Raw genomic sequence first — 72,089 nt, 5'->3', positions numbered from 1 at the left:
AATTGTACAAATGTAGAGGAAAATGATGATGAAGGAGTGAAATCAAATATGGAAGATGCTAAGGAGCAAATGCCTTCTTATGCTTTGGCTCAAATGCCTTCTTGTGCTAAATTTTGAAAAGATATTTTGACTAAAAAGAGGAAACTTGTTGATTTTGAAATTGTCAAGCTTTCTAAAGAGTGTTCGCCTATTTTACAAAATAAATTACCTCCTAAGCTTAAAGATCCATGTAGTGTCTCCATTCCTTGAACAATAGGTAGTTTTAATTTTAACAAGGTATTGTGTGATCTTGGTGCTAACATAAATCTTAGGCCTTATTCTTGTTTTGAGAGATTGTAGAAGTTAAATCAACCACTATTTCTCTTCAAATTGCTGATAGGTCTATTAAATATCCTAGAGGGTTATAGAGAAGAAATCAAACCCTTAAAGAAGCTCCTAGAACAATGCTTGCTGATTCTTGTATTTCTCAGAAGTTTTTGGTAGAAACAGTAAACACTGCATGTTACACTCAAAACAGATTAATGATTAACAAAGATCATTCAAAAACACAATATGAGATCTGTCATGGGCATAAAAGTGTGGTATCTTACTTCAGAATATTCGACTGCAGATGTTTTATTCACGATAATGACAAACATCATTTGAAAGCGTTTGATGAAAAATCTGCAGAAGGAATATTTCTGGGTTATTCATCAGTTAGTAAAGCTTATAGAGTATTTAACAAATGCAATTTGAATGTAGAAGAGTCCATTCATGTTGTATTTGATGAATCTGTACTAACTGATAAGCCAACTGATCCAGTTGAGCTAGTTGATCGCTTTACAGATATAAGTTTGGAGGATGATAGTTAAGAAGAAGTTCATATCAATCGAGATCTCCTTCAAACACCTGAACCAGGGATACTAGATCAATCAGTTGAACAAGAAATTCCTGATCATTAGTTGGTGGAGAAAAATGATGAAATTCAAATACCAACTGAAGCAGTAACAACTGAAACTGAAGAAAACATTCAGCTACCAACTGAACCAGTTGCTGAATCGATCCAATCAATGTTGAATACATATGGAAGAAATAACACCCACCAAAATTGGTGATAGGTAATTCATCGAATCCGGTAAGAACTCGGAATCAAATGATTAATTTATTTATTCATTCAGATTTTGTTTCACAACTAGAACCAAAGAAAACTGATGAAGCTCTTGCTGACCCTAACTGAATAAATGATATGCAAGAAGAGCTAAATCAGTTTACCCATAAAAATTTCTGAAACTTAGTTCCGAGACCAACTTCTAAAACCATTATAGGAACAAAGTGGGTTTACAGAAACAAACTGAACGAAGAAGGTTAAGTTGTGCGCAACAAAGCGAGGCTTGTAGCACAAGGATAGATTACAACGAGACATATGCACCAGTTGCACGACTGGAAGCAATCAGAATATTCCTTGCTTATGCCTTATTCAAAAACTTCAAAGTCTACCAAATGGATGTCAAAAGTGCATTTCTAAATGGTCAGTTGCAGGAAGAAGTATATGTTGAACAACTACTAGGTTTTATTAATCACACTCTTCCTGATCATGTTTATCATTTGAACAAAGCTCCATATGGTCTTAAAAAAGCTCCAGGTATGAAACACTTTCAAAATTTCTAACTGATCATGATTTTACTGTTGGACCAGTTGATAAGACTCTGTTCACATTTTCAAAGAATAATCATATTTTACTTGTGCAAATATATGTTGATGATATTATTTTTGAGTTAACTAACCACAAATTATGTGAGAAATTTGTCAAGTTAATGCAGGAAAAATTTGAGATGAGTATTATGGGTGAACTGACATTATTTCTTGGTCTACAAGTGAAAAAACTGGAACTGGTACTTTTATCAGTCTAAACAAATACACGAAGAAACTACTTAAGAAATTTGGCATGGAGACATATTCAGCTGCAAGTACTCTCATGAGTTCATCAATTAAATTAGATAAAGATGAAGGGGGAATATCAATTGAAACGGCACTCTACAGAGCTTTAATAGGTTTTTTGTTATACCTAACTGCTAGTCGTCCTGATATTGTATTTGTTATTTGTATTTGTGCTAAATTTCAAGCAGATCCTAAGCTATCACATTTTTCAGCTGCCAAACTCATATTAAAATATCTTAAAGGCAAACAAAATGTGGGCTTATGGTATGATAAGGACTCATCTTGCAATTTAGTTGGCTATTCAGATGCAGATTATGTAGGATGTAAGCTTGATCGTAAAATCACCAGTGGATCATGTAAGTTTCTAGGAGATAGACTGATTTCATGATTCAGCAAGAAGCAACTTCCACAACTGAAGCAGAATATCTAGCTGTTGGAAGCTGTTGCGCTCAATTGTTCTTGATTCAGCAACAACTGAAGAATTATGGAGTCATTGCAGAAGAATCACCAATCTTCTGTGACAATACAAGCACAATTGCAGTTACATATAATCTAGTTCTTCTCTCCAGGACCAAACACATTGAAGTCAGACATCATTTCATCAGAGATCATGCTCTAAAGAAGGCAATCAGCGGGAGTACATTTCAAACGAACAACAAGCAGCTGAAATCTTCACAAAGCCATTAACCGAGACTAAGTTTTATTACTTTCAAAATATTCTTGGTTTAATTAATTTGTCTTAACATTAGTTGATTTGGTTTTGTTAGTTTGAAATGTTAGTTGGTAGCGTATTTAACTGTCACTAATTATCTTTTAAGTTAGTATCAGTTAAGATGCAGAAGAAATTAAAGTAATAAAGAGTAGACAAATATTGACTGAAATAAATTTTTTATTGATTGGAACGAATATCAATTACATTGTTAATCTCTCTCTATTGCATCTAACCAAAAGTTCATCCATGCGTATAATTTGCTAGTGGCAGACTTCGTAAACTCATCTAAAAGAGCAATTTCTTTCAAAACTTTCTGTTCCTTGAGTAGCATCAGATGAAGGATCTGTAAAAATTCTGAAGCTTGAGCAACACCGAGTCGACTCATATATTTAACTTCAGTTGCCACTCGTTTTCTAGTGACCTCCAGTTCTTCCTCTCGGGAGGACTACAGCTCCTGGATTTTTGTCCGGGTTTACAATGTCTTCTCAAAGACAAGGTCTTCTATTTTCAGCTTTCAAGCAGCTTCAATAGACTACTTAAATTCCTTAGCCAAATCTGGTTGTCATGAACTACTTGCGGCGTCCATTTGATGTTGTTTTAATTTTTACTATTTTATGATATAATCAACTGATATTGTGACTAATCTCTTCATTCTCATTTATAGATTAGCTTCGAAGTCATCTAAAGAGACGCATTTGTAATATCCGATGATTCATCTTCCATGGATTAGAATCCTCTTACTTTTATGCAATATAGTTAGAGGGAAATTTTTAATTTAACTTAAGTCTATTTATGTCAGTTATTGCTAATTATCATTCAGTTAGTTAACTGTCAGTTTGTCAACTAATATTAGTTAGTACGCAGAAAAAATATCAATGAATCAGGAATAACAATTTTATTTATAATATCTTTCTATCATTACACGATTCAGTTATCTTTCAATGGCGTCTAACCAAAGGAACATCCAATCAGAAATCTCCTTGCAGGAAATTATTTCGAAGACTTCTGATCTAGCAACTCTTCCCAGCACCATCTACTCCTTTCTACGCATCAAATAGTAAAGAATTTCATTAGTTACAAGGTCTGATATTTCAGTAGGAACTAATCTATCTCTCTGGATAGTTTGTAATTCATGTATCTCAGTCCAGGTGGACATGACTCTTTCGAAGACATAATATTCAATGTCTTTCTTCCAACTCTCCACGCTAGGAAGCCCTCATTCAGGATTAGGATTGTTGGAGCTGCTTGGTCTATCCATCTGTGCTCAACTGTTATTATCTAATAAAGTTGATCTTATTTATAGACAGACTCTAACCGAAGAAACATGGAAGACGAAGAGACATCAGTCAACAGAACGCAATTAATTCCTGACTGAGATTCTCTTACTCTCTTTTTATTTATATGAAATTATTTAGGAGGAATGTCGATTCTAAATGGTTAACTGATAAGACAATCGTCAGTTGGTCTTCAACTGAACTGATTCAGTTCTAAATTGATCACTCAGTTATTGACCTAACTGATCTTATCATATAAGTTAACTGATTAATCGATAAGTATTTCATATTAAGTGATGTGACTGTTAAAATTATGCTTTTAATTTATGTCATTCATTGAATAGTAATATGAAACGTGGCCACACTTAGTCCATTAGATTTTTGTTCACGTTTTCACCGCACATAAACACATTTTTATTCAAGTTTATCTTGGACTGACACGTGTCCAAAAATTTGAACAGTCACAAACATAAGTTATTAACTCCGTCTCATTTCAGTTTCTTCACGAGCATTTCAATTTCCAGAGCTTATCACACACACAAAGTTCTTTCTTTTTCGCAAATATTCAATCAGAAATGGAAGCCAAGTTCCGGCCTACATGCTAAATGCTATGAAAATTGATTTCGACTCCGTCCTCTCTGTTAAGGACGCAGCCGTTCAAAGTATCTTTCTGAAGCTGGAAGCAGCTGGTTTGAGGAAATTTCTTGGGACATCTACTCGAGAAATCTATTCCAAAGAAATTTTGGATTTCCCACTGAAGGGAAGATTACAACTACTGTCAACAGCAAGTTGCTGATTATTGATGAAGTAACCTTTAGCTCTATTTTCCAACTACCATCTGATGGCCTCTCTAATTTCTCTGACGTGAAAGCCGTCGATGTGGAGGAGATGCTTACTCTTTTATCTGCTGATGGGAGAAAGATTAAAGTTTCTAATCCCAAGAAGTAGCTAAAATATGAATATCAACTGCTGGCAGATATAGTGACAAAAGGTATTCTAGCCAAAGCAGGTTCTTTTGCTGCCCTCAAACTCGAAAAATTTCAGATAATGGCTGCTCTGGTGAATGGACGCAATCTAAACTGGTCAACCATATTGTTCAACATGTTGAAAAATATGGTTCAATCATCAAAACAGTCCAAAGGCTTTGATGTGCCGATCAGCTTTATTCTGAAGAACATAGGCTTGGTGGATGACTCTTCTGAGAAGTAATCCAAGTACAAGGTCTTCAATGATAAGAATGTTCAGCCACCGAAGATCCAGTTGGATATATCTCTTGAGCAGTTTGTCAAAATCAAGAAGGAGATTGGGAGGCAGGCAGCTCCCAAATCAATCAAGAAGACCAAGGCCTTGACTCAGAAAAAGACAATCAAAAGAAGTCTGATTGTCAGCGAGACTGAATCGGAGAAAAATCCATCTCCAAAAATTATGAAGAAGCCAAAGACCTAGAAAACCAAGCCAGAAGCTGTTCTGGTAACAATCCCAGATGATAGATTGAGGCCAATTGGAGCTGAACAACATATCAGTGCCATACCTATCAGAGAAGTTCCAGTTGCATCCTCAACTGACAGTCAGTTACTACCTACAATTGCTCCCTCAAAGACGACTATCACCAAATCTGGTGATAAACAGAAACATGTTGGAGTCAAAGCACCACTAATCACTATCACCGGCCTATCTGCTTGGCCTTTTGCGAGACCAAATAGAGTGGTGATAAGAGAGAAGGTGGATGCAACTGTTTCAGGACTGAGTATTTCTCATGTCCTTACTGACCCAAAAGAAAAAGGCAAGATGATAGAAGAACCCCGACCGACAAACCCGGTTCAGACTCAAATCGACCTAATTTGGGAAGAGATAAGTGAGTTTTCTGATTCGAAGTTGAAAACTTATAATCAATGAGTCAGATTTAGGACAAAGTGTTTGCCAAGCGATTACAGAAGAAATCAGTTTTGAATAAATTCATCGCTTTAGAAACCATTGTCCTAAGGGTATTCAAAGCTGTCACCATTGCTCAAGCGTTGGAGAGGAGAACATATTTATTTGATCTAATGTGTGCTAAGAAGCTAGATCAAGTCCTCGATCAGCTACGCAAGAACTATGATCCTACCTGTCCAACTGCATTCAATTACAAAGCAGTTTATGACCAGTTGGACACGGATCTACTTTCACTGGAAATGAAGATTAAGGATTGGGAAGTGGGTCTACAGTTAACTATTCATACAAAATCCCAAAGTCCATCCTTAGAAGAGCAGGCTGAAATTTCATCTTAACAGCCAGAGCCATCCAAGGAAGCAGTTGTTGAAATAACTGAGCAAGTAATTGTTCTTTCTTCAAAGGATGCTCAACAATTATCTTCTGCTCTTCAATCTCCTTCCAAAGCTCTTAAACTATATACTGTTGTTGAATTATCACTGGAAAATATCGATGAAGTCATACAATCAGTTGCTATTGATATCCAGCTGAATGCTTTCACTAGAGAATCAGTTGAAGATCCGAGCAAAACTGAAGAACTAGCTTCAGAGGCTGTTTTAAAAACTGAAGAAACAGTTCAGTCACCTGGCACGACTGAACATAAAGTTCTAGCTGAAACTGAAGCGGCTCAGTTGCACTCGGAACCAACTGAAAACGTGCCAACTGAAGAGCCGAGTGAAGTCTCAGCTGGTCAACCAACTGAAGAGCCTGCCAGCTCAACTGCTATTCATACTTCCACTCCTCCTCTAGAATTTCAACGGGAAATAGTTACAGAAATGATTACCATTGTGAATGAATCAACTGATAATGCCTTGGTAATCTTTAACGAAGAAGAAAAAAGGGGCAAGAACCAGAATTTTCTGAAGCTATGTCTCCTAAGATACCAATGGCTACTGATTCCATGATAGAAGATATCCAGTCCAACCTTCTCCATTTGATCTCTTCTATCTCTGATATCAAGTCAACATAACTGTTGCATACTTTGAAGATTGATTCTATGAAGGATAATACAATGAAAAACCTTCAGCAGGTCACAAAGGATATCACATATTTATTTCTTCAACTAGATCTATTAAAGAAAGATCGAGTGATAGTTCAAGAACATTTCCAGACTCAAAACATGTTCAAAAATTGTATTGAATTTTTGGAAACTGTAGTCACAAAGAGAATAGATCTGATATATCTAATGTCACCTCGGAAGTTCATGCATTATCCAGCAGGGTTGGTGATTTTGAAAAAAAATGGGGAAGAGGTAGAAGAAAAGCATAAGCTATCAAAGAAGAGACCTAGTCAACCGAGAAGAGATCTAGTCAACCGACTGATCAAGGACCAGCTGATAAGATAGCAAAGAATTAAAATCCAGATCAGTTAGAAGGCAGTCTATATTTTCTTATTCAGTTGAGAAATTTGGCATGTTTTGAGGATTTTTCGTCAATAGAAGATTCTTTTGTTCTTTCATTTTTTTGTACAAATCTGTACATTGAAAGAGTTGTCAATAAAATATTATTTTATCTACGAAGAGTTCAGTTTGATCAGTTCATATATTCTAAGTTTTGTCAAACACCTAAAAGGGAGAAATTGTTGGAAACTTAATTTCGGTGTTTGACAAATTGTGCTTGAAAAGGTTGAACAACTGATCAAGAAAACTGAAGGTAATTAAACTTAAAGATTCGTAAACTGATAGTTTTCCGAACTGAAAATTAATGTGTATATAGTCAAAGGCAACTGAATTCAACTAAACTAACTGAATTATGTAGTCAACTGGATGATCAGTCGGAACTGGTCAGTTACACCACAATCAGTTGAGAGCAATCAATTAATCCTATCGGCTTTGACAACTGATAAATCAGCTTAACACGTCATCAGTTAAGGAACGTAGCTATCAACCAACAACTGTACAAGAGCAGACTGCAACATGTAGTGGCAACGCCGCATTTCAGGAAAACTACAGTGTATGATTGTCAGAAGAATGTTGACTTAGCTATATAACGGATATAAAGATTCAAATGCATCCATTGTTACCGATGGAAGCAAAGCCTATAAATAGCCTAGAAGATCAACTGAAGAAATCGTGCAATCGAGTAATAAAGTAATCAAGCTACAGAATTGTTCAAGCAGAACTCAGTACATACACTTTCAGTTCAAAATCTCTCAAAAGATCACGCTTATTATACACATTCATAGCTTTCAGGCTATACCTTGAGCTTAAAAGCACAAACACTTATTGTTATATTATTCGATTTTGTAGAGATCAGTTGTGCTAGTAAAGTTACATATCAGTTGGGTACTGATAAACTGTATTGGAACTAAGAGTTTCAGTTCTGGCTTTGTTAAATCCAAACTAAAGTGGGTTTGTACAATACATTTTATAGATCAAAGTCTTTTAGTGAATATTTTATCTTCGAGATAGAAGGGGTGACGTAGGAGTGTTTGAAATCTCCGAACATCCACAAATCTTGAGTCCTTTAATTTGAGTTTTTATTCTATCTGTCTTTCAATTATTTCCGCACTTTTATCAAGTTAACTGATTGACATTGACAATAAGATTCGCGAATTCAGCTTATCACTAAACTGATTCATAAATCGAAGAAGTTGAAAAAAATGTCAAGTGTTTATTCAAACTCTCTCCTCCCTCCTTCTAAAAACTTTTTCACTCCCAACCGATCCTAAAAATTTTTTGTGTGTGTGCAAGAATAGCTTAAGAATAAATCTTCCAAGAGATGTTGTGTGTTATTAGAATGCTTGATGAAGATCAATATAACATTGGTCTCTACATTTTTTGATGCATCCTTTTTTTAGGTGTTGATTCACAACGTTAATAAATAATATGATACTCACAGATATACTGGGTAGCCGACAATCAAGCAAAAAATGTCACATGTCATTGTCGTGTTTCCATATATAGCAATGGTTAATTCAAATTCTTTGGATAGTAGCTGAAAAAAGGTAACCAACTGATCTTTATTCTATCTTTGCTGACGACTCTCAGAGTAAACTTGGAGATAACTTTTTGTTGTCTTCATAGTGTGTCGTAAGATCAATCTAACAGCTGGTATGTTATGCTCACAAAAATAAATGCGAACAACTTAATTCAACTCATAAATTTATTAATTTAATTGGGTATTCGGGTCAGATAAGTGTATGATCCTTCACTAGTATAAAAATCGGATTTTACTTCGGCATGCGTTACTTCGGCAATAATAAATTACGAAGTAATACATTACCAATAACTTCAGTAATAACACAAGCGAAGTAAAATAATATATTTTACTTCGGATGTTTAAAAACACGCGCTTCACTATATTTTTTTTATTATATTTTACTTCGGCATATCAATGTTAATGAAGTAAAAAATAAGGAAAATAAGTTCATACTGAAGTAATAAGATGAACCGATAAGTTTAATTAAATATTTAATATATATCGATTATATCATAATTCCTTCGATCAGAGACGTATGCGAGCTCATTCGATCTATCCACATTTTCCTTGAAAATTAACCCTAACATCACCGCCGTTCGCTTCGAACCACCAACACCACCGCCGTTCCACTCATCGAGAGGGAAGCAAACCCACCACCACCACCACCGTTCAAAGCACTAAGACGGAAAAAGTGACTGAGATACTCAACCGCCGTCCCCTGCGCCTTTGTTTTTTCTCCATTTTGACTGGAACGATATTGCTTTACCTGTGTTAGTCCGTCACCAGTTTCCAGAGGTATGGTATTGATTGGAACGATAATTGGTTAATTTCTAGGTGTCGACTTGGTTGTCCGTCTCTGGGTTCCTAATTTTCGGCATTGTCTAAAATATTTTTTTTTCCCCTTCTTGTTAGGCATTGTCTAATTTTCGGTTTTTCTAACTTATATGCACTGTGTGTTGAGGACTGGACATGACTGTGTTTGTTAGTCATTGTCTCCAGTCGAATTTTTTTGTTTTTCTAACTTATATGCATCTGTGTGTTGAGGCTTTTCCAATCGTGCTATGAAGAGATATCCATTTTTCTGTACTAATTTTCTTGATTAAAATGTCTACTTACCAATGTTGCTTTATTATCATCAATTTGTAGTCATCTTTCGTTTTTTTTTTCTGTTCAACAAATTAAATTGAAAATGACATTATTAAATGTAATATTTTCAGGTCTAGATCAAATTTATTGTTATATATTTCTGGTATTTTGCTGTATTGAAATGTATAAATCTTGGATTCACTCGGATAGAAGGTCAAAACAGTACGAGGAGGGTGTGGAACTGTTTATCAGAGGTTGTTTAGAGAATCCCCACATTGACCCCAATTTAATTCATTGTCCTTGTTGCAAATGTAAAAATTTTAAAAAAAGACCAGCTAAGTCCATTCAAGAGCATCTTTATTTCCATGGTTTTAGTCAAAATTATGTGAATTGGATTTGGCATGGTGAGTCTGCTGAAAGTGACAAAGTAAATTGGAGCACGAACAAGGAGCCAATTGGTAACTATCACGGACACTTTGAAACCACTAATATGTGTGAGGCAGCATATGATAACTATACAAAAAATCCAGAAGCGTTTATGGAATTTTTGGAGGAAGCAGAGAAACCTTTGTATAATGGATGTAAGCGTTACACAAAGTTGAGTGCAATTGTGAAACTATACAACACCAAAGCAAAGCATGGGATGAGCGACGCTATATTTTCCGATCTGCTAATGGATTTTGGGGATATGCTACCAGATAATCACAACCTGCCAACCAAAATGTATGATATAAAAAAGACATTGAGTTGTTTGGCGTTGAGTCATGAAAAGATTCATGCTTGTTCCAATGATTGCATTATTTATAGGAAGCAATATAAAAACTGCGTAAACTGCCCTAAATGTGGCTTGTCACGGTGGAAGCTAACCAAGAAGAACGTTGAGAAGAAAGGTGTTCCTGCAAAGGTGTTGTGGTATTTCCCTCCCATACCAAGATTTAAGCGCATGTTTAAATCTCTACATACCTCCAAAAATTTAACATGGCATGCAGAAACCACAGGAGTTCCCGGTCAGTTATGTCATCCAGCTGATTCACCATATTGGAAGTTGGTGGATCATATGTGGCCCGACTTTGAAAGTGAACCAAGAAATCTTCGCCTGGAACTTACAGCTGATGGCATTAATCCTTATAGCAACCTTAGTAGTCGGTACAGTAGCTGGCCAATTATGTTGGTCACCTATAATCTACCTCCAAACATGTGTATGAAGAGAAAATTCATCATGCTAACTATGCTCATTTTAGGGCCTAAACAGCCAGGAAACGATATAGATGTCTATCTTGATATGTTAGTTGAAGATTTGCAACGATTGTGGGATGGAGTTGATGGTGTCTATGATGCTTATCGAAGACAATTTTCACTCTTAAAGCAGTCTTACTATGGACCATCAATGACTTTCCAGCCTATGGTAACCTTAGTGGATGTACTACACATGGTTATTATGCATGCCCAATATGCAAAGAAGATACTTGTGCAAAGCATTTGGAAAATGGGAAGAAAGTGTCATTTGTTAGTCATAGACGATTCCTACCATGGTTTCATCCATATCGGAGGCAAATGAAAGAGTTCGATGGTATGGAAGAACATGGAGAACCATCTACACCATTATCTGGGGTTGCTTTGTTTGACAAGCTTTCTGACATAAGGTGTGGTTTCGGAAAGAAGATTAGTGTGAAAGGTAAAAAGAGAAAGAATGCAAAGGACAATAATTTGGAAGATAGTAAAGAAGAAAAAGATTTTGGATCAACAGATTTCAGAAAATGTTGGAAGAATAAATCAATTTTTTTCAATCTTCCTTATTGGAAACACCTGCATGTTAGGCATTGTCTCGATGTGATGCACATAGAGAAAAATGTCTTCGAATCTCTCATTAATACTTTGATAAATGTTAAAGGAAAACCAAGGACAATGTGGCAGCTAGGTTGGACATGGTTCAAATGGGAGTTAGGCCTGAATTGGCACCTAAATTTGGTGAAAAAAGAACATATCTTCCTCCTGCTGCATGCTCATTCACAAAAAAAGAAAAGTTACAAGTTTGACAGTCGATAATGGATATAAAATTCCCAGAAGGTTTCTCATCGAACCTGAAAAATCTTGTGTCCTTGTCTGAGTTGAAATTGATTGGCTTGAAATCTCATGATTGTCATGTTCTAATACAGCATTTCCTTCCAATACTCATACGTGATGCGTTACCCAAACATGTTAGATATGCCATCATAAGATTATGCTTCTTCTTCAAAGATATTTGTTGCAAGGTGATAGATGTAGCCAAGTTAGATAAGCTGTAATCTGACTTGGTTGTTATACTCTGCTTATTGGAGCAGCATTTCCCCCCTTCTTTTTTCGATGTCATGCTTCACTTAACAGTTCATTTTGTTCGTGAAGTTCGATTATGTGGACCAGTGTACTTTCGGTGGATGTACCCGTTCGAAAGATCCATGAAGGTGTGTTGGAAACTAAATTCTGGAGTTTGAAAAAATATGAACCAACTGAAAATATGAACCAACTGATACGCGCAAGTACATTCAACAACTGAACTTAATAACTGAAATCAGCTAACTGATCGCAGCCGTATGCTAAGCACCCTTCAACTGAACATGTCTCGGGAAAGAACAATCAACCGTCAAGAGACATAGAAGATTGCAACGCCGCACTTCAATCAATACAGCTTAGAACAACGCATTTCGGCGAAAGCAATTAAGACACCGCATCACAATTAATAAAGCAAACAATGTCCAAGGAATAAATAAGAAGAAATCAACGGATACAATGATTCAAATTCATCTCAAGTTACCGTTGGAGAAAAGAAAGCTTATAAATATGACAGAAGAACAACTGAAGGAAAAAGTGGAGTAAACTCGATCAACAAGCTTACTGTCACTCTGTCAAAATCTTAGCTCCCTTTTTGATGCGAACATGGTAGCCTTGCACGGGCGTATGAGCGAAGAAGATGGATTTACGTGCGAGGAGCAAAGTGGTGGAGGGCTCGGGATGCATGGAAGAATGTTGGAGGGCCAAAGGAATAGGATTCATGCATTAATCTCCTCAACCGAGTCTTCACGGACCTCGACACGGACCTGCACACGGGGTCCGTGCCCTTTACATCCGGAGATAAGCAAATACAGAGCCTACACGGACCCGACGACGGACCCAGGCACGGGGGCCGTGCCCTATGTATTTGGCGAAGACAGTGCCTACACGGACCCGTACACGGAGCTGAGCACGGGGTCCGTGTCCCTTGATCCCGACTGAAGATGAGTTACAGTATGTACACGGACCCAGACACGGAGGTCTGCACGGGGTCCGTGCCTAGTGTTTTCTGCGCGACAAAATTACCTTTTTTAGAGTTTTATTTTGTTAGGAAACTAGATTTCATGGTATCTTTTGATATCTAGACTATATTGGACAAATTTTTACACACAATACACATATTATTTTGAGTTTATCAAATTTGTGAGAATTTTCTCTCAAACTTTTCAAAGCTTTAGCTTTGTTAATTCAAAATCAAACTTATCAAAGTTTTTAACTTTGTGGCGTTTGTCGATCGTTGCTTGTGCGGATTGTCGTAGGCAAAGTTCTTCGAAGGTTCGTATAGTTTTCGATTGTTTATACTCGTGTTTATTTGTTGCTAAACTCTTGCTAGTTTACAGGTGAATATCACACAATACTTGAATCAAAAGATCGGGAAAACACACGCGTCTTGTTATTGTAATTGAATAGAGGGTGCGGTTCACTTTTAATCGTGTTTGCTATTTATTCGTATCAAGATTCACATCACTTTTACTTGGTATATTCGTAGCAGTTAAGGCTACAATTTGAGCTCACTTACAAGTTGTAATAATCGTTGAAATTCGATAGTGCTGAGATCAGTTACGCACTGAGAACATTCTGTTAAACTAAGAGTTTCAGTTTTGGCAGTGTTAAGTCCAAACTGAAGTGGGTCAGTAGAATTCTTGTATTTGATCAAAGTCTTTTAGTAGATATCCTATCCTTGAGATAGAAGGGGCGACGCAGGAGTAACTAAATTCTCCGAACATCCAGAAACAACCCTTGCCTACTTTATTTCAGTTTCATATTCTATCTTTCAGTTATTTTCCGCAACTACTTTAGTTTAATTGATTGTCATTGACCAACAAGATTCCAAGAATCAGTTTGTCACCAAACTGAACTCAAAATTAGAAAAGACCAGTTTTAACTGTGAGTGTTTATTCAACCCTCCCTTCTAAACACTCTTGATACGTTAATCGGCCCTATCTAGTGGTATCAGAGCGGGTGAATCTTGTTCTTGAATACTTTTGATCTATAAACTTGCTAGCATGACTTCATTCAACAAAATTCCTATGTTCTCCAGAGAAGAATTTGATGATTGGAAAATCAGAATGCAGGCTCATTTAGCTGTACAAGACGATGACATGTGGTATGTCATAACTGATGGACCCATGAAGATTATAAAAACAAACACAGCAGTTGCCATAACAGAAGGGGCACCACAAAGAATAGAAAAGCCCAGAGATGAATGGACAACTGAAGATAAAAGAAAAGCAAATCTTGATAATGTGGCTAAAGACATTCTGTACAAAACGTTGGACAAAGTAACCTTCAACAAAATAAAGACGTGTAAGACAGCCAAAGAAATTTGGGAAAAGCTGATCCAGCTGTGTGAAGGAAATGATCAAACAAAAGAGAATAAACTCTATGTTGCTGTTCAAATGTTTGATAACATCAAAATGAAAGCAGAAGAATCAATGCACGAGTATGATTAAAGAGTAAGCAGTGTCATAAATGAGTTAAATGCACTTGGAAAAGTGTATACCAACAAAGAGATTGCACTAAAGATAATGAGAGGTCTTCCCAAGGAATGAGATGTCAAGACCATGGAAATGAGGGAGTCCAAAGATCTAAACCAGATTGAACTTCATGATTTTTTTGCTGACTTAAAGGCTTATGAGTTCGAGCTGCAGACCAGAGAAGGAGAACCATCTACCCCTGCAGCCACAACTGCTCTAGCTGCTGTCAGAACTGAACCAATCAGTTCAGTCGAAAAATCTGCTGATCAGTTGAGTAATGATGCTATGTCATTGTTCATCAAAAAATTTGGAAAGTTCATGAGAAAGAATCAAGGGAACTTCCAAAAGCCATACCAAAGGAACAATTCCAAAGATGAACCAAATGCCTGCTACAACTGTGGCAAATCAGGCCACTTTATTGCTGATTGTCCTAAACCGAAGAAGGATAGTCAAGGCTCAACTGATAGAAGAAAGAAATCATATGAGCACAAAAGAAGACCCAAAGAAGATAAGAATTCCTTCAGAAAGAAACATGAAGTACTCTTAGCTGAAGAAAACAAATCCAAATGGGCAGAAACTGACAGTGAGATGTCAGAACCAGAAAGCTCATACAGCTCCAGTGATGATGAGGAAGTCAAGTGTTTGATGGCTAATGATGCAGAAGAAGAGTCATCTAACCAACAGGTATTTGATTTCAGTTCAACTGATTTTACACGAGAAGAACTCATTCTAACACTACATGACATGGTAAATGAGTATCAAAAACTTGCATCATCATTTGAAAAAATCTAAGCAAAGCAAACTGATCTCACAGACAATAAAACCAAAACTGATTAATCAGTTGATGGGTTGAGTCTAAAAAGGGAGATTGCTGAGTTAAAAGCAGAGAGAAATAAAAATCAGTCATTAATCCAGAAGTTGATGCTTGAAATCTCAAAACAGACTGAGTTTTTCAGTCTTGGAACAAGTCATCAACTGCACTGAGTGAGATGCAGAATTCACAAAAATCAGTTTCTGATAAAAACTGGTTTAGGGTTCAATACTCAAGGAGAAATGTATCCAAATGATACTCAACCAAAGCCAAAAATAGACAAAGGAAAATACATTAACTTTGTCAAAGCAACAGTGGTACAAGAACAAATTGTGCCCAGTAAACTGATTCAGAAAACTACTAAGAATATGAATAAGACTAGAAGATATGGGATTGGTTATAGCCAAAAAATTTCAACTGATTCACAAAGTCAATCATCAAAAAGGTTTCACAAGAACTATTCGAATAGCTATTTCAATTACTATAACTGCAAGCCAGTTCAGAAGAGATATAGACTGAACAATCAGTTGAATAAAGCTAAATCACATATTGTATCATCTGTACACTACACACCAAGCACACAAAAGTCGAGAAAAACCATTTGGAATACAGCTACTGGAAAGTCTGTTAGACTAATCCAAGTATGGGTTCCTAAGGGACTAATCAGTTCAGGACCCAAATAAATATGGGTACCAAGTTATATTATGTGTGTGATTGCAGGTAACAGGTACAAACAAGAACTCAATATGGTATTTGGACAGTGGATGTTCGCGACATATGACAGGAGATGCAAGTGTGCTATCTCAACTGATCAAATACAGTGGTCCAAATATTAGTTTCGGGGACAATTCCAAATGTAGAACTATGGGTAAGGGTAAGCTTATCCATGGTAACTTTACTTTTAAAGATGTTCTATTAGTAGAAAACTTGAAGTATAACTTGATTAGCATCAGTCAATTATGCGACAGTGGATTCTCAGTACAATTTGACAAAAATTCATGTTCAGTCAAAACTTCAACTGATAAAGTCATACTAACTGGCAAATGTTTCCATATAAAGTAAGTTGGAATGATCAAACTTATACACCAGTTTGTTTTATTGCTTCCAAATCATCTAAAAACTGGTTGGGGCACAAGAGACTAAGTCATCTAAACTTTAAATCCATTGCCTATCTGAATAAACATGAACTTGTAACTAGTTTGTCCAAAATAGAATTTTCAAAGAAAATCTTTGCTCAGCATGTCAGTTTGGATTAAAAACAAGGGCTGTAAATCTTCATCCCGATGCTTAGAACTATTGCACATCGATCTCTTTGGTCCTATACCAGTCATGAGTTTAGGGGGAATGAAATACACCTTGGTGATTGTTGATGATTTTTCAAGATTTACTTGGGTTATCTTTCTCAAATCAAAAGACCAAACTGCTGCACAACTGATCAAGCTTTTCAAAAGACTTTTAAATAAAAAATCAGTTGGAATTTCTCGAATCAGATCTGATCGAGGAACTGAATTCATCAATCAAACTCTTTCAAATTTCCTAGAAAATGCTGGAATCAAGCATGAGCTCTCAGCAGCCAGAACTCCTCAGCAAAATGGTATAGCTGAGAGAAGAAATCGGACCCTTAAAGAAGCAGCTAGAACGATGCTTGCTGATTCTGGTATTTCTCAAAGATTTTGGGCAGAGGCAGTAAACACTGCGTGTTATACTCAGAACAGATCAATGTTTAATAAGAATCATATGAAAACACCATATGAGATCTGGCATGGAAGAAAAAGTATAATTACTTATTTCAGAATATTCGGCTGCAAATGTTTTATTCTTGATAATGATAAAAATTATTTAAAATGTTTGATGCTAAATCTGCAGAAGGAATATTTTTTGGATATTTATCAGTTAGTATAGCTTATAGAGTCTTCAACAAGAAAACATTAAATGTTGAAGAATCTGCTCATGTTGATTTCGATGAAACTGAACTAACTGATAAGCCAACTGATCAAGTTGAGCTAGTTGATTGATTTACAGATATCAGTTTGGAAGATGATGATGAAGAATACAATCATATTAATCAAAACAATCTCCAAACACCCGAACCAGAAGTGTCAGATCAATCAGCTGAACCAGAAGTCACTCCTAATGATCAGTTGATAGAACAAACTGATGACATTCAGTCACCAACTGAAGAAATTTCTGATACAACAAATACTGAGTACAGATGGAGAAAATCACATCCACCTGAATTGGTAATAAGAAATCCATCTGATCTAGTAAGAACTCGCAATCAAATATTAAATTTATTTATCTATTCAGCTTTTGTTTCACAACTAGAACCAAAGAAAACTGATGAAGCTCTTGCTGATCCTAATTGGGTAAATGCAATGCAAGAATAGCTAAATCAATTCACTCATAACAATGTCTGGAACTTAGTTCCAAGACCAGCTTCAAAAACTGTTATAGGTACAAAATGGGTGTACAGGAACAAACTGAACGAGGATGGTTCAGTTGTGCGAAATAAAGCGAGACTAGTAGCACAAGGATATAGGCAGGAGGAAGGAATTGATTACGATGAAACATATGCAGCAGTTGCAAGACTGGAGGCAATCAGAATATTCCTTGCCTATGCTTCTTTCAAGAACTTCAAAGTCTATCAAATGGATGTCAAAAGTGCATTCTTAAATGGTCAACTACAAGAGGAAGTATATGTTGAATAACCCCCAGGTTTTGTAAATCACAACTTTCCTGATCATGTATATCATTTGAACAAAGCCTTATATGGTCTTAAACAAGCTTCCAGAGCTTGGTACGAAACTCTTTCAAAATTTCTAACTGATCATGATTTCTCTGTTGGATCAATTGATAAGACCTTGTTCAAATTTGATAAGAATGATCACATTTTATTAGTTCAAATTTATGTTGATGATATCATATTTGGGTCAACTGACCCCAAATTATGTGAGAAATTTGCTAAGTTGATGCAGGAAAAGTTCGAAATGAGCATGATGAGTGAACTGACATTCTTTCTTGGACTACAAGTGAAGCAACTGGAGACTGGTACATTCATCAGTCAGACTAAATATACAAAGAATCTGCTGAAGAAATTTGGCATGGAGTCATGTTCAGCTGCAAATACTCCCATGAGCTCATCAGTAAAATTGGACACTGATCAAGGGGGAATATCAGTTGAGGCGACATTATATCGAGGCTTAATAGGTTCATTGTTGTACCTAACTTCCAGTCGCCCTGATATTGTATTTGCTGTCTGTATGTGTGCTAGATTTCAAGCAAATCCTAAGCAATCACATTTCTCAGCTGCTAAAAGAATTTTGAGATATCTTAAGGGTACACAAAATGTTGGGTTATGTTATTCTAAAGACTCTACTTTCAATTTAGTTGGATATTCAAATGCAGATTATGCAGGATGTAAGCTTGATCGTAAAAGTACAAGTGGATCTTGTCAGTTTCTTGGAGACAAACTAATATCCTGGTTCAGGAAAAAGCAGACATCCATAGCTACCTCAACAACTGAAGCAGAATATCTTGCTGCTGGTAGTTGTTGTGCACAACTGATCTGGATCCAACAAAAACTGAGAGATTATGGAGTAATTACAAATGAATCGCCCATATTTTGTGACAATAATTGTACGATTGCCATCACCTATAATCCAGTTCTTCACTCAAGGACCAAACATATAGATGTCAGGCATCACTTCATTAGAGATCATGCTTTGAAGAAGGACATTAGACTGGAGTATATCTCAACTGAGCAACAAGCAGCTGACATCTTCACCAAACCATTACCCGAAACTAAGTTTTCTTACTTTCGCAATATTCTTGGTTTAATTGATTTGTCTTAAAATTATTACTAATGTTGCTTTACTAATAGAATTATCTGCAGAAAATAAGAACACAACAAATTGAAAATAATACTTTATTAAGAATACCATTGATCCCAATTTACAGTAGATATCATAGAACCAACTGAATCCTACCACTCTCTAATCCAATTATTCAACTCATAAATTTGGATTCTAGAAAATGATCTAGTCGAAGAAATCTTCTCAACCACATGCCATTCCTTCCATAACATTTCTTCTAACAGACATTTGTCATCAATCAGACCTGTAACATGCCTAACTTCAAAACGATCAATGTATTTCTTGCTGTTGCTGCTTGAGCACGAGTAGGAACAGCACCACTACTACTTACCCTCTGCAAATCATGAATCTTGAACCATGTGGACATCACTTTCATCAAGACATATTCTTCCATTGTCTTCTTCAATTCTTCTAAATAAGGACTTAATTGCTCATTAACTTGAATATGCGAACTACTGCATGCATCAGAGTTACTTGAATCCGACATATTGAACTGTTATTGTCTCACATTTTATCTCTCTCGTCTTACTTATAGACAGGTGACATTAAATGTTGAAGAAACCAAAGAGTCTCAAGTCAACCGAAGCATTTTTCCTATTTTACCCAGACTTTTTATCAGTTGTTAATTATCAACTGACATCAGTTTGTCATCTATTACTTAATGCTTAACTAACTTCAGTTCATAGTCAGCTTATAGCAGTTCGTCTTTCATCAGTCTAAATTCGCAATTCATATATAACAACTGATGGAATTTATCATTTGCAGAAAGAGAAGAACAAAGATAAGCACATATAAATACTTCATTCAACGATAAATATTTGCTTGGATTACATCATTATATTTTTCTTCTACAACAATTATCCACATTTTCAACCAAGCAGATAAAAGGCCGGGAGATGTCTTGACAAAGCTCTGACAATCAGCTATGCGCTTCAGGATTTTCAGCTCCTTTCGAAGCATTAACTGATAGATATGACCATCCTTAAAGACATCTACCCACACAGCTATGTTCAAGTGCACCCGCACTTTTCTCAACTCTGCCACCAGTTTGGGAGTAGTAGCCTCTCCAGTATTATACAGGAGCTCAAGCCTCTGTAATTTCTCCCAGTAATGAAGACTCTTATAGAAGACTTCATCTTCTATAGCAGCCTTCCTATTCTCCAGAGAAAACGGCAAAGCACTTGAGCTACTCGCATCTGCTATTCTTTTTGTCTTAAATATTTTCACTAATATGACTGAAACTAACCATGTTACTTCTATTTATAGGCGAAAAATCATGGAAGCTGAATGGTCATCAATGTTTCAGCAAATGACTATCTCTCTAATCTTTAAATTTATATCGTCACTTTAATTATTCTATGCACCGATTAAGGGGGAATCCGTTTTAAGAAGTTAACTGAGAAGACAATTGTATGTGAACTCTCAACTGAAATGTATCAGTTTTCCAACTGATCGTTCAGCTGGATATTTTACAAATCTTCTCACATAAGTTAACAAATTTAAAACTTATTATATTCTAAATCAACTGACGTGACTGCAGTTTCATAACGTGGCCTATTTTAAACCGTTCATTTTTTTAAACGCCCACAGCACACGTACACATAGTTTTACTCAAATTTTTAATGGACTGACACGTGTCCCGAATTTGAACAGTCACGAACAACTGTACTAAGCCCGCTTCAATTCAGTTTTCTTCTTACGCATACAATCAGTTTCTAAGAGCATACTAATTCCAGAGCTTATCGTTTACGAATTTCAGATCATTTTATCTATCGAAATGGCGAATCAAACTCCTGCTCATATGCTTAATGCAATGGCTATCAACCTCGGATCCATTCTATCTTTCGGCGACGCTGATGTCAAGAACATCTTTCAAAAACTCGAAACAGCTGGGTTAAGGACATTCTTGGGACAATCATCACAAGAGATCTACCCCAAAGAACTTCAGGAATTCTACTCTAACAGTATGATCAATTCTGATGGAAACATCGCTTCTACTATCAATGGTCAGTTGCTGACCATCTCTGAAGATTCCTTTGGAGAAATCTTTTCTTTACCAACCAATGGACTGGCACACTTCTCTGATGTTAAAGCATCCGACGTTGAAAAAATGCAAACCTCACTTTCTGCTGATGGACGGAAAATCAAAGTTTCCGATCCAAAGAAGGAACTGAAGCACGAGGTTCAGTTACTTGCTAATATAGTCGCCAAAGGGATTTTGGCGAAATCGGGATCTTTTGCTGTACTTACATTGGAAAAATTTCAAGCCATTTCTATCATTATGGCTGAACGTAAACTCAACTGGAAGCATCTTATGTTCAATATTTTAAATAATATGTTTCTATCATCCCAACAGTCCAAAGGCTTTGCAGTGCAACTGAGCTATCTGCTGAAAGTAAGAGGTTAGTGACAGATGATTCAGAAAAATCATCCAAATTCAAAGTCTTCAATGCGAAGAATACTATGCCACTCAAGACCACATTGGACATTTCTCCTGCTCAGTTTGTAAAGATAAAACAGGAGATTGTGATAGGATCGGTTAGGGGGAAAATCGATGAGCTACAATAGCTCGGTTCTTGAAATATTGAACACCGATGAATTAAATCAAGTTTGATATGAAATCAAGCGGAAAACACTCGAAATAATCTTTCGTAAAAACCGACTAAATATTTTGTAAACCATTTAAAATATATGCAAGTTGAATGAGTAAAAATATTTTAGTTGAAGCATTTTATCAAACACTTGGTATGCAATATTTTGGTATTTGAAGAACACATAAAATGCTTCAACAATGCATCCTTTAGAAAATACGAAAATGATAAGTAAATGTAATAAACAAATAGACAAGAATTTGTTTATGGATGTTCGAAGATTTCAACACTCCTACGTCACCCCTTCTTCCCCTTGGGAAGGATTCACTAGAAGACTTTGATTTATACAACACTTTGTACAAACCCATTCAGCTAGGACTTACCAACTGCCTAAACTGAACTCCTAGCACTCAAGATTGTAGGCAGCACCTCACAATCAGTATATTGTTTAATGTCTCATATGCAAAGACTACATACACAAGTTTTACGTCTTTGTCCAAGACTCACTCAACTAATCTTTGAACTTCAACTCTCTCGTATATGTGTGAGTGATCGTGTGTGAGGAATATATCAGTTACAGTGTACATCTCAAAAGTATCCTCACACAAGGGCTTGTGCTCTCAACTAGCTGATTTTTTCATGCTAACTGCCCATGCTTTGAATCTTCTTCAAAAGCTCTTCTTTGATCTTCAATATGTTGTATTTATAGACTCCAACACTGATATATACGTTAGACACAAGAATATGACCGTTTGAAAAGTTTTTGTACTGTTTCCGAGATTGCAACGGTCAAATTCAGCTTGATGGGAATTTTCCCGACTGGTCAACTCTGGCCAACTGGTCAAATCAACTGGTCATTCAGTTGGACTGGTTCAGTTTCAGTTGGTCAGTAGCTGGTTCAGTTCAGTTGGTTGGTCAGCTGGTCAGTAGTTGGTTCAGTTTCAACAGGTGTGCTGAAATCAGCCTAGCTGATTTCAGCTTGTGCAGAACCAGTAGCGTCATCGTCATTTATCAGCATCATAAGCTTCGATTCAGACTTTGACTTATAAGAATTATTTGTAGATCTTTGTCTTATCTTTCCAACGCATACTGAATCGCTTCGTTTGGATAACCGAGCTGAGAGATATGGCCAAAATACGGCAGCTGCTCAAACACAACTGATTGTTGTTCTCGTGTGATCAGTTCGGTAATTGAGCGATCCGTTAGACCATGATAACATCCGATTTTGCCCAACTGACGTGAAATACAACGTGTTCCAAATTGAGTTTTTTAATCGGTCTAGCTGGCGGATTGTAATTTGGATCATCCAGCTGAGATATATCATCAAAACACCAAAGCTCGTCAGAAATGCAGTTTGTGCAGAATTCAGTTTCAGCTTGCTTCTTGTGTTTGCAACTTCACACTTGAGTAAATATGTTAGAAACACAGTAACAAGTTTTGTTAACATCAAAATCAAGATTGCGAACATGAAATGTTCCAACAGATTGGGACTCAACAGGTGGCTCCTAAATCAGTGAAAAAGGCCAAGATATTGGCTCAACTGAGGCCAGCAAAAAGGAAATTAGTTGTGGGTAAATCCGATTTAGAGAAAACTCCTTCCCCAAAGATCGCCAAGAAACCGAGAACCCAGATTATTAAACCAACAACTACAGAAGAATCTATTCCTACTGACAAGCTAATATCTTCAGATGCTCAGCAGCCAATTGAAGCAGTCCCTCTGAAGATCATCCCACCAGAAAAATCAGCTGGTGCAAAGAGAGAAACAGTTAGGATCAAAGTTCCTCTGATTAATATTGTTCGTCCTACTGTTCTGGCACCTGCCCGACCCAAAGGCATCAATATTATAGAACGGGTGGATACCACTCGAACTGGTCTGGAAATTCCACACATCCTCAGTTCTGATAAAGGCAAGGGCAAATTGATTGAAGAGCCCAGGCCATCCAATCCCATTCAAACCCACATTGACCTTGTTTGGGATAAGGTTAATAATTTTGCAGCTTCAAAACTTCAACTCTATGATGCTTGGACAGCCTATCGTACTCATATTTTTGCCAAGCAACTGAAAAAGAAATCCTAGCTGAACAAGTTCATCAAACTAGAAGCTTTTGTCCTCAAGATAGTCAAAGCTGCCACCATTGTTCAAGCTCTGGAGAGAAAAACATATTTGTTTGATCAGATGAGAGTCAAGAAGTTAGCACAAATTATTGACAAACTGAAGGCTAACTACGTTCCAACAAATCCTGCTGCCTATGCTGATCATGGGTGATTACTCAGCTAGACACCGATCTGATTGGCTTGCTATCTCAGATAAAGTTTTGGAAATGGATCAAGAGTTAGTCCTTCATAAAGGAGATCCAGGCGATGATGAAGAGGGAATAGTTGAAGAACCTCCCTCTCAGCAGAAAGATTCATCCTCAGAACATGATATTATTCCAACTGAAGAGCCAGTTCAGGATATGTCTCAATCACCTACTGGTGAACATCCAATGTACACTGAAGCAGAATTATCTTTCGCAAACATTGATGAAATTATTCAAACAGTGGTGCAAGAATCCCAATTGAGTGAACTTATTTCTGATAAAGTTGAACACCTTGTTGATCAAATCAATCCAGAGGTTCCTATCTCTTCAAAAGCACCAGTTCAGCCAGATTTATCTGCTGAAAAATCTATTCCAACTGTTGTGCAAATTGATTCCCAAGATCATCCTCTAAAGGCACCAGTTTTGGCTTCATCAGACTCTATTATTCCTCCAGGCATCTCATCTGCTGATCAAAATCCACTTTCTCCGCCTCAAGTTCCAGAAGATATTGCTGCAACCATCACTTCAGTTCAGAATGTTGCTGAAACAGTAGCAACTGACCAAGAGTTGGTTATATTTGATCAAACCACAAGAGGACCGGAATCCTCTCATCAGTCTCCTCCTCCATCCTCATTAGATTTTGATCTTGTCCTTGAAGAAATTCAAAATATGCAGAATAGTATGAATCAGATGCTCTCAGCCATCTCAAAGATTTAGAATACGCAAATGTCTCTGTTGGAAACTAAATTCTGGAGTTTGACAAAACATAAATCAATCGATTAAATCAACTAATACATGAAAGCAAATTCGGCAGCTGGACATTCAACTGAAATCAGTTGACACAAACTGATCAGTTGAGAACTGATCAGTTAAAACATTCAGCCGAAAACATTAAAGCTTCTCAACTGAAGATACCTCGGGAAAGATCATTTAATAAACAGATAGACATATCAGACAGCAACTGAATATGGAAAGCCGCACTGCATAGAACAACGTATTTCGGCTATTGAAATTAATACGCCGTCTTACAATCAATGATGAAGTGGCAATCAAGAACATTGTCTAAGAAATGATGAGGTGGCAATCAACGGATACGTAAATTCAAAATTACCGTTGAAAGATAAGTCTATAAATATGACTAAAGAGCAGTTGACAGCATATACGATCGATTAATCTCAAACTTGCTATTACTCTGTCAAAATCTCAGCTCACACTTATTAGATCTATTCGTAGCAATCAAGGCTACACGTTGAGCAAACTAGCACTCTGTAATATTGATAATTCAATAAGTGCTAAGTTCAGTTACTTACAGAGATCATTATATTATACTAAGAGTTTCAGTTCAGGCAATAGATAAGTCCTAACTGAAGAGGGTCTGTACAAGTGTTGTACTCGATCAAAGTCTTTTAGTGAATATCCTATCCTTGAGATAGAAGGGGTGACGTAGGAGTTATTCAATTCTCCGAACATCCAGAAACATATTGTGTTGTCTTTACTTCAGCTTTTCATTTTCAGTTAGATATTCTATCTTTCAATCAGTTTATTTTCCGCAACTGCTTATTCAGTTTAACTGATTGATATTGACCGACGGGATACTTAGTTCAGTTTGTAACAAAGCTGAACTACCTTTTTCGAAGAACATTTAAATTCCTAGAAGTGTTTATTCAACCCCCCCCCTTCTAAACACTCCTTAGTCAATAACCGATCCTAACAAGTGGTATCAGAACGAGGCATATCCTATCAAAGACTATCTATACTCAATCTAATCACTATGTCCTCATTCAATAAGATTCCAATGTTCTCCAGAGAAGATTTTGATGATTGGAAAATCAGAATGCAGGCTCATCTAGCTGCACAAGACGATGACATGTGGTACGTTATAACTGACGGACCCATGAAAATTTTGAAAGCAAACACAGCTGTTGCTATTACTGAAGGGGCACCTCACCGAATTGAAAAGCCTAGAGATGAGTGGACTACAGAGGACAAGAGAAAGGCAAATCTAGACAACATTGCAAAAGACATATTGTATAAGACACTGGACAAAGTAACGTTCAGTAAAATCAAAATATGCAAAACCGCCAAAGAAATTTGGGAGAAGTTAATTCAACTTTGCGAAGGCAATGAACAAACCAAAGAAAACAAACTTTCAGTTGCTATGCAGAAGTTCGACAACATCAGAATGAAGATGGGAGAAACAATGCATGAATATGATGAAAGAACCAGCTGTATCATCAACGAACTGAATGCACTTGGAAAAGTGTATACAAATAAAGAAGTAGCGTTGAAAGTAATCAGAGGACTTCCCAAAGAATGTGATGTCAAAACTATGGCAATGAGGGAATCCAAAGATCTTAACAAAGTTGAACTTCATGATTTATTTGCTGATCTAAAAGCATATGAGTTTGAACTTCAAACTCGAGAAGGAAAACCATCTACCCCAGCAGCAACTACTGCTTTGACTGCTGTTAGAAATGAATCAACTGGTTCAGTTGAGAAAATTGCTGATCAACTGAGCAACGATGCCATGTCACTATTCATTAAGAAATTTGGAAGATTCATGAGGAAAAATCAAGGAAATTTTCAGAAGAATTATCAAAGAAACAACACCAGAGAAGAGTCTAATGTATGTTTCAACTGTGGCAAATCTGGTCACTTTATTGCTAACTGTTCCAAGCCTAAAAAGGACAATCAAATCTCAACTGAAAGAAAGAAGAAAGTGTATGAGCACAAGAGGAGATCTAAGGACGAAAAGAAGCCTTACAGAAAGAAACATGAAGTACTCCTAGCTAAAGATAGCAAAGCCAAATGGGCAGAAACTGACAGCGAAGAGTCAGAACCAGAAAGTTCTTGCAGTTCAAGTGAGGATGAGGAAGAAGTAACATGTCTAATGGCTGATAACATAGAAGATCAATCAAGCTATGAGCAGGTATTTGATTTTAGCTCAATTGATTTTACAAGAGAAGAACTCATCTCAACTCTTCATGACATGGTCAGTGAGTATCAAAAGCTTGCTTTATCATTTGAAAAATTCAGAGCAAAGCAAGATGATCCCAAAGACGATAAAACAAAAACTGATGAATCAGTTGAAATGTTGAGTCTGAGAAGGGAGATTGCTGAACTCAGTAATGAAAGAAGCAGGAATCAATTAATGATTCAGAATTTGTCGCTTGAAAATACAAAGCTCAATGAGCTTATTCAAGTTTAGAACAAATCATCTAAAGCTTTAACTAATATACAGAACTCTCAGAAATCAGTTGATGATAAAACTGGTTTAGGATTCTGTAGTAAAGATGATTCGTCCTCCCAAGATACTCAACCAAAACTGAATATGAACAAAGGGAAATATATTCACTTTGTAAAATCAGTTATGGTACAAGATCAAAAAGAGTCGAGTAAACTGATTGAACAACCATCTCAGAATATGAATAAAGGCATGAGATGTGGGATTGGGTATAATCCGAAGGGTAAGACTGACTCATGGAATCAACAACCAAAAACTCTCAGCAGAAAATATTCATATGGCTACTCAAACTACTACAACAGTAAACCAGTTCAGAAAAGATATCGGCTGAACAATCAGTTGAAAAAGGACAAAACACATGTCGTATCATCCACACACCATACACCAAGCACACACAGACAGGGAAGGACCATATGGAATACAGCAATAGGACGGTCAGTTAGACTGATTCAAGTCTGGATTCCTAAAGGACTAATCAACTTTGGACCCAAATAGAAAAGGGTACCAAAATCTTATTTTGTGTTTAATTGCAGATAGTAGTACAAGCATTGGTTCAATATGGTATCTGGACAGTGGATGTTCACGACACATGACAGGAGATTCAAATTTATTATCTCAATTGGTCAAATACACTGGTCCAAACATCAGTTTTGGGGATAATTCCAAAGGTAAAACTGTGGGTAAGGGTAAGCTTATCCATGGTAACTTCACCATTAATGATATTTTATTAGTCGAAAATCTTAAGTATAATCTGATAAGCATTAGTCAGTTATGCGATAATGGATTCTCAGTTCAGTTTGACAAACACTCTTGTTCAGTCAAAAACTCAACTGAAGAGATCATTCTAACTGGCAAAAGGTGTGGAAACACTTACAAAGTCAGCTGGAATGATCAAACTTATAAACCAGTATGTTTTATTGCCTCTAAATCATCTCAAAACTGGTTGTGGCATAAAAGGTTAAATCATTTAAATTTTAAATCTCTTGCATATCTGAGTAAGCATGAACTTGTAACTGGTTTGCCCAAAATAAATTTTTCAAAAGAAAAACTTTGTTCAGCATGTCAGTATGGAAAACAAGTTCGATCCTCTTTCAAAAACAAAGGCTGTAAATCTTCATCCCGATGCTTAGAATTATTGCACATGGTTCTCTTTGGTCCAATACCAGTCATGAGCTTAGGGAGAATGAAACACACCTTGGTGGTCGTAGATGACTTTTCAAGATTTACTTGGGTTATATTTCTCAAATCCAAAGACCATACTGCTGCACAACTGATTAAACTCTTCAAAAGACTTTTAAATGAAAAATCAGTTGGGATTGATCGAATCAGATCTGATCGAGGAACTGAATTCATCAATCAAACACTTTCAAACTTTTTAGAAAATACTGGAATCAAGCATGAGCTCTCAGCAGCAAGAACACCTCAGCAAAACGGTGTAGCTGAAAGAAGGAATCGGACTCTTAAAGAAGCTGCTAGAACAATGCTTGCTGATTCTGGTATTTCTCAAAGATTTTGGGCTGAAGCAGTAAACACTGCATGCTACACTCAGAACAGATCAATGATTAATAAAAATCACATGAAAACACCATATGAGATCTGGCATGGAAGAAAAATCATAATCACTTACTTCAAAATATTTGGCTGTAGATGTTTTATTCATAACAATGGTAAAAATTATCTAAAAGCATTCGATGTCAAATCAACAGAAGGAATATTCCTTGGATATTCATCAGTTAGCATAGCTTACAGAGTATTTAATAAGAAAACCTTAAATGTTGAAGAATCTGCACATGTTGATTTTGATGAAACTGCACTAATCGATAAGCCAACTGATCAAGTTGAGCTAGCTGATCGATTTACAGATATCAGTCTGGAAGATGATGACTCAGACGAAAGTCGTAATAATCAGAATATCTTTCATACACCTGAACCTGAGATATTGGATCAACCAGCTGAATTGGAAGCAAATCTTGACAATCAGTTAGTGGAGCAAACTAATGGAAATCAATTAACAACTGAATCAGCTCCAACTGAAACTGAGAACATTCAGTTACCTAACGAATTATCACAGGCTGTGAAGCAACAAATGCTGAACTTAGATGGAAGAAATCACACCCTCCAGAACTGGTAATAGGTAACCCATCTGATCCAGTAAGAACAAGAAATCAAATGCTTAATTTATTTATTCATTCAGCTTTTGTATCTCAAATTGAACCAACAAAAACTGACGAAGCTCTTGCTGATCCTAATTGGATTAATGCAATGCAAGAAGAGCTAAATCAGTTTGTTCATAACAATGTCTGGAACTTAGTTCCAAGACCAGTTTCTAAAACTGTTATAGGTACAAAATGGGTGTACAGAAACAAACTGAACGAAGATGGTTCAGTTGTGCGCAACAAAGCAAGTGAAAGGGAACGATTTAGGGAGACCGAAAGCACAACGGAAGCATAATTTTATTTTAAAACTTCGGCCCCCTTGCATCTTGTGTAGCAAAATACAACAAACACCAAAAACATGTCATACATAGGGTGTTTAGAAGTTTTACCTATCAATTTTTAAAAGATTGATTGTGGCTCCAACTTTGTTGTTAAACAACAAAGCTCTTGAATGGATGAAGATCTTCAAGCCTCCTCCTTACTCCAAAATTAAGCCCACCACCAACTAGGTAAATCCCTTCTTGTTTTGCACTAGAAAAACAAGAAGATTTTTCAATGAAAAAGAAGTATTTTATTCTCCAACAATTTGAAGAACAAAAGAGAGAAAAATGAGGGAGAATTCTAGGTGAATATTTCGGCCAAGTGCATTGCAAGAATGGGGAAGGAAGACTTGTCTTGGATGTCCAAAAAGCAAAAAGCAAAAAGCAAAAACACCTTTTTGCATGCCATGCCTTGATATCCCAAAAAGTAGTCTCCAACTCTTGACCTCCCATGCATGCATATTATATAATATGGTTTTTAATCAAATTAAAAACCTTGGACTAAATTTAATTATCTCAAACATATTTGAGACTAATTAAACATTACTTGAATTTACCCAAGTCCCACTAGTTAAATAATTATTTTAATTGAGCTCTACAAGACTCAATATAATTTAATTAATCCAACACTTGAATTAATTTAATTATTTGGACTCTACTAGGTCCACTAATGTTTAATTAATTCAACACTTGAATTAATTTAATTTAGTCCATAATAATGTTTATGAAAATCACAATTTTCAAATACATTATTCACTTGGCCAAATTTTAATCTAGGAACACTTCCATAAATTAAAATTTATATTTCTCTCATAGAAGTCACACTTCTATTTTTTTCTTACGCTTATAAACTCCTTTATAAGCCGTTCAACACATTGAACTATTTTTCTTCTCATCGGGATTTAGAAAGCTAGTACTTGTGTGGCCCTCAATGGTTCATTGATACAACTAGTCGTGGGTTCACATCTCCATGTGATTCGGACTAAACATGTCCTTATATGAGCATACCCCAATTGCTCCATTCTTACTTATCAACACCTTGATAACAAGAACGTCAGAACTCAAGTCTGATAGTACCCAACCAATCATGTTAAACGCCTAGCAGCATCGCTTACATGATTCCCTAGGTATCAAATGATAGTGCCTGCAAGAACCATTCTATTATGGTTAGCGTACCAAAAGGTCCCTTCAACTCATATATCCCGATCGATTCGACAACCATTGGTTTATCGAGAGTTGTCAATGAATCGATACTATGTGTCATGTCGTAGTTGCATCGATGGTGTAATCTACGAAACACCTTTCATAATTACAACCATACTCTGGCCAGAGATTTCGATCTACATACACATGATAACACATAGGATATCCAAACCCGAAAGTAAGCGGTGAATCCCCGACTACAATGCATTGACTCCTATGTGTTTCGACAGAACACCCAACCTTGCCACCTGATGACCCCATAAGAGTCGGTAAACAAGTCAAAGTGTAATTCTAGCACATAGAGTCTCAATGTTGTCCCGGGTCATAAGGACTAATTCTGTACAACCATAAACCAGGACTTTTCCACTCGATAAGTGAGAACCACTTGGAAAGTCCTTTTATGGAGGGTTGTTCAGTGCACTCTACAAAGAGCACCTATCTGCATGTTCGGACATCACAATGTCCCCTACCAATGAAACATGGTACTCACATCGCAGATACTAGTCTCTAACTCGAGCGGCCTATATCCTTCTTAGTGGCGGCTGAATCGACTAGGAACCGTTTAGAATATACAGTATTACAAATATGAGTTTCATGATACTCATCATATGAGCATCTCATATTCTTTCTACTATTTGTATATTCAAAGGCTTTATCTATGCAACTAGCATGGGTATACAGATAAAGATTTGCCAAAATAATAATTTCAAATATTATTAAAATAAAGATTGCTTATACATAGAGTTTCATTGTGAACACTCGGCCAACACTTGGCTCGACGGGCACCTACTCTAACAGCAAGGCTAGTGGCACAAGGGTATAGACAAGAAGAAGGAATTGGTTATGATGAAACATATGCACCAGTTGCAAGACTGGAGGCAATCAGAATATTTCTTGCCTATGCATCCTTCAAAAACTTTAAAGTCTATCAAATGGATTTGAAAAGTGCATTCCTAAATGGCCAATTGCAAGAAGAAGTCTACGTTGAACAACCTCCAGGTTTTGTCAATCATAATTTCCCTGATCATGTTTATTATTTGAACAAAGCGTTATATGGTCTCAAACAAGCTCCACGGGCTTGGTATGAAACCCTCTCAAAATTCCTAACTGATCATGATTTTTCTGTTGGATCAGTTGATAAGACTTTGTTTAAATTTTCGAAAAATGATCATATCTTACTTGTTCAAATTTACGTTGATTATATTATTTTTGGGTCAACTAACCCCAAATTATGCAAGAAATTTTCCAAGTTGATGCAGGATAAGTTCGAGATGAGCATGATGGGTGAGCTGACATTCTTTCTTGGTTTACAAGTGAAGCAACTGGATTCAGGAACATTTATCAGTCAAACCAAATATACCAAGGAATTGCTAAAGAAATTTGGCATGGAATCTTGTTCAACAGCAAGCACTCCAATGAGCTCATCAGTTAAATTAGACACTGATCAAGGGGGAATATCAGTTGAGACGACACTATACAGAGGTTTAATAGGTTCTTTATTGTACCTAACTGCTAGTCGCCCTGATATTATGTTTGCTGTATGTATATGTGCAAGATTTCAATCTAATCCTAAACCATCACATTTTTCTGCGGCCAAACGTATCTTGAGATATCTTAAAGGCACAGAAAATGTTGGATTGTGGTACTCTAAAGACTCATCTTTCAATTTAGTTGGCTATTCAGATGCAGATTATGCAGGATGCAAGCTTGATCGAAAAAGTACAAGTGGATCATGTCAGTTTCTTGGAGACAGACTGATCTCTTGGTTTAGTAAAAAGCAAACATCCATAGCAACTTCCACAACTGAAGCAGAATATCTTCCTGCTGGAAGTTGATGTGCCCAACTACTCTGGATTCAGCAACAACTGAAGATTATGGTATTGATGCAAAGGAATCACCAATATTCTGTGACAACACGAGTACAATTGCTATTACATACAATCCAGTTCTTCACTCCAGGACTAAGCATATAGATGTCAGACATCATTTCATCAGAGATCATGCACTGAAGAAGAATATCAGATTAGAATACGTCTCAACGGAACAACAAGCAGCAGACATCTTCACAAAACCGTTACCAGAGGCTAAGTTTTCTTATTTCCGAAATATTCTTGGTTTAATTGATTTATCTTAAGATACTATTAGTAATATAACTTCACTAACAGAATTAAGTGCAGAAAATAAGAACACAACAAATTGAGAATAATATTTCATTAAGAATACCAACGATCTCAATTTACAGAAGAAATCATAGATCCAACTGTATCTAGCCATGCCCTAACCCAATCATTCAACTCATAAATTCGAACTCCAGCAAATGCCCTTGACTTTGAGATCTTATCAACAACATGCCACTCCTTCCATAGCATTGCTTCTAAAAGACATTTATCTTCAACCAAATCATTAACGTGCCTAACCTCAAAACGAGCAAGGTATTTCAGTGCTCTTGCCTCCTGAGCACGATTAGGAATGACACCACTGTCACTCACCATCTTCAACTCATAAATCTTTTCCCAGGTTGTCAATACCTTCTGAAAGACATATTTCTCCATTTTTCTTTTAATTTCAGCTAAACGAGGGGCAGACTGATCAGTCACATGAACGTGAGTGCTACTGCATGCATCAGAATCAGACATGTTGAAATAATTTTGAACTGATCACATTTTCACCACTATCATCTCATTTATAAGAAAAAGGTGTTGAAGAAGTTGAAGAATCACAAGTCAATTAAAGCGACTCTCACATTTACCGAGGAAATTTAAGATATCAGTTAATAACAGTTTGAATTTTATTAGTTGTTTATCAATTTATAAAACTTAGTTTTTCATCAGTTCATTTGTTTACTTATCAAAAATGATGACTGTTAGCATGTCATTAGATCATATAACAGGATAATTGTATGAAGAAATAAAAGCAAAACGATAAAATAAATATTTCATTCATCCATAAATATTTGACAGGATTACATGATCATAAGTTTCCTTCACACTAGCTATCCACAAATTCATCCAAGCAGCTAATGCTGAGGACGAAGTTTTGCAGAAACTGTGTGAAGAAGCGATGCTGTTAAGAGTCTCCAACTCTTTGCGCAACATCAGCTCATAAATATGGCCTTCCTTAAAAGCATCCACCTCTGCAGAAATTTTTAAGTTCTCTCGCACTTCTCTCAATTGAGCCATCCGCCTGAACGTAGTCACCCTTCCTGAGTTGTACAAGAGTTCGAGCTCCTGTAATTCTTCCCAGTAGGGAAGACTAGCATCGAAAACTTTGTCTTCTATAGCAGCTTTCTGTGCTACCAGTGACAAAGGATCAACGTTTGAACTACTTGCTCCTGCCATTTATCCTTGAAAATCTTCTGCTAATGCTTGTGACTAACTTCTCTATTCTTATTTATAGGCCAGGACAAAGAAGATGAAAGGACACTCCTTTAACAGATGATTACACTACCAAGCCTTGGGATTCGCTTAATCAGGATTATTAATGCATCTATTTAGGGGGAATGAAGGTTTGAAAAGTTAACTGAGAAGACAGTTGTTAGTGAATTCTTAACTGAAAGGAATCGGTTTTTCCTAACTGATCATTCAGTCGATTATTCAACTAATCTTCTCATAAGTTAAATAATTAAACCTATTATATTCCACATCAAATGACGTGACTGTCTGCTAATTCATGATGAATTTCAGTTTAAAACGTGTATACATTTTTCACCGCTCATTATTTTACACACACGATTACAGCACACGTACACATATTTTTACTCAAAATTTTACTGGACTGACACGTGTCCGAAAATTCAAACAGTCACAAACATTAGTACAATTCCCCGCTTCATTTCAGTTTTCTTTACGAACACTTTATCTTTCTAAAGAATTCTCATCTTGAGAGATATCAGAGTTTTTAACACTTTCAAATGGCAAACCAGATTCCAGCACATCTTTTGAACGCCATGGCTATCAACTTCAACTCAGTTATGACCATTACAGACGCTGATGTAAAGAAAGTATTTCAGCAACTGGAATCAGCAGGCTTAAAAACCTTTTTGGGTCTCTACGCTCAGGAAATTTATCCCAAAGAGCTTCACGACTTCTATTCAACAGGATTCATCGATTCTGATGAAAACATTACTGCTACCATCAATAACAAAATAATGATCATATCTGAAGATCATTTTGGAGATTTGTTTTTACTACCTTCTGATGGGCTAACCCAAATTTCTGAGATCAAAGCATCGGAAATCGAAGAGATGCAAACTTTACTCTCTGCAGATGGACGGAAAATCAAAGTTTCCGATCCCAAGAAAGAGTTAAAGCACGAGAGGCAACTGCTGGCAGACATTGTAGCCAAAGGGCTTTTGGCGAAGGCTGGGTCCTTTGCTGCTCTAACTCTGGAAAAGTTTCAACTCATCACAGCAATCATGACTGGACGACAAATCAACTGGAAGCATTTTCTATTCACTATTTTGAAGAACATGTTCTCTTCTGCTAAGCAATCCAAAGGTTTTGCTGTCCAGCTCAGTTATCTGCTGAAAAACCAAGGGTTAATTGCTGATGATTCTGACAGATTAGCAAGATTCAAGGTGTTCAATGCTAAAAACATTCTACTATCAAAAACCAAATTAGATCTTTCTCCTGAGAAATTCATCAAGATCAAGAAGGAAATTGGGATGGAGCAGGCTGCTCCCAAAACAGTCAAAGTTGCCAAGAACTTAACAAAGAAGAAAGAGTCAAAACGCAAACTGATTCTCAGTGACCCTGATAGTCAGAAGATTCTACCTCTTCAAATTGTGAAGAAACCAAGGACACTGAAGACCAAATCAGTTGATCATCATAAACTCACAACCACTCATCAGGTGATGGATACAGGAGCTCAAAAGCCGATCCAGGATGTTCTCTCAAAAGAAATTTCAGTTGCATCCTTAACTGAGGATCAGTTACCACTATCCTCACATCTGCCCAAAATCACTGCATCCAGCAAATCATCAAAACTTCCAGGGGTCAAAGCTTCACTGATTAGTATCTCACCTTACTCTTCTTTGCCTTTTGCCAGACCCACCGGAATAATACTCAAAGAAAATATTGACGCAACTACATCTGGATTAAATATCCCACACATTTTGAGTGATTCTAAGGGCAAGGGTAAACTTCAAGAAGAACCCATACCCTCAAATGCAATTCAGACTCACATTGATCTCATCTCGCAAGAAGTCAATACATTTGCAGCAGAGAGGTACCAAGTTTTTGAAGAATGGGTCAATTTCAGAGTTAATGTTTTTGCTAAGGAACTGCGCAATAAATCCAAGTTGAAAAGATTTATTGATATAGAACGACTAGTGTTAAAAACAGTTAAGGCTTCCTCCATTCAGCAAGCTTTGCAAAGGAATAAATATTTCTTTAACTTATCTCGGGAACAAAAGTTGCAGCAAATAGTTGCTGAACTCAGGCAAAACTTTAATCCCCTAAGCCCAACTGCATTCAACGACAAAGCAGTCTATGCTCAATTGGAGACAGATCTGATAACATTGCAAGCACAAATTAAAGACTGGGAAATGGATCAAGAACTGATCATCCCAGAGATGTCTCACAAAGTTGCTGAAGAAGTTCCAGCTGACCATTCAGTTGGAAACCCAGTCACGAATCTTGCTGATTCTTCATCCCAACCAGAAGGTATTTCATCAATTGCCTTATCTTCATTCGAGACAACAACAATAACTACTATTCCTAAGATGTATTCTGAGGCTGAGCTGAAATTAGGAAACATTGATGAAGTCGTTCAGTCAGTTGTTCAGGAAATATCTACAGTTGATCACTCTGCTGATCAAATCAATCCGGAAGTCACTGATGCCTTGAAAGAACCTGAACAACCTGATCTATCTACTGATCCGGTTCACCCCACTAATGAGCCAGACACTTTCATCAATCATCCTTTAGAGGCGCCAACTTCAGTTCTCTTATCATCTGCTGAACAGAACCCTCCTTCACCACCTCAGGATCGAGATAAATCACTGCTGATGATGTTCCTGCTCAAGGAGAAATAAATGAAACTGACATTTCAGTTCAAAATGTTATTGAATCAGTCTCAACTGATCGGACTTTGGTCATCTCTGAGCACATCTCTAAAGCACCAGGAACATCTTATCAGTCTCCTCCTTCATCTTCAACAGATGTTGAACTTATCTTGGAAGAAGTTCAGCACTTACAGAATAATATGGAGAAAATGCTCTCTACCATCTCCAAAATTCAGAACACACAACTATCGCACACTCTAAAGCTGGACCATTCACATGCCTCCAACTTAGAGAAACTGAATAAACTTCAGAAAAATATGGATTCTCTCGACCAACTTGTCAAGGATCTGAAGCAGGGACTCATCAACTCTTTCTCTACAAATCAGGATATAAACAGTCAAAGAATCGGGCGACTGGAAACCTCTGTTTCAAAGCAGATAGAATTACTGCGGATTTCCTTCACTACTATGGCCTCAAGTATCTCATCAGATGTAAAACTTCTATCCTTCGATGTTAAAAAGCTCTCAGATAAAATGGAGGTATTTGACAAAAAGGGGGGAGCAGCTGAAGCAACTGATATCGTTTGTCCAGTTATTTTGTGATTCAGTTATGCTGAAGAATTAGATGAAGAATTAATCAGGCTATTATTATCAACTGATATCATTTTCTCAGACTTCTATATTATCTACAAGAAACCCAGATATTCTATGATTCAGTTGCGAAATCTATTATCAACAAAGAGCTGAGTTAAATCTCTTGGTTTTGTCAAACACCATAAAGAGGGAAATTGTTGGAAACTAAATTCTGGAGTTTGACAAAACATAAATCAATCGATTAAATCAACTAATACATGAAAGCAAATTCGGCAGCTGGACATTCAACTGAAATCAGTTGACACAAACTGATCAGTTGAGAACTGATCAGTTAAAACATTCAGCCGAAAACATTAAAGCTTCTCAACTAAAGATACCTCGGGAAAGATCATTCAATAGACAGATAGACATATCAGACAGCAACTGAATATGGAAAGCCGCACTGCATAGAACAACGTATTTCGGCTATTGAAATTAATACGCCGTCTTACAATCAATGATGAAGTGGCAATCAAGAACATTGTCTAAGAAATGATGAGGTGGCAATCAACGGATACGTAAATTCAAAATTACCGTTGAAAGATAAGTCTATAAATATGACTAAAGAGCAGTTGACAGCATATACGATCGATTAATCTCAAACTTGCTATTACTCTGTCAAAATCTCAGCTCACACTTATTAGATCTATTCGTAGCAATCAAGGCTACACGTTGAGCAAACTAGCACTCTGTAATATTGATAATTCAATAAGTGCTAAGTTCAGTTACTTACAGAGATCATTATATTATACTAAGAGTTTCAGTTCAGGCAATAGATAAGTCCTAACTGAAGAGGGTCTGTACAAGTGTTGTACTCGATCAAAGTCTTTTAGTGAATATCCTATCCTTGAGATAGAAGGGGTGACGTAGGAGTTATTCAATTCTCCGAACATCCAGAAACATATTGTGTTGTCTTTACTTCAGCTTTTCATTTTCAGTTAGATATTCTATCTTTCAATCAGTTTATTTTCCGCAACTGCTTATTCAGTTTAACTGATTGATATTGACCGACGGGATACTTAGTTCAGTTTGTAACAAAGCTGAACTACCTTTTTCGAAGAACATTTAAATTCCTAGAAGTGTTTATTCAACCCCCCCCCCCCCCTCCCCCCCTTCTAAACACTCCTTAGTTAATAACCGATCCTAACAGTCTCACACTTTAAAGTTGGAACACTCTCAACAGTTCAACTCCGAAAAGCTGAAGGCTATCCAAACTGCTATTACCTCTCTCTCATCTGCAGTTGAAGAAATCCAGAAGAACAAGGGGATAGCCTTGAGTCTCACTGCAACTCAAACCTCTATTAACAAACGAGTTGACAGTGTCGAGACACTCGTCTCCAGAATGATAGATTTGCTACAAGTCGCAATGACCTCTGCTATCGAAAACATTTTCCACTTCTGTCCGGCTTCTATCTACTGACGTTCGAAAATTATCTGTCAAGATAGAGCTGTTTGACAAAAAGGAGGAAGAGCTCAAAGAGATTTTAGAACAGCAGAAGAAATCTTCAAAGCAGCAGTCTTTCTTTGAATATGAGTTCAGTTGATTTACTTTTTATTTTATCTACAATGAGTTCAGACGTTCAGTTATTATCTACTAAGTTTTGTCAAAAACCATAAAGGGGGAAATTGTTGGAAACTAAATTCTGGAGTTTGACAAAATATGAACCAACTGAAAATACCAACCAACTGATACGCGCAAGTACATTCAACAACTGGACTTAATAACTGAAATCAGCTGACTGATCAAATGGAAACTGATCAGTTGATATATTCAGCCGTATGCTAAGCACCCTTCAACTGAACATGTCTCGAGAAAGAACAATCAACCGTCAAGAGACATAGAAGATTGCAACGCTGCACTTCAATCAATACAGCTTAGAACAACACATTTCGGCGAAAGAAATTAAGATGCCGCATCACAATAAATAAAGCAAACAATGTCCAATGAATAATTAAGAAGAAATCAACGGATACAAAGATTCAAATTCATCTCAAGTTACCGTTGGAGAAAAGAAAGCTTATAAATATGACAGAAGAACAGCTGAAGGAAAAAGTGGAGTAAACTCGATCAACAAGCTTACTGTCACTCTGTCAAAATCTTAGCTCACTTTTACTTGGTATATTGGTAGCAGTTAAGGCTACAATTTGAGCTCACTTACAAGTTGTAATAATCGTTGAAATTCGATAGTGCTGAGATCAGTTACGCAGTGAGAACATTATGTTAAACTAAGAGTTTCAGTTTTGGCAGTGTTAAGTCCAAACTGAAGTGGGTCAGTACAATTCTTGTATTTGATCAAAGTCTTTTAGTGGATATCCTATCCTTGAGATAGAAGGGGTGACGTAGGAGTAATTAAATTCTCCGAACATCTAGAAACAACCCTTGCCTACTTTATTTCAGTTTCGTATTCTATCTTTTAGTCAGTTATTTTCCGCAACTACTTGAGTTTAACTGATTGTCATTGACCAACAAGATTCCGAGAATCAGTTTGTCACCAAACTGAACTCAAAATTATAAAATGCCAGTTTTAACTGTGAGTGTTTATTCAACCCCCCCTTCTAAACACTCTTGATACGTTAATCGATCCTATCAAGGTGCTTAAGAGTTATGTAGGCAGTCAAAAACATCCTGAAGGTTGCATTGTTCAGAGATATTCAGCCGAAGAAGCAATTGAGTTTTGTTCGGAATACCTAAATGACCTTGATCCTATTGGGTTCCCTCAATCAAATCGCGATCCCAAATCAAACATTGCTGGCTTCTTAGCATGCAAAACACCAATTGTAGTGCCACAAGTTGACCTTCAACAAGCACATTTGACTGTGCTGGAAAATACAGAAGAAGTATCTCCCTACATTATGTAAGTGTATTGCATTATTCTATAATTCTGCACCCATGTGATTGTCAATATTTAATATCCAACACAAATTGCTATATAAATATTTCCACAGTGAAAATAAATATTTCCTGAAGTCAATGTTTCCGAAAAAAAAGAAAGATGAAAGGTGGATACAAGATGCTCACAATAAGAAATTTATTGACTGGTTTCGTGCAAAGGTTAGGTGGATAAATCTGCTTTATGAATTTTGCGGTGAACAATTTGGAGCTGGTATTTTAATCACCCTATTCTAATTGTATAAATGTCAGGTGGATGCTGAAATAGATAGCTGCAATGGTGGAACGATATCGACATTGACATGGCTGGCTCATGGTCCACGTGGGCAAGTCACTAAGTATAGTAGTTACGTGATAAATGGCAATTTATACCAAACAAAGGCACAGGATGATGAGAGAGTTTGCCAAAACAGTGGGGTTTCTCTAGTTGCTAGCACCATGCTTGTCTGTAGTGCCAAAGATAAGAATCCATATGAATGTGGATTCACCTTGGTCAATATGAACAAAATAGGGCACACGAATGACTCATTTGTCCTTGCAAGTCAAGTCAATCAAGTCTTTTATATTGATGACCCATTACAAAAAGGGTGGTCAATTGTACTCCCTGTGCCAAATCGATGTTACGAGGGAGATGATGATGGTTGGACTAGTATTCCTGATTCTCGACCAATTGATGATGTTGATACTCATTGTATTCCGGCTCATGAAAGTTACTTTAGATCAGAAACTGAGGGTGGATGGGAAACAAACAAGAAAAAATGATGTGTTTCACTTTTATGTCATGTTTTTTTATGCTATAAACATAACCTCATTGCTATTATTTATGTCATGTTTATTATTTATGTCAGGTTTCTACAAGTCATGTTTATTATTTATGTTACTATTTTTTCTGTTATTATTTATGTCATGTTTATACATGTCTTATTAGAATTATTGTTTAAGTTATTTTACTGTTTAATGTTATTGTGTAGGTTTTAACATTGGTTTCATTCATGTAAATATGTAGAAAAAGGCTCAATGGGTCGTAAAAAAAAGGATACAAATGCTACAGTTGAGATGATACAAGGAGTACATGATGATAAGCTAAATGAAGTTACTAATGCAGAGCACCCTATACTTATTGATGGAGAAGAACATCCTCTAGATGTGCAGAGGAACAAGTGAGGCCCTACGTTGATGGGTAAACTAATTGCTACTGCCAGATGGGGGAAAAAAGCAAAGATTGATTACGATGATATGGGGCGGCCAGCATACAATGCAAATGGAAGGGCTTTACAATCATACATTGGTTCTATTGCTAGAGCCATGGTGCCAATCAGTATAAAGTCATGGCCTGAAGTTGCAGAAACCATAAAACAAAAACTGTGGGAAGAAATTTCGGTAAATACAATCTTCAATTTGAATTTACAATCATACTTGTACCTCTAAATAATCTGTTTTTGTTGCAGAATGTCTTTGAACTAGCGCCATAAAGTGAGTATGCTGTGATGAATTCAGCATCTCAGAAGTGGCGAGATTTCAAAAACAAATTGACTAGTAGATTTGTTTGGCCGAACAAAGATAATCCTGAAAAGTTGATTTCTCCACCAAGTCAGTATCAACTCCCACTAGCAGATTGGAAAGCATTTGTGGATGCGAGACTGGATCCATCATGGGAGGTACTTTAATAATTGATATGTTTCCTCACGAATTTATTAAATTCAATACTTAACTGAGCCAACATAATGATGCAGGTTACTCATGAAAAACAAAAACAACGAACCATGCATTGTAAATATCACCACAGAATGTCTCGCAAGGGTTACATCGGCTTGGAGGCTGAACTGGTAAGAAACAGAGCAATATATTTGTAATTTTTAGCTGCTGAACTGGTAAGAAACAGAGCAATATATTTGTAATTTTTAGCATGTTCTTCATGTTATTAAACATATGAGTTTTGAAATTGTAGCGGAACAAAAAATTGGTTGCTGAAGATGAGGAAGTTGATAGATCTGTGCTTTGGCGTAAAGCTCGAGAAGACAAATCTGGCAACATAACATGTTCGGAGACATCAGAAGTAGCTGAAAAAATTGTAAATGTTTAGTTTTATTCAATCGCCATATTTCCTAGATAAATAACACTGTAGATTGTGAATTGATTTGTCATGTATCCAATTGTAGGATGAATTGTTGGAAAAGAAAGGTAAAGGAGAGTTCAAATCTTCTGGAATGAATGACGTGTTAACCGCTGCATTAGGAAGCCAAGAACACTATGGAAGGGTTCGAGGTGTGGGAGGTTTCGTAAAACCACAAGTATACTTTAAAACTCTAAGAAAGAAGAGAGAAACAATTTCAAAAGTTGTGATTGAAAATGTAAAAGCACAATCGGAGGAGACTAAAAGTTTGAAAGCTGAATTGGAGATGCTGAGGTCTCAACTTGCTGCTGTGATTCCATTAATCAATGATCGATCTTCTGAGACTGTAGCATCAAACAAGTTCTCAGGAGTGAAAGACTCAAAATTGTCAGATGATGTGCAAGACGTTTATGATTGCGGCTGTGGGGCCCTTAGCTCCTAATCGTTATTACAAGGCAATCTGATTAGGGTTAATTAATCACAGCAGAAAACGAGTTTAAAATTTCTTTACAACGAGCCCAAAACATTTCTTCTAAATTTATAATACTAAAAATAGTATTTAATGTCAACTCATAAAACACGCCCACACGTGATCAAAACCAATCACATACAAACATATCATATCCTCGGGACATGCCCCGGTATATAGATACATATACATATATACTGGGAACAAGACATAAACATAAAACCTCAGCCCAAGCTGTGGCTCCCTCCAGAAGTACCCTCTCCGGTCTCCTGATATCCTGGAGTACCTTCCATTGTCTACACACAAAGACAACAACAGCCCCCCTTGGGGTTGAGCAAAGCTCCGTATGGAACAACCATCATATATACCACAGATATCTAAACAATGATATATGGTATGCAATGCATGTATGTCGTGGAGGTTTCAGGTCAAATGCCCATCCACTGAGCACATGTCGGAATCAATCTAATCGCTATCAAATCAATGCTCGAGCTGGCACACCGGCCGATATGGGAATACACGTATGATAGCGTCGGCAAAGCGCCATTAAATCCCATATCTCATATCCAATCATATGGGGCCACAATTGTCTATGCTTTATGGGTCATATAATACCGGCATAGCGATTGTGTTCACAAACCCCGGAATCCAATCCAATCATATCAGGGTATCCAAGGATCATAGCTCAACGTGCATGTCATGTATCGATGTATGTATAAAATGACGTGTGTTAACAAAACATTTATTTTATACATCGATATTCAAATCATAATGTCATGTATGCTACATCAAATCAACAAATAGGGATATAGACACGTATTTCAATCCAATCAATCCAATCATATATCATATAATACAGATACCTGTCGTATGTTACCCAGTCGCAACATACCTCAATTCTTCGTTCCAGTTGATGTAACTTGAAGATATCAGTATAATACTTTATCTACATCAATAACATACTCATTCCAATCAATAACATACTCCAAAATCATTAATATGAGTTTCAAATATCATTTGAAACTTCAAAAATTCATATCAAATCCAAATCATATCATAATTCAATTCCGACTTCGAATATGAGTTTTTTATCGGTTATTCTACTACATATATAACCGACAAATATTTCTTCAAGCTCAATCAAATTATTAAAATTCTCTAATTATAATAAATTGAGAATAATTCAAAATAACATCACTATAATCATCTCTTCTTCGTTAAAATCATACATTATTCAACAATCTTCAATTCCAGTATGATTTAACAATTTATCGGATTTATTCCAAAAATCGACGAATTTCAAACATCACCAAAACTATGAAATTTATACCACAAATCGAAAACCTCGTGTCAACGATCCCAGATCTGAAATCGGTTCGTCGATTGGATAAACCGTTAAGTAGCACGATCGAAAAGAAAAATCGAAATCATATTTCACTCACCTCTCGTCTCTCCCTCTGTCCGTGCGTGAGTTGGTGGAATTCTAAAATGAATTCAACCGACTCAACTTTTAATTTTTTTTAAAATTTTTTTTAATATTATATTATATTATATTAATAATAATATAATATATATTATTTAACATTTTAACTTCGGTATATCCCTTCGGATCAGTCAAACGATCCAATTTTTCAAAACTCAAAACATGAAACTTCTTTATCTTTGAGTTTTCTACGTCATATCCAAATCTCAAATCATTTGGGCTAATATTCGGACAATTATGTTAAAATCCATAACATAATTACCATTTTGCCCTTAAAATTAATTCATTATTTTTCAAATTATTTACGAAAATGTCATCAAAATAAATTGAATATTTTTCAACTTATTTACCAAAATACCATCAAAGCTATTTTAGTCTCGGGGTCTCACAGCGGCACTTCAAATACGAAGGTTGTATGTCTCTGAATTTTGATGTCAGTTAAATTCTATTCACCTCCATATGAAAATATATCATGTCTTTTTGTTCTTGAAAGGGGAAAAAATGTCACCGGCTGTAAAAGAACGCGCAAACGTGGTGGCTTATGGCACAATAATATCTGAAGGAGGTCCAAATGTTATGATTCACCATGTTCCACTTGGGGAATAGAACTTCAAGGTATCTATTGATGTTGTCTTAGATGAAAAAGCACAGCTTCCGATCCCAATTAAGTTTGGACCAACAATCATCAATGATTCTGTTGGAGTCATTGTTGGTTGGCCTAAAGAGTTGGTTATTTTTCCAACGACAAAGGTACTTTCGGTTTTCATTTGTCTTCGTGTTTGCAACTGTCAGATATGTTGCTCGAACAATGTTTTATTTTAAAATACTTGTGTGAATAATATTTTAAATTGTAGAGGAAGGGGAAACCTCTATCATTTTTGCTTGCGGATGTTCCTGGTCAGCGCGACAATTTCAAAGAAATTGAGAAAACATTACCCATGTTGTGCAAGTATATTTACTCTCATGTTGTTCGATTGCTGAATGAATCGGATACCATATGCATTGAGTTTGAGGACGCTATGTTTGGACGTCCTAAAAGCATACGGTTGCTAAGAGAAGATATCGCACGCTTTATGAAGATGAGGGAGATAGGCGCTAGACAAATTTTAGTTTACATGGGGTATATATAATGTCTAACTTACAATATTTGTGCATTTATATAATATTTTTTGTGTTACTTGTTCATATTTTGAAAATTTTCTAAACGATATATTTGTGCATCTATATCATGCAGTCACCTCTACAAAGATTTGAAGAAAAAAGACAAGGATGATTATTTTTCGTTTGTGGATCCCGGTAATATACCTACATGCCCGATTGGCACAGATGGCCGTGACTTATCACAACATATTGCTGACCAGTTGGAAGCAGTGTGTAGAGATCTGCCTCATCCCATACAACACTGGGTAAGAATTTAGTTATTTATAGATTTCTACTTCATGGTAGTCAATGCTGTAATTTCATTTTTTCAGGTACCATTGGATCTTGACAATTGTCAACGAAGATAAGAATATGATATATTTATTGGATTCTACGTCTAACAGGAACCGAGATGATACATGGAAAACTATTGTGACAAAGTAGGTAGTAGCTTATGTTGATTTTGAATACATTAACTTATAAATATGCAAAAAAATAACTTCTTACTATTTAAAATGTAGTGGGGTGAAGATGTACAATCCCTCCAAAGGTATTTCTAAAGGACCGGGTTTTAAAATATTGACGGTATGTATCGTACTTATTTATGAATTGTGGGGACCCGGACGCTAATCATTTTCTTAATCATCTTTGGGATTCAATTATCAATTCTGATAAACAGGGTCTAAAAATTTTTCTTTTTGAAATATAAATGCGGAAGGTAATGGAATCTAACAATATACATCTCTGTATAAAACAACTACATTTCAGTATAAAAGTACAATACTGTACAATTTAAGTCTAAGGTTCAGTTACTAAGTTCAAGTAATAAACCAAGTCTGCTACAAGTCCGGAATCACCACGCTAACTCGTCTTCTCTCATCATCCTCATGACCCTGAACCAGCCCCACCTGTTGTCATGCATACATACAAAACTAGACAACAGCCGGATAACTCCGGTGAGAATAAATCCCAGTATAAAACATGGTAAGCATGTATAGAAACAATCTAAATCTTAAAACATGCTATCATGAACATATTCAAAAGTAATAGTTTTCATAATCTATGAAATCAACTCAAAATAAGCATGCAACTCAATTCAGATAAACATGCAATTTAAATCAAATCATATAAACATGTTGTCATAACTGAAAGCAATAAACATGGGTTTCATAGTCTATGAAACCACAACCATAAACGCATGCAGTTCTAGTCAAATCATGTCTAGACTCGACTCAACTATAACTCTAGGGATCCCGGGGTGAATAAGACGTCACTGTCTGTCACCTACCCTCCCAATCGGGGTGACGTACGTCTTATTCATAGACTTCGGTCATATCTGTATCGAATAATCTACAATAGGGCGGTGTCTGCTCCTATGTAACGATACACCGCACGTCTAGAAGTCTGACTGTTTCTGTCAAACTTTCCTATCTCAAATGCAATGCGTAGCCATCTGTAAACAATGCATAATTATCTCACCAGATTCGAATACAATTCTATAAACAAATCATAATCATATCAAAAGATAAACAATAAGTCTAGTATGTGATTTAGTTGGGAAACTCAAATAAGATCTGATTTGAGTTATATCTTCCCAAATATCACATGAATTATACCTTTGTCGTCCCGGTCTGACGAAGACGAAGTCTCGAAGTCAAATCTGTCCATATCCATCTGATAATGACAAATCACATAAATACAATATCAGTATATATCTCAGTTCAGAATCTATTCTGATCAATACTCAACTCGGTATACAATCTGATCCAAGTCAACAATATAACAATGAATCTCAATCAATATCATATCTGATCAATCTAAATCAATACTGATGTTTCGATGGCATAACAATACAATCTGAATAACTCCGTCAATTCTGAACATCACAGATATAAATCTAGAACTCGTAATCTGTGTCAATACAATTCATAATCTGAATATTAACGCAATTCTGATATAGAATCTCAGTCAATATCTTTCAAAAATCATAACAATTACAGAAACAGTCTGTTCTTTAATCTGACTTCAGTTCTATAATGTCTACGGTGGCTGAAACATCATATCTGAATCACATGCAATTCTAGCAACATCATATTTCCAAAACATCTCAAAACGTAATAAAACTTACGTCCTTGTGTAGCTCGTGTCGAGAGGAACACGATACTGCGTTCGGATTCGAATTCTGATGCACGGATTCTTCGAAACCTCAAATCTAAAAGGCGTAAGGATTTTCTCTCCAAAAGCTTCGACCATTTGATGAATTCTGAGAGAAAACACGTGTAACTATCATATATATAATGCATGCAACCATATAAAACGTGGCATAGCTTTTCTTGTTGCACGTAAGACCGCGGGTACGGTAACTCAATGAGCGCAGGTGCGCCATGCTCTCGGCAGCACTACCCATTTTCTAGAATCGTCGACCGCAGGTGCGGTCTTGGTTAATACCGCGGGTGCGGTCACCCCACTGTAGCTGCACCGCGGGTGCGGTCACCCCACTGTAGCTGCACCGCGGGTGCGGTCCTTCTAGCACCGCGGGTGCGGTGTCGCTACGGCCTTGCTTACAAAATTTCACAATTGTATGACCGCGGGTGCACTCTTGTTCTGGGCGCGGGTGCAGTCTTGCAAAACCCAACTTTCTCATGTCTTTTCTTCCCTCATTGCATGTCATGCATTCTCATATCTTCCGAGTCTCACGTTAACGAAGATTAATACTCTTGGTTTATCAATTCTATAATTCTTGGGCCTTACATGAATACATGAATCGGTCGTGGTTATTAATTAGATTGTGATTGTTGCATTATCTTTTCAATTCCATTATAGGGTAATCTGAAACAAAGTGGTTCGGTTGAGTGTGGATATTGTGTGATGAGGTACATGAAAGAGATAGTCGATTGCAATGATCCACACTTGGAGAAGATGGTGAGTTTCTTCTTGGAATAAATTTGTTGATTGATTGAGATGAATTATTGTCATTAAGATATATTTTATTGTTGAGATAATGTGTTGTCATTGGGAAATATTTTATTGTTGAGATAATTTCTTGAGATGAATTGTTGTCATTGTGATATATTTTATATTAGTGATAAAAAAAGGAAATTTTGTTCCTGATTTTCATATCTTCTGTATTGTAATCTTAAGCTTTTTGTTTATTCTGTTTATTGCTGATATATGTTTTGGTTAAAATACTTTCTTTTCATTTGTTTTATTTGGTGGGTTGTTGGTTTTATCAAGAAATTTGAAGCCCAGAAATCATATACGGGAGTATGATTCTGGACTGTAAGTGTTGTCTTTTTTTCAAGATTCTTGTATCATTTCCAAGTGGCATAAATTCAATATGTTCTTACTTTTAAGTTGATTTCGCTTCTTGAAACAAGAACTTGGGTTGCTTCAGAATTTGTTGGAGTTTAAGGTGATCTGGTTTTGTCTTTTCCTGTTTTTTTGGTCTATATCCGTCCTCACGCAATTGTAAATGCAACTAACCATCTTGAAGGAATTGACTGGTACTTAACATTGGTTCCCTCATATCAGATTGAACTCGAGACTCTTGTTGTCTGTGTTTATTGGTACATGCAACATGTTAATCATATCAAAATTGTCTCATATATTAATTCTTTTACGTTAATCCTCAGATTAATATGGTTTTACTTTTTTGTGACAGCTTGTTCTTCGAAAAAAAATATATTGTACACGGGAAATTCTTATAATTGTTTTTAAGCATGGGTTAATTATATTGGTGTTCCAAGATTAAGTTTTAATTTTCCTAGCTAGCTTGGCGGCTCATCCAACCTTATGTTTTTTATGTTTAATAATTATAATTGACACATATTTGCAGGGGCATATCCGAGTTTAGGGCGCGCATTTCTTCACCGGAAATTAAAGACAATTTATGCCTTTTGTTTGTGTTTTGTATACTTTCGGTTTGATGTGTTATATATGTGTGCGTTACTAGTCCATAGATAAATAAATTTTCTTGGTGTTCGATATGCTACATCATTTTTGTATTTGGGTGGTGACTTGTTTCAAGTTTTGTGGTTTTTCGAAATTATTTACATAATATCTTGATTAAATTTGTTTAGTAAGTGCAATTGTCTTCATGCAATTGGGGTAATCTGTAATGGATGTAAACTAGATGGAAACAATAGGCGCTATCTCAGCTTGGAGAGTGGTGACATGTTATGAATTTTTATCCAGTGTTATTTCAAGATGCAAATGAAATAAGTTCGTACTTTCAAATGAAACCTGCCTCTACCAGTACTGATATATTTTATATCTGTCAATTTTTATTTGAAATAGAAGAATCTAATGTATTTTCTTTTTCAAATTTCAGTTTGCAGGATGCATCAAGAACCAATATTACACCCAATGTAAATATGACGAGGTCAGAAGTGAATGGAGTGAATTTGTTAACTCCTATGTAGGTGCTTAGATGGATGGTGTATGTTGGGATAAACATTTTGTTTGTCATTGTGGATTTTTGGATATACTTTTGGTTTTGTGGATACATTTTTTGGGTTACTTGTGGATTGATGAATATGTAATTGTGGATTCGTGGATATTAATCATTTTTAGATGGATAATTTATGAGTTTAATTATATTAGTGTATTAAGTCATATATTGCGAAGTCTATTTTTAACAATTACTTCATCAAAATAAAAAAGAATGAAGTGTAACAGGTAAATTACTTCGTTGTTATTTGCAAATTGTGAAGTAACATAATATTAAATACTTCCTCAATAAGAAATCAGACGAAGTGATAGAATTAATTTACTTCAACATTGTTCTGTAAAAACGAAGTTGTTTTGTGCAATTACTTCACCAAAATACAAATTACTGAAGTCTTTCGAACCACTTACTTCGTCACTAAATGTAAATTGTGAAGTAACTGATAGGATCGGTTAATCGAATAAAGAGTGTTTAGAAGGGGGGGTTGAATAAACACTGCTCGAATTTAAATATTCTTCGACAATATGAGTTCAGTTTTGTTACAAACTGAAACTATATATCTCGTCGGTCAATAACAATCAGTTAAACTGAATAAAACAGTTGTGGAAAATAAACTGACTGAAAGATAGATTATCTAACTGAAAATGAAAACTGAAGTAATGACACAATATGTTTCTGGATGTTCGGAGACTTGAATAACTCCTACGTCACCCTTTCTATCACGAAGATAGGATATCCACTAAAAGACTTTGATCAAATACACGACACTGTACTGACCCACTTCAATTTGGACTTATCACTTTGCCAAAACTGAAACTCTTAGTATACAACACCTTTATAGATCGTAACTGATCTTAGCACAACTTAGAAAATCTATCAACGATTACAAAGTGTTATTTAAGCTCGAGAATGTAGTCTTGAATACTACTGATATGACTGATAAGCGTGAGCTTTGATTTCTGATTGTGAGTAAGTATTTCTGCAGCTGTAACAGCAAGTGGAAAGAGATAACTGAAAGTCGGGGTCGTCTTCAGTTGCTGCCTTCGACTTTTTATAGGCTCTCCTCTCAACGGTAACATAAAGAATGTTTGAATATTCTAACCGTTGATTGCCACGTCGATATATTCTGACAGTCGTACACTGTTCATTCTGCGATGCGGCGTTCCACTACTAGTTGCAGGTATATGTACTATTTTGTCTGTTGTCGCTTTCAACTGATGACGTGTACAACTGAGAGATCAGCTGATAAAGAATCAGTTGCCGAGAATGAACTTTAGTTGTATAGAACAGTTGATTAATGTTCAGCAGATGACGTGTTCAGTTGATGATCAGTCAGTTGCTTAGTAGTTGGTAAGTCTTTTTGTCAAAGCACCGGAATAAGTTTCCAACAATTTCCCCCTTTATGGTGTTTGAAAAAACTTAGAATAAAAAATAACTGAATAACTGAACTCTTGTAGATAAAATAAGATGTAGATTCAACTGAACTCATATTCTTCATAGATACAAGAATTTAAGATAACTTCTGCTTTCCTAAAATCAGTTTAAGTCTCTTCCCCCTTTTTGTCAAACAGCTCCATCTTAGAAGATAATTTCCGAACGTCAATAGATAGGAGCTTAACAGAGTCGGAAATATTGCTGATAGCAGTAGTCATTGCAACTTGAAGCAAATCTATCTTTCTTGAAACAAGAGATTCTACACTGTCGACTCGTTTGTTGATAGAGTCATGAGTGGCAGTGAGACTGGAAAATATCCCTCTGTTTTTCTGTATATCTTCAACTGCAAAGGTCAGAGAGGTAACAGCTTCTTGTATGACGTTTAGTTTTTCTATGTTGAACTGATGGGAAGAGTCCAACTTCAGAGTGTGTGATAGCTGAGTGTTCTGAATCTTTGATATGGCAGTGATTATTTGTTGCATACTTTCCTGCATATGCTGAACTTCTTCAAAATAAGATCAAAATCTGATGAAGATGGAGGAGGAGACTGATTGAGATGTTCCTGGTTCTCTTGTTGTGTGTTCAGAAATGACTAAAGCTTGTTCAGTTGAGACTGTATCAGCAACATTCTGAACTGGAACATCAGTTACAATAATTTCTCCTTGAACTGGAGGCGGTGATGGTGGATTTTGATCGACAGAAGAACTGGCTAGATGAATGGCAGATGGTGATGAGACCAAAACTGATGCCTCTAAAGAGTGAACGTGAGAAACAATCGGCACATCAGTCGAAATAGCTTGGTCAGCAACTGGATCTTGCCTGAACTGGTTCTTCTGAAGAAATGGTGTCCTCTGGATGGATTTGATCAGCAGAGTGATCAACTGGATTAGACATAGGTTCTCTCAATTTAGTATCCTGCACCACTGCTTGGATATTTCCTCAATGTTTGCAAAGAAAATCTCGGCTTCAGTGTACAGTTGCTGTTCAGCAGGAGATGGTTGAGGCATATCCTGAACTGAATTTTCAGTTGGAACCAAAGCCTGTTCTGAGGATGGTTTATCAACTGTGTCCTCTTCATCAGTATCTGAATTTCCTTGATGAAGAACCAACTCCTGATCCATTTCCCAAAATTTGATCTGAGATTGTAACCCAAGCAAATCGGTATCAAGCTGAGTAATTACTGCTTGATCAGCAAACGCAGTAGGATTTGTTGGAACGTAGTTGTCTTTCAATTTGCTGACAATTTGAGCCAACTTCTTGGCTCTCACCTGATCAAACAAATAGGATTTCCTTTCCATCGCCTGAGCAATTGTTGCAGCTTTCACCGTTCTTAGAACATAAGCTTCCAATTTGATGAAGGTGTTCAGCTTCTTGGCAAACACTTGTGTGCGAAAAGCTGTCCAAGCATCATAGGACTGAATTTTTGAAGCTGCATAACTATTAACCTTTGCCCAAACAAGGTCAAGTGTGTGTCTGAATGGCATTGGAAGGTTTGGGCTCTTCAATCAGCTTACCCTTACTTTTATCAGTGCTCAGAATGTGAGGGATTTCCAATCCTGTTCGATTTGATTCCACCACCTCTATAAATTTTATCCCTTTGGGTCGAGCAGGTGCCACACTGGCAGGGCGATTGATTTGAATCAGAGGCACTTTGGTCCTAACTGATTCCTTTTTGGCACCAACTGAAGCTTCTGGTGGAATGATTTTCAAAGGAACTGCTTCTATTGGTTGCTGAGCATCTGAAGAAATAATTGTATCAGTAGGAATGGATACCTCGGCAGTTGTTGATTTAACCTTTGGGTTCTTGGTTTCTTGGTAATATGTGGAGATGGAGTTTTCTCTGAGTCAGAAGTACTCAAAATTAATTTCCTCTTAGCTACCTTCAATTGAGCCAAAGTTTTGGCTTTCTTCACTCACTTTGGGGCTGCTTTATCAGTCCCAATCTCCTGTTTGATTTTGACAAACTGAGCAGGAGAAATGTCCATTTTGGTTCTCAGTGGCATAGTGTTCTTCGCATTAAAAACTTTAAACCTAGATGATCTTTCTGAGTCATCAGCCACTAACCCTTTCATTTTCAGCAGATAACTAAGTTGCACAGCAAATCCCTTGGATTGTTTAGAAGACAGGAACATATTCTTCAGAATATTAAATATGATATGCCTCCAGTTGAATTGACGATCAACCATAATAATAGAAATGACTTGAAATTTCTCCAGAGTAAGGGCAGCAAACGATCCAGCTTTTGCCAAAAGCCCTTTGGCTACAACATCAGCAAGTAACTGAACTTCATACTTCAGTTCTTTCTTTGGATCGGAGACTTTGATCTTCCGTCCATCAGCAGATAGTGCGGTTTGCTTCTCTTCAATATCAGATGCTTTAACATCCGAGAGTTGTGCCAATCCATCAGAGGGTAGAGAAAAAATTTCTCCAAAGGAGTCTTCATAGATGGTCAGAGACTGATTATTGACAGTAGAAACTATGTTGCCATCAGAGTCGACCATACCGGTGGAATAGAAATCCTGAAGTTCTTTTGGGTAGATTTCTTGAGATGATGTACCCAAAAACGTCCGTAATCCAGCAGTCTCAAGTTTTTAAAAAACTTTCTTGACATCAACATCACCGAAACATAGGATTGACCCAAAATTGATAGCCATAGCATTTAGCATATAAGCAGGAATTTGAGTTGCCATTTCGAACTGATTGAATTCCTGAAAGAAAAGTTGAAGGACGAAACTTGTTCTTGCTCTCAAATATCTTTGGATAAACGTAAAGTAAAACTGAAATGAAGCGGGGAATGGTACATATGTACGTGACTATTCAAATTCTGGACACGTGTCAGTCCATAGAAATTCTGAATTACAACGTGTGTACGTGTGCTGTAAGCATGTGTAATTTGACGGTTTAAAAAGTGTCCACATTGACACTAATAATTTACTGAAACACGGCATTTAATGCTTGAAAGACAGTCACGTCGCTTGATTTTGAATATAATAGGTTTAATTAGTTAACTTATATGAGATGATTAGTGAGACGCTCAACTGAACGATCAGTTGTTACTGTATCCTTTAAGTTGAGAGCTGACTAATCAATTGTCTTCTCAGGTTAACCTCTTAGAACCAATATTCCCCCTAAATAAATGCATATAATAATTGAAGAGAAAAGTAAATATCAGAGATATTATGTGATGATGACACGTAGACGACCCTTCAGCTTCCTTCAAAGTCTGCTATAAATAGAAGTGACATTGTTAGTTTCAGTCAAGTTGGTGGAAGAAGGAGAAAAACAGCAAAAAAACTGGCAGAAGCGAGTGGCTCAAGTGTTTCTCCATTTTCTCTGGAAGCTAGGAAGGCGGCTATTGAAGATGAAGTCTTCTACACCAGTCTTCCCTACTGGGAAAGATTACAAGAGCTTGAGTTTCTGTATAACTCCGGAGAGGCTACCACTCCCAGACTGGTGGAACAATTGACAGAAGTGCGGGAGCGCTTGAATATCGCTGTTTGGGTGGATGTCTTTAGAGATGATCATATTCATCAGCTGATGCTTCAGAAGGAACTGGAGATTCTCAATTGCATAGCTTCTTCTCATAGCTTTTGTAAGACGTCTTCCTCAGCGCTATCAGTTTGGTTGAGGATGTGGATAGCCGATGTAAAGGAAAAATATGACAGTGTAATTGAAGCGAATGTTTATCGTTGAATGAAATGTTTATTTTGGTGTAACTTTGATGTTTCTTTTTCCTGCAAGTAATAGATTTTAATAACAGATAAACTAATGAACTGATGAAACACTAACTGATAGAAGATTAACTGACATCAGTTGAGAGTCATATAAATAAACAATTAACTGAAGAGTCAGTAAGTGACAGCAAAACTGAAAGATGAATTAAGAACCAAGACAAAATAACAACTGATTAGGATAAATCAATTAATCCAAGTATATTGCGAAAATGAGAAAACTTAGTCTCAGCCAATGGTTTGGTGAAGATATCAGCTGCTTGCTGCTCAGTTGATTCGTATTCCAGTCTGATGTTATTCTTCAGGGCATGATCTCTGATGAAGTGATGTCTGACATCTATGTGCTTAGTCCTGGAGTGAAGAACTGGATTATAGGTAATAGCAATTGTGCTTGTGTTGTCATAGAATATAGGAGATTCCTTTGCATCAACACCATAATCTTTCAGTTGTTGCTGAATCCAGAGCAGTTGAGCACAGCAGCTGCCAGCAGCAAGATATTCTGCTTCAGTTGTGGAAGTTGCTATGGATGTTTGCTTCTTACTGAATCAAGAGATCAGTCCGTCTCCTAGAAACTGACATGATCCACTTGTACTTTTTCGATCAAGCTTGCATCCTGCATAATCTGCATCTGAATATCCAACTAAATTGAAAGATGAATCTTTAGAATACCATAATCCAACATTTTGTGTGCCCTTAAGATATTTCAAAATACGCTTGGCAGCAGTAAAATGTGATTGCATAGGATTTGCTTGAAATCTAGCACACATGCATACAGCAAATACAATATCAGAACGACTAGCAGTTAGGTACAATAATGAACCTATTAAATCTCTGTAAAATGTCGTCTCAACTGATATTCCCCCTTGATCAGTGTCTAATTTAACTGATGAGCTCATGGGAGTGCTTGCGGCTGAACATGATTCCATACCAAATTTCTTCAGTAATTCCTTAGTGTATTTGGTTTGACTGATAAAGGTTCCTGAATCCAGTTGCTTCACTTGTAAACCAAGGAAGAATGTCAGTTCACCCATCATGCTCATTTCGAACTTATCCTGCATTAACTTGGCAAACTTCTCGCATAATTTGGGGTTAGTTGACCCAAAAATAATGTCATCAACATAAATTTGAACGAGTAGAATATGATCATTCTTGGAAAATTTGAACAAGGTCTTATCAACTGATCCAACAGAAAAATCGTGACCAGTTAGAAATTTTGAAAGAGTTTCGTACCAAGCTCTTGGAGCTTGTTTAAGACCATATAAGGCTTTGTTCAAATGATATACATGATCAGGAAGGTGATGATTGATGAAACCTGGAGGTTGTTCAACGCAGACTTCTTCCTGCAACTGACCATTCAGAAATGCACTCTTCACATCCATTTGATAGACTTTGAAGTTTTTGAATGAAGCATAGGCAAGGAATATCCTGATTGCCTCCAGTCTTGCAACTAGTGCATATGTCTCATCATAATCAATCCCTTCTTCCTGCCTATAGCCTTGTGCTACTAGCCTTGCTTTGTTACGCACAACTGAACCATCTTCGTTCAGTTTGTTCCTGTACACCCATTTTGTACCTATAACAGTTTTCGAAATTGGTCTTGGAACTAAATTCCAGACATTGTTATGGATAAAATGATTTAGCTCTTCTTGCATTGCATTTATCCAGTTTGGATCAGAAAGAGCTTCATCAGTCTTCTTGGGTTCTAGTTGTGATACGAAAGCTGAATGAACAAATAGATTGAGCATCTGATTTCTTGTTCTTACTGGATCAGATGGTTTACCTATTACCAACTCTGGAGGATGTGATTTCTTCCATCTGAGTTCAACATTTATTGCTTCTGAATCAGCAACTGCTTCTGTGGGTAACTGGACATTTTCAATTTCAGTTGGAGCAGTTTCAGTTGGTAACTGAATGTCATTTGGTTGCTCTATTAACTGATCATTTGGAACAGTTTCTGGTTCTTCTAGTTGATCCAATACTTCCGGTTCAGGTGTTTGGAGATTGCTTTGATTGATATGGATATCTTCTTCATCATCATCATCCAAGCTTATATCTGTAAATCTATCAGCTAGCTCAACTTGATCAGTTGGCTTATCAGTTAGTACAGTTTCATCAAAAACAACATGAATAGATTCCTCAACATTTAAAGTATTTTTGTTGAAGACTCTATACGCTTTACTCACTGAAGAATAACCAAGAAATATTCCCTCTGCAAATTTAGCATAAAAGGCTTTTAAATGAGTTTTACCATTGACAAGTATAAAACATCTGCAGCCGAATATTTTGAAGTAGGAAACCTACACTTTTTCTTCATGCCAGATCTCATAAGGTGTTTACATATGATTCTTATTAATCATTGATCTGTTTTGAGTGTAACACGCAGTGTTCACTGCTTCTGCCCAAAACCTTTGAGAGATACCAGAATCAGCAAGCATTGTTCTAGCAGCCTCTTTAAGGGTCTGATTTCTCCTTTCAGCTACACCATTTTGCTGAGGAGTCCTAGCTGCTGAGAGCTCATGCTTAATTCCGGCATTCTCTAAATAATTTGAAAGAATTTGATTGATAAACTCAGTTCCTCGATCAGATCTGATTCTATCAATTCCAACTGATTTTTCATTTAATAATCTTTTGAAAAGCTTAATCAGTTGAGCAGCAGTTTGGTCTTTGGACTTGAAAAATATAACCCAAGTGAATCTTGAAAAATCATCTACAACCACCAAGGTGTATTTCATTCCCCCTAAGCTCATGACTGGTATTGGACCAAATAGATCCATATGTAACAGCTCTAAGTATCGGGAAGAAGATTTACGACCCTTGTTCTTAAAAGAAGATTTAATTTGTTTACCAAACTGACATGCTTAGCAAATTTTGTCTTTGATAAAATCCATTTTGAGCAGTCCAGTAACAAGATCGTGGCTACTCAAATATGCAATAGATTTGAAATTCAGGTGGTTTAATCTCTTATGCCACAACCAGTTTTTAGAAGATTTTGAGGCAATAAAACATACTGGTGCATAAGGTTGATCATTCCAACTGACTTTGTAAGTGTTTACGCACTTTTTGCCAGTTAGGATGATCTCTTCAGTTGAGTTTTTGACTGAACAAGAATGTTTGTCAAACTGAACTGAGAATCATCGCATAATTGACTGATACTGATCAGATTATACTTCAGATTCTCAACTAATAATACATCATTAATGGTGAAGTTACCATGGATAAGCTTAACCTTATCCCACAGTTTTACCTTTAGAATTATCTCCAAAACTGATGTTTGGTCCAGTGTATTTGACCAGTTGATATAATAAATTTGAATCTCCTGTCATGTGGCGTGAACATCCACTATCCAAGTACCATATAGATTCAATGCTTGTATCTGTTACCTGCAATCACACACAAGATAAGATCCTGTTACCCCTTTTTCTATTTGGGTCCAAAGTTGATTAGTCCTTTAGGAATCCAGACTTGGATCAGTCTAACTAACCGTCCAGTTGCTGTATTCCAGATGATCTTTCTTTGTTTGTGTGTGCTTGATATATGGTGTGCAGGAGATACAACATGTGATTTGCCATTTTTCAACTGATTGTTCAGCCAGTATCTTTTCTGAACTGGCTTACTGTTGTAGTAATTTGAGTAGCCATTTAAATAATTTTTGCTGAAAATTTTTGGTTGCTGTCTTCGAGAGTCAGTCACAACTTTTGGGCTATAACCAATTCCACATCTTTTGCCCTTGTTCATACTTTGAGTTGGTTGTTCAATCAGTTTACTCGGCTCAGCTTGTTCTTGTACCATAACTGATTTTACAAAGTGAATATATTTCCCTTTGTTTATATTCAGTTTTGGCTGAGTATCTTTGGAAGACGAATCATCTTTACTACAGAATCCTAAACCAGTTTTATCAGTAACTGATTTCTGAGAATTCTGTATATCAGTTAAAGCATCAGACGATTTGTTCCAAGCCTGAATAAGCTCAGTGTGCTTTGAATTTTCAAGCAACAACTTTTGAATCATTAATTGATCCCGGCTTCTTTCATTTCTGAGCTCAGGCAATTTCCCTTCTTAGACTCAACATATCAACTGATTCATCAGTTTTTGTTTTATCGTCTTTGGGATCATTTTGCTTCGCTCTGGATTTTTCAAACGATAAAGCAAGCTTTTGATACTCATTGAACATGTCATGCAATGTCGAAATAAGTTCTTCTCTAGTAAAATCAGTTGAACTAAAATCAAATACATGTTGACTGCTGGACTCTAGTTCTGTATCAGCAGCCATCAGACATTTTACTTCTTCTTCATTGTCAATAGAACTGCATGAAGTTTCTGGTTCTCATTCCTCGCTGTCAGTGTCTGCCCATTTGGATTTGCTATCTTCAGCTAGGAGTACTTTATGTTTCTTTCTGTAAGGCTTCTTGTCATCCTTAGATCTCCTCTTGTGCTCATACACTTTCTTCTTTTTTTCAGTTGAAACTTGACTGTCCTTCTTAGGTTTGGGACAGTCAGCAATATAATGACCTGGTTTGCCACAATTGTAGCATGCATTTGATTCTTCTCTGGAGTTGTTTTTTTGATATTGCTTCTGAAAGTTCCCTTGATTTTTCCTCATAAATATTCCAAATTTCTTAATGAACAATGACATGGCATCATTGCTTAGTTGATCAGCAGCTTTCTCAACTGAACCAGTTGGTTCTGTTCTTACAGCAGTTAAGGCAGTAGTAGCTGCTGAAGTAGATGGTTCTCCTTCTCGAGTTTGTAGTTCAAACTCGTATGCCTTCAAGTCAGCAAATAGATCATGGAGTTCAACTTTGTTCAAATCTTTAGATTCCCTCATTGCCATGGTCTTTACGTCCCACTCCTTGGGAAGACCTCTGATTATCTTCAATGCAACTTCTTTGTTTGAATACACCTTTCCAAGTGCATTTAGTTCGTTGATGATGCAGCTGGTTTTCTCATCATATTCATGCATTGTTTCTCCAACTTTCATTCTGATGTTGTCGATATTCTGCACGGCAACAGAGAGTTTGTTTTCTTTGGTTTGTTCGTTGCCTTCGCAAAGCTGAATTAACTTCTCCCAAATCTCTTTGGCTGTCTTGCACATCTTGATTTTACTGAACGTTACTTTGTCCAGTGTTTTGTACAATATGTCCTTTGCTACATTATCTAGATTTGCTTTCCTCTTGTCATCAGTAGTCCACTCATCTCTTGGCTTTTGTATACGATGAGGTGTCCCATCAGTAATGGCAACAACTGTATTGGCTTTCAAAATCTTCATGGGTCCGTCAGTTATAACGTACCACATATCATGATCTTGTGCAGCTAGATGAGCCTGCATCCTGATCTTCCAATCGTCAAAGTCTTCTCTTGAGAACATAGGGATCTTGTTGAATGAAGACATAGTGAACAATTTGAGTATAGATAATCTTTGATAGGATATGAATAGCTCTGATACCACTTGATAGGATCGGTTAATCGAATAAAGAGTGTTTAGAAGGGAGGGTTGAATAAACACTGCTCGAATTTAAATATTCTTCGACAATATGAGTTCAGTTTTGTTACAAACTGAAACTATATATCCCGTCGGTCAATAACAATTAGTTAAACTGAATAAAACAGTTGCGGAAAATAAACTGACTGAAAGATAGAGTATCTAACTGAAAATGAAAACTGAAGTAATGACACAATATGTTTCTGGATGTTCGGAGATTTGAATAACTCCTACGTCACCCCTTCTATCACGAAGATAGGATATTCACTAAAAGACTTTGTTCAATTACACGACACTGTACTGACCCACTTCAATTTGGACTTATCACTTTGCCAAAACTGAAACTCTTAGTATACAATAACTTTATAGATCGTAACTGATCTTAGCACAACTTAGAAAATCTATCAACGATTACAAAGTGTTATTTAAGCTCGAGAATGTAGTCTTGAATACTACTGATATGACTGATAAGCGTGAGCTTTGATTTCTGATTGTGAGTAAGTATTTCTGCAGTGTAACAGCAAGTGGAAAGAGATAACTGAAAGTCGGGGTCGTCTTCAGTTGCTGCCTTCGACTTTTTATAGGCTCTCCTCTCAGCGGTAACAATAAAGAATGTTTGAATATTCTAACCGTTGATTGCCACGTCGATATATTCTGACAGTCGTACACTGTTTATTCTGCAATGCGGCGTTCCACTACTAGTTGCAGGTATATGTACTATTTTGTCTGTGGTCGCTTTCAACTGATGACGTGTATAGCTGAGAGATCAGCTGATAAAGAATCAGTTGCCGAGAATGAACTTTAGTTGTATAGAACAGTTGACTAATGTTCAGCAGATGACGTGTTCAGTTGATGATCAGTTCAGTTGCTTAGTTCAGTTGGTAAGTCTTTTTGTCAAAGCACCGGAATAAGTTTCCAACAGTAACATAATATAAAATACTTCAACAAATAGGATAAATGCTGAAGTTATAGATAATATTTACTTTGACAAATAGGATAAATTGTGAAGTTGTTTGTGTCTATTACCTCATCAAAATACATAACTACGAAGTCTTTCAGATGAATTACTTCGTCGATTATTGTAAATAATGAGGTAAAATATCATAAACTACTTCGCTAAATAATAATTAAGACGAAGTTATATATTGTAACGAACCGTATTTTCATACTTAAAAATTTGTGGAAATATTAAAAATTTTCTTAAATGTAAACATCCATACGGTTGTCACTCAACATTCATAAATCTCAAAATCATCCATCACCAATAGAATTTTGCTAAAAGAAACTGTCTCTAAATAATTCGCATCCAGATATTTAAAAATCAGAGTATTTTTGAAATTCGCATAAAACGTAAACATTGCGGTCCTCGGATCTAGCCTGCCACTCAGTCCAAGCCTGTCCCTTGGTCACCCCCTCCTGTCTCCTCAACATAGTCACCTGCATCGATCAAGTCTAGTGAGTCTAAAGACTCAACACGTATAAACTAGAATAACGAGTACTACGTAATTAAATCGCATGCAACTTTAAAATAGGACATACATAACTTGAAACTTGAACTTGCATAATAAACTTGGACATACGTACGTACATAACTAGACGTGCCATCAATATAAACTTTCATAAACATACTGCATACTTGAACATACGTAACTTCATCATTTTCGTAGAGGATGTTTCAACGCAAGTGACCCATACATAATAAACGCCTGATCAGACAAACCACAGTACTGGGCTGACAGGGACGTATCCACTGCCACATACATGAGATCCCCGTTCATAATTTAACGGGCTGGTTGGTCCCCGTTCATAATTTAACGCTTTCCAACCATGATCTAACCCGTTCATAATTTAACGGGGTGGAGAGGTCCTCGGCCACGTTCACCGATTTCCAAACCCATTCATAATTTGGTCACAAGACATTTAGCATACCTCAAAAACTTAAAATATTTTCTTGCACGTCATACATACTTACTTGGCGTTGAGGGATTCATTGAACTTCGATCGGGGCCGTCGCTGCGACATACTAACATGAAATTGCATACTTAACTTGCATAACTTAGACGTAGAAATCATACCTAATCTCGAGTTCAATCACTACTTAGGACATTCTACAATTTCCCATGGCTTGACCTTGTAAATCGTTGTACTAAACCATGACATCAAACCTCAAACGTGTTATAATATTTTTCCCAAAATATGAAGGACACGGACCCCGTGCCTACCTCCGTGTAGGGGTCCGTGTAGACTCGGGTGAAAGGTTCGGAAAGAAGGGTGGACACGGAGCCCGTGTCAGGGTCTGTGTGGGGGTCCGTGTAGACTCTGGAAAAATACACTAATGAGAAACAAAGGCACGGACCCCGTGTCAGGGTCCGTGTACGGGTCCGTGTACCTACTGTGATCGCGAACTTACGAAAATTATGTACATGCTTCGCTCAACTTTCTAGACTCGGTTGCACGGACTATGAATCGACACCCCGAGAGCCATCCTAGCATACTATAACGTCAAATCGCTTCCGTGCAACATCCCAAGCAACGATGTTCACCCTATGGTACATACGAGTCAAAAACGTGTTAATTGACACCAACTCGATTCCTACGACTACTCAAGTGCTCGAGTACCTATCATTTAGTGCCCAAAAATTCAGTACACGTATAACCTATGCATTTATTTAATTATTAGATCAATTATTTACTTTTAAATGAGTTTTAGTCATGCATAATTTATTTAAATGCATTATTTTAAATTATTTACGTTTTTGGGATGCACGTTAAAACATTTTTCAAGTTTCATGTTCCAGGCGATTATTCGAGGCGGGATCGAGGAGGAGACCGGTGACGATTTTGGAACTTTTATGCGGTGTTTTATTTTAAGTTAGGAAGGGGCATTTTAAATAATTTATTTAGTTTAGCATTTTAAAATCCTTATTTATGTGCTTAATTATTTAAGAGTTTGAAACTTTTAAAATTAGCACTTTTGTGTGTGTTATTTGAATTATGAGTTTAATTGAAATTAGTGTGTATTTATTTCTAAGGAGGATTAACTATTAATTATTGGTTAATTCATTTTTAAACAATATTTTAACCCCCTAATCTAGCCACACACACACTACACGATTTTCACACTTTTACACACACCTAACACACACACACACACCGATACACACACACTCACACACATTCAGATTTTATTATTTTGAAAAAAGAAGAAAGCTAGGGTTCTTGAGAGAAAAGCAGCCGCCCCCTTCCCCTTATCTTTCCATCGAGTTTTTGGTGAGTTTTATTGCAAATAAAACGGTGCCATGTTCGTCCCGGATCAACCTCGCTTCCATCCCCGCGTCGGTGTCGTCGCCACGGTATTTTTAATATAAAAAAGGCACGTATAATCTGTTCTTGCTGTGTCGATCAAGTCATATATTGTATAGCGTTGTTTTTATGCGTAAAAGTTATGTATGATGCTAGTAGGTTGAGCGGATCATGAATCGGATCAATTTCGAAGGAAAAATTTTTAGATCTAAAACCCGTTTTTACTGTTCATGTCAAAACTGCGATTTTTGTGTTCATATTTTGGGAAACCTTTCAACGGAAAAAACGTAGAACTTTTCGATACCTTCGATTTGATATATGGTTCGAAATTTTTGGACGAAAATCGAGTGAGTTATGGCGTTTTTCGTGGGACTGCTCAAACTGCGTTTCAGAAAAGTGTTGATATTGATAATTTTTAAAGTTTCAGTGTTGCAGGCTTCGTTGGAAATCGACGGGCGATCGTTGCTGCGTAGGAGTATGTTAGTATTGAGGTTTGTTGTATTTTTCAAGGTTTTGTTGGACGTCGTTAGGCGTTTGAGTTAGTTTAAAGTCGTAGGAACTCGATTGATGTCAATTGCTAATTAGCGTTTTATTGGGTAGTATGGTGGACGTCGTATCTTGAAGTGTTTATATAAGTTTTATGCAATGTTATAGTGTCCTTAAGGTGTTGAATCATAGTGTTCAAGTGTCAATTTGGGTGTGTAGGCATGTGCATAAGTTTCTCGCAGGTTTCTTCGTACAGTGTGCAGACGGACCCCCATACGGACCCGAGCACGGGGTCCGTGCCCTTGTTTTCCATTTGGTATTCCAAGACAGTAGCCACACGGACCTCAACCCGGACCCTCACACGGGGTCCGTGTCCTTTCCTTTTCGAGACACTTGATATGCAGTACCTACACGGACCCCCATCCGGACCTAAGCACGGGGTCCGTGCCCCTTCCGTTTTCCGACACATTTTAGGCAGTACGTACACGGACCCTCTCCCGGACCCAAGCACGGGGTCCGTGTACCCTTGTTTTTGGGAAATATTTGTAAGTTCATTTTAAGTTTGATGTCATGGTTTAGTGCAAGGATTTTCTAGGTCGTGTCATGTGAAATGTTAGAATGTCCTAAGTATTGATTTGGACTTGAGGGTAAGTATGATTCCTACGTTTAAGTTATGCAAATTCATGTTAGTTGGTGCAGCAACGGCCCCGATCGAAGTCCAACGAATCCCTCAATGCCAAGTAAGTATGCTGACGTGCAAAGAAAATATTTTAAGTTTTGAGGTATGCTAAATGTCTTGTGACCAAATTATGTTAGGATTGGAAAGCGTTAAATTATGAACGGGGACCAATCCGCCTGTTAAATTATGAACGGGTTAGATCATGGTTGGAAAGCGTTAAATTATGAACGGGGACCAACCAGCCCGTTAAATTATGAAAGGGGATCTTATGTATGTGGCAGTGGATACATCTCTGTCAGCCCAGTAATGTGGTGTCTGATCAGGCGTTTATTATGTTATGGGTCACTTGCTTTGAAACATGCCTCTACGCAAAAATGATGAAGTTATGTATGTTTACGTATGCAGTATGTTTATGAAAGTTTATGTTGATGGCACGTCTAGTTTTGTATGTACGTATGTTCAAGCTTCAAATTATGTATGTCCTATTTTAAAGTGCATGTGATTTTTATTATGTAGTACTCGTTATTCCAGTTTATACGTGTTGAGTCTTTAGACTCACTAGACTTGATCGATGCAGGTGAGCACGATGAGCAGGAGACAGGAGGTGGCGACCAAGGGGCAGGCTTGGGCTGAGCGGCAGGCTAAACCCGAGGACCGCAAGTTTATGTTTATGCAAACTTTTAAAATACTCTGATGTTTTGATTTGAATGTGAGACGTTTTGAGACAGCGTTCTTTTAGCAAACTCTTATTTGGTGATGGATTATTTTAAAATATTTTATGTATGTTGGGTGACGACCGTACGGATGTTTTATTTGATTAAAATTTTTAATTTTCCGCAAATTTCAAGTAGTAAAGGTACGGTACGTTACAGTTGGTATCAGAGCGGTGTTCTTGTAAAGGGTTATGCCTACTGCCAGTCGCAAGAAGCTCTCGAAGTCACACCTCAAGTCTGTAAGTTTTAAAGTTTTGAGTTATGCTATGTACTATGCATTAAGTCATGATTTCAGCGTGTATATGTTTTAAGTTCAAAATTATGTGCATCTTTTGATATTCGTATTATAATCATGCATGTTGGGTTTACGTGTTGGGCAATTTATTGGAATAGTATGCCTCCTAGACGTGTGATCGACCGTGAAACAAGGGATGAGAACAGAGAGCACCGAGTAGAGGACAGGGAACATCGAGATGAGGAGAGGGCCAATCCTCCACCACCCCCACCACCAGATATGCAGGCACAGATGCTTGCTGGCATGACGCAATTCTTCGCACGATTTGCGAGGAACCAGACTGTTGCAGGCCCCGAGGAGAGGCCTAGAACGGAGGCAGTATATGAGAGGTTCCGGAGGATGAGCCCGAAGGAGTTTTTGGGTACTACTGACCCGATGGTGGCTGAGGGATGGATCAAGTCCATCGAGGTGATATTTGACTTCATGGAGCTGACGGACGCTGACAGGGTCAGATGTGCTATATTCTTGCTGACAGGGGACGCTAGACTATGGTGGGAGAGCGCGTCAGTGGCAGTCAATCTGCAAGTGCTGCCTTGGAATGGATTCAAAGAAGTTTTCTACTCAAAGTACTTCACTGAGGAAGTACGCTCCCGCCTGACCAGGGAGTTTATGACACTGAGGCAAGGGGATAGCAGCGTGGCAGACTTCGTCAGGAAGTTTGAGAGGGGGTGTTACTTCGTACCCCTCATTTCGAATGATGCCCAGGCAAAGCTGAGGCATTTTATGGACGGTTTGCGGCCGATCTTGCGCTGGGATGTGAGAGTAGCTGGTCCTACTACGTATGCAGTCGTCGTGTCCAGAGCTTTGGCGGCAGAACAGGACCAGCGAGATATAGAGGCGAATAGACAGGGCAAGAGGCCCTACCAGGCACCGCCGCAGCACCACCAGCAGCAGAATCAGAGGCCCCAGTTTAAGAGGCCGTTTCAGGGGCCGCCAGCTAAGAAGCCTTTGCATGGACCACCAAGGGGCAAGGGTCCAGTACAGCAGCAAGGGGCGCCTCAGAAACCCGTTAACTTTCCGGTGTGCCCTAAGTGCAACCGTCAGCACCCGGGGCAGTGCTTATATGGATCGGGCAAGTGCTTCAAGTGTGAGCTAGCGACCACATGCTGAAAGAGTGCCCGCAATGGAAGTAGCCAACCCAGGGCAGGGTATTCGCCATGCACGCACAGGAGGCGGATCCAGACACCACCTTACTGACTGGTAAACTTTCCTACCTAAGCAGTATTATTTTTGCTTTGCATGTGGAATTTTCATTTGGGATTATTAGTGTACTAGTGTTAGTTTGTATGACTTGGGATATTGAGTTCTGTTGTGCTTTAAGTTACTGTTTGCATGTTGGGGATATAAGTTGGTATTGTGCTAACGCATCTCAGGAAACATCTTTATTAAGAGACTATCCACAACTGCACTGATAGACTCAGCAGCCACTCACTCTTTCATATCGGAGACATTTTCTAATCATTTGGACCTCAAGTCCATAGGCCTAGACGTGAACTTTTCAGTGACAGTCCCGTCAGGGGAAGAGCTGTTGGCTACCAGTGTGATCAGAGATATTGATCTAGAACTGCATGGCCACCTGGTATATGCAGATTTAATCCTATTGCCGATGCCAGAATTCGACATTATCTTGGGCATGGATTGGATGACTAAGAATAGAGTTCTGATAGATTTTCAGAAGAGGTCAGTTTTGGTTAGACCGCCGGGCATGGAGCAATTTCTTTTTGAGCCAGCCAGATGGAGAAGCTTTCCTCGCATGATTTCGTGCATGCAGGCGAAGAGGTTGATCTCCAAGGGATCTCAGGCCTTCTTGGCTAGTATTATTTCAGCGCCTGACGTGCCCACTCCATCCTTATCAGAGGTGCCAGTAGTCAAAGAATTTCCAGACGTCTTTCCTGATGACGTCACCGGCCTTCCACCAGAGAGAGAGGTGGACTTTGCAATCGAGCTTGTGCCGGGCACAGCGCCAATCTCCAAGGCGCCATACAGATTAGCTCCAGCTGAGATGTTAGAGCTCAAACAGCAGATTCAGGAGCTCCTCGACAAAGGATTTATCCGCCCTAGTTTCTCACCGTGGGGCGCACCAGTGCTCTTTGTAAAGAAGAAGGATGGGAGCATGAGGCTGTGCATCGATTACCGTGAGCTGAACAAGGTAACGATCAAGAACAAATACCCTTTGCCTAGAATCGAAGACTTGTTCGATCAATTGCAGGGAGCCACCGTGTTCTCTAAGATAAATCTTCGATCAGGGTACCATCAGCTGAAAGTGAAGGATGCAGATGTCCACAAGACAGCTTTCAGGACCAGATATGGGCATTACGAGTTCTTGGTGATGCCATTTGGATTGACAAATGCTCCAGCGATTTTCATGGATCTCATGAACCGAGTATTTCAGCCGTTCCTCGATCAATTCGTCATAGTATTCATTGACGACATTCTAATATACTCGAAGAGCCATGAGGAACACAACCAGCACATGAGAACAGTATTACAGACATTGCAGAGTCGCAAGTTATTTGCGAAATTGAGTAAGTGTGAATTTTGGTTAGAAAAGGTGGCATTTTTGGGGCATATAGTATCTAGCAGTGGAATCGAGGTGGATCCAGCGAAAGTAGCGGCTGTCAAGGAATGGGTTGAGCCGAAGAATGCATCTGAAATCCGCAGCTTTTTGGGTTTAGCAGGCTACTACCGTAAGTTTATTAAGGGATTTTCATCCATAGCGGTGCCACTCACTTCACTCACCAAGAAGAATGCTAAATTCGTGTGGAGTGATGAATGTCAGAAGAGCTTTGATACTCTGAAGCAAGCTCTTATTTCAGCGCCAGTGCTAGCCATGCCGACAGGGCAAGGTGAGTTTGTGCTTTATACCGATGCATCTAAGCTCGGATTAGGCGCAGTGTTGATGCAGCAAGGTCGGGTCATAGCTTATGCTTCCAGACAGTTAAAGGTGCACGAGAAGAACTACCCGACGCACGACCTTGAATTAGCCGCCGTTGTCTTTGCATTGAAGATTTGGAGACATTACTTATACGGCGAGAAATGTCAGATCTTCACCGACCACAAGAGTCTCAAATACTTCTTCACGCAGAAAGAGCTGAATATGAGACAAAGACGGTGGTTAGAACTTGTGAAAGATTACGACTGCGAAATTAGCTACCATCCGGGAAAGGCTAATGTTGTCGCAGATGCCTTGAGCAGGAAGGTGGCAGTTGTAGCTTAGTTGTCAGTGCAGAAACCCCTTCAATCTGAGATTCAGAAGTTTGGTCTAGAGAATTATCGTGAGGGCAGAGCTCCTAGACTGTCTAATCTGACAGTCAAATCTGATTTGCTAGACCGAATCCGAGCAGGTCAGTCTTCAGATGAGCAGTTACAGAAATGGAGACTGAAAGACGAAGCCAAAGGCGGTGTGCTGTACACAGTTTCAGACGGCATTGTGAGATACAGAGGTAGAATGTGGGTGCCTATTGTTGGTTCGATCAGACAGGATATTTTGACAGAGGCACACGCATCTCCGTATTCTATCCACCCGGGAGGTACCAAGATGTATAAGGACCTCCAGATTCTGTATTGGTGGCCAGGAATGAAGCGAGACATCCGTAGATTTGTATCAGAATGTCTCACTTGCCAGCAAGTAAAAGCTGAACATCAGAGGCCAGCAGGATTGGTTAAGCCACTTCCCATTCCCGAGTGGAAGTGGGAGAACATTACTATGGATTTTGTGGTCGGGTTACCGAGATCAGTCAGAGGATCGAACTCCATTTGGGTTATAGTGGACCGACTCACTAAGTCAGCGCATTTTCTGCCAGTGAAGACGACTTTCTCCATGACGCAGTATGCGGATCTTTATATCCGGGAGATCGTCCGGTTGCATGGTTTCCCAGTCTCTATTGTGTCCGACAGGGACCCGAGGTTTACATCGTCCTTCTGGAAGAGCTTACATGCAGCCATGGGGACGAAGTTGCTTTTTAGTACCGCTTTTCACCCGCAGACAGATGGTCAGTCTGAGCGAGTGATTCAGATTTTATAGGATTTGCTAAGGGCGTGCATGATTGATTTTCAAGGATCTTGGGAGTCTAGACTACCTCTAGTGGAGTTCACATACAACAACAGCTTCCAAGCATCTATTGGTATGGCCCCATATGAGGCACTGTATGGGAGAAAGTGCAGATCACCAGTTCATTGGGATGAGGTTGGTGAGAGAACAGATCTTGGGCCATAAATAGTTCAGCAGACTGCAGACGTGGTGGTCAAGATTCGTGAGAGAATGAAGACTGCCCAAAACCGTCAGAATAGTTATGCTGATAAGAGGAGGAGAGATCTCGAATTTTCAGTGGGTGATCACGTTTTCGTCAAGATAGCACCCATGAAGGGTGTGATGAGATTTGGAAAAAGAGGCAAGTTGAGTCCGAGGTTTATTGGACCGTTCGAGGTTTTGGACAGAGTTGGGACACTAGCTTATCGTGTAGCCCTTCCGCCGAATCTGGCCGGGGTGCACAATGTGTTCCATGTCTCGATGTTGAGAAAATATTTGGCTAATCCTTCTCATGTTCTGAGTTATGAGCCGTTACAGTTGACTCCAGACCTGTCTTATGAGGAGAGACCAGTCCAAATCCTAGACAGGCAGGAGCGCAGACTTCGGAACAAAGTGACTAAGCTAGTCAAAGTTCGGTGGTTAAACCAATCAGTGGAAGAAGCCACTTGAGAGTCAGAGGCCGACATGAGACTTCGCTACCCGGAGTTGTTCGGTAAGACTTAATTTCGAGGACGAAATTTTTATAAGTGGGGGAGGAACTGTAGTGCCCAAAAAATTCAGTACACGTATAACCTATGCATTTATTTAATTATTAGATCATTTATTTACTTTTAAATGAGTTTTAGTCATGCATAATTTATTTAAATGCATTATTTTAAATTATTTACGTTTTTGGGATGCACGTTAAAACATTTTTCAAGTTTCATGTTCCAGGCGATTATTCGAGGCGGGATCGAGGAGGAGACCGGTGACGATTTTGGAACTTTTATGCGGTGTTTTATTTTAAGTTAGGAAGGGGCATTTTAAATAATTTATTTAGTTTAGCATTTTAAAATCCTTATTTATGTGCTTAATTATTTAAGAGTTTGAAACTTTTAAAATTAGCACTTTTGTGTGTGTTATTTGAATTATGAGTTTAATTGAAATTAGTGTGTATTTATTTCTAAGGAGGATTAACTATTAATTATTGGTTAATTCATTTTTAAACAATATTTTAACCCCCTAATCTAGCCACACACACACTACACGATTTTCACACTTTTACACACACCTAACACACACACACACACCGATACACACACACTCACACACATTCAGATTTTATTATTTTGAAAAAAGAAGAAAGCTAGGGTTCTTGAGAGAAAAGCAGCCGACCCCTTCCCCTTATCTTTCCATCGAGTTTTTGGTGAGTTTTATTGCAAGAAAACGGTGCCACGTTCGTCCCGGATCAACCTCGCTTCCATCCCCGCATCGGTGTCGTCGTCACGGTATTTTTAATATCAAAAAGGCACGTATAATCTGTTCTTGCTGTGTCGATCAAGTCATATATTGTATTGCGTTGTTTTTATGCGTAAAAGTTATGTATGATGCTAGTAGGTTGAG

General features: G+C 37.4%; 3 protein-coding genes and 2 long non-coding RNA genes across 5 annotated transcripts; 4 read left to right on the top strand and 1 right to left on the bottom strand.

Annotated features, from left to right (window-relative positions):
- Positions 1 to 10,059: 10,059 nt before the first annotated feature.
- Positions 10,060 to 11,436, top strand: LOC140835277 (uncharacterized). Its single transcript, XM_073200765.1, has one exon. The coding sequence runs from the start codon at positions 10,060 to 10,062 to the stop codon at positions 11,434 to 11,436; it is 1,377 nt and encodes a 458-aa protein (XP_073056866.1).
- A 30,496-nt stretch (positions 11,437 to 41,932) lies between these two features.
- Positions 41,933 to 43,240, top strand: LOC140835276 (uncharacterized). Its single transcript, XM_073200763.1, has 5 exons — positions 41,933 to 42,065; positions 42,134 to 42,343; positions 42,419 to 42,511; positions 42,634 to 42,756; positions 42,845 to 43,240. The coding sequence occupies exons 2-5, from the start codon at positions 42,173 to 42,175 to the stop codon at positions 43,238 to 43,240; spliced, it is 783 nt and encodes a 260-aa protein (XP_073056864.1). The 5' UTR covers positions 41,933 to 42,065; positions 42,134 to 42,172.
- A 260-nt stretch (positions 43,241 to 43,500) lies between these two features.
- LOC140833318 (uncharacterized) lies at positions 43,501 to 44,947 on the bottom strand. Its single transcript, XR_012118407.1, has 3 exons — positions 44,598 to 44,947; positions 44,160 to 44,213; positions 43,501 to 43,553 (listed from the first exon to the last, which is right to left on the bottom strand). It is a non-coding gene; the product is annotated as an uncharacterized lncRNA (long non-coding RNA).
- Positions 44,948 to 45,251: 304 nt separating this feature from the next.
- LOC140835275 (uncharacterized) lies at positions 45,252 to 46,168 on the top strand. Its single transcript, XM_073200762.1, has 4 exons — positions 45,252 to 45,263; positions 45,357 to 45,500; positions 45,605 to 45,870; positions 45,985 to 46,168. Exons 1-4 carry the CDS (start codon positions 45,252 to 45,254, stop codon positions 46,166 to 46,168), a joined length of 606 nt encoding a protein of 201 aa, XP_073056863.1.
- A 3,825-nt stretch (positions 46,169 to 49,993) lies between these two features.
- LOC140833317 (uncharacterized) lies at positions 49,994 to 50,464 on the top strand. Its single transcript, XR_012118406.1, has 2 exons — positions 49,994 to 50,111; positions 50,221 to 50,464. It is a non-coding gene; the product is annotated as an uncharacterized lncRNA (long non-coding RNA).
- The last annotated feature ends 21,625 nt before the right edge of the window (positions 50,465 to 72,089 follow it).

The sequence above is a fragment of the Primulina eburnea genome, chromosome 6, assembly GCF_022965805.1.
Source record: "Primulina eburnea isolate SZY01 chromosome 6, ASM2296580v1, whole genome shotgun sequence".
In the NCBI taxonomy this organism is placed as follows: Eukaryota; Viridiplantae; Streptophyta; class Magnoliopsida; order Lamiales; family Gesneriaceae; genus Primulina; species Primulina eburnea.
This window is presented reverse-complemented; position numbering and strand designations above follow the sequence as displayed.

What these genes read in the sequence shown, in the direction of transcription:
- LOC140835275 (XM_073200762.1), top strand. An exon ending in TTATTTTTCCAACGACAAAG is followed by an intron (nt 45,501 to 45,604) that starts GTACTTTCGGTT and finishes TTTAAATTGTAG; the next exon opens with AGGAAGGGGAAACCTCTATC. An exon ending in CAAATTTTAGTTTACATGGG is followed by an intron (nt 45,871 to 45,984) that starts GTATATATAATG and finishes TATATCATGCAG; the next exon opens with TCACCTCTACAAAGATTTGA.
- LOC140835277 (XM_073200765.1), top strand. Translation starts at nt 10,060, where the DNA reads ATGTATAAATCTTGGATTCACTCGGATAGAAGGTCAAAACAGTACGAG.
- LOC140835276 (XM_073200763.1), top strand. Translation starts at nt 42,173, where the DNA reads ATGAATTCAGCATCTCAGAAGTGGCGAGATTTCAAAAACAAATTGACT. An exon ending in GACTGGATCCATCATGGGAG is followed by an intron (nt 42,344 to 42,418) that starts GTACTTTAATAA and finishes ATAATGATGCAG; the next exon opens with GTTACTCATGAAAAACAAAA. An exon ending in CAGAAGTAGCTGAAAAAATT is followed by an intron (nt 42,757 to 42,844) that starts GTAAATGTTTAG and finishes ATCCAATTGTAG; the next exon opens with GATGAATTGTTGGAAAAGAA.